The 72,089-nt window shown below is 39.4% G+C and overlaps 3 protein-coding genes across 5 annotated transcripts in view; all 3 read right to left on the reverse strand.

The window, feature by feature from the left end:
- Positions 1-953, reverse strand: part of nocta (nocturnin a) — a 15,443-nt gene extending 14,490 nt beyond the window's left edge. Inside the window, exon 1 of the mRNA XM_061979635.2 lies at positions 468-953. Within this exon, the coding sequence (XP_061835619.2) occupies positions 468-681 (214 nt within the window). The 5' untranslated portion in view covers positions 682-953. The remainder of the gene's footprint in view (positions 1-467) is intronic.
- A 5,162-nt stretch (positions 954-6,115) lies between these two features.
- On the reverse strand, positions 6,116-34,468 carry elf2a (E74-like factor 2a (ets domain transcription factor)). Of its 2 annotated transcripts, none has more exons than XM_061979634.2 (9): positions 34,166-34,468; positions 27,042-27,125; positions 16,931-17,201; positions 15,649-15,753; positions 11,604-11,720; positions 11,423-11,506; positions 11,025-11,217; positions 10,697-10,927; positions 6,116-7,464 (listed from the first exon to the last, which is right to left on the reverse strand). In XM_061979634.2, exons 2-9 carry the CDS (start codon positions 27,114-27,116, stop codon positions 6,966-6,968), a joined length of 1,575 nt encoding a protein of 524 aa, XP_061835618.1. In that variant the 5' UTR covers positions 27,117-27,125; positions 34,166-34,468; the 3' UTR covers positions 6,116-6,965. The 2 variants fall into 2 exon arrangements, with proteins under 2 accessions (XP_061835618.1, XP_061835617.1); XM_061979633.2 differs by having other exon boundaries at positions 11,604-11,723.
- A 7,392-nt stretch (positions 34,469-41,860) lies between these two features.
- mgarpa (mitochondria localized glutamic acid rich protein a) overlaps positions 41,861-72,089 on the reverse strand; it is a 46,123-nt gene continuing 15,894 nt past the window's right edge. The window contains exons 4-8 of one of the 2 annotated variants that reach the window (XM_061979631.2): positions 70,296-70,316; positions 58,172-58,420; positions 49,721-50,898; positions 46,471-46,513; positions 41,861-44,307 (exon numbers count right to left, since the gene is read on the reverse strand). In XM_061979631.2, the coding sequence (XP_061835615.1) occupies positions 46,478-46,513; positions 49,721-50,898; positions 58,172-58,420; positions 70,296-70,316 (1,484 nt within the window). In that variant the 3' untranslated portion in view covers positions 41,861-44,307; positions 46,471-46,477. Of the gene's footprint in view, positions 44,308-46,470; positions 46,514-47,031; positions 47,636-49,720; positions 50,899-58,171; positions 58,421-70,295; positions 70,317-72,089 lie in introns of those variants that run through there. The other variant, XM_061979632.2, reaches the window with a different exon arrangement.

Consider the following 72,089-nt stretch of genomic DNA (forward strand, 5'->3'; position numbering starts at 1 on the left):
GCATGGTTAGAAAAATAGTGACAGAGAATAGAACAAGGATGGACAATTCAACCCTTAACTCAACAATGAGTAGATGAGTGTTATGTGTGTGTATATGTGTAAATAAATCAACACTGAAATTCAAGTATTTCTCTTTTATATATATATATATATATATATATATATATATATATATATATATATGAAATACTTGACTTGCGCCCGATTGTAGCTGAGATAGGCCAGCGCCCCCCACGACCCCGAAGGGAATAAGCGGTAGCAAATGGATGGATGGACTTGACTTGGTGAATTCTAGCTGTAAATATACTCCTCTCCTCTTAACACCCCCCACACCTCCCGAAATCGGAGGTCTCAAAGTTGGCAAGTACGTCAATAAACATATTGACAACGACAATAGCGGATGACGCTAATATTGTCAATTGATAACATAATAAATAAAGACAATAATTAATTAATTAATACTGTACCGGCCACTCTTTCCGTTGTGGACTCAACAAGTGACTTGGGCTGTCGACCAGTCTTCTTCAGCTCGCCACCTTTGCCTCGGTGATAATGGCACCTTGTTTCCGCCGGGGGTAGACCAGCCGCGGTGGAACCAAACACTCTTCTGGTGATGCCACCCTCCAGCGAGGATATACACGTTTGGCCCATAAGGGCTGAGCAGCGGCGAGTTGGATACATCACTTACCGCCTACTGACCCATTCAGATGTAAATGTCGAATGTTCTCCAAATTACCGGCAGACTAATATTTATGACTGCAGGGTCAAAAAGCCGGCACGTGTTACATCATATTCCATGTAACTGTGGGTAACTCATTCAAGGGGGGGATAGAGGGATGGTTTGTTGAACTACGTGTTACAGATAACTAAATACGCATAAGATGGTGATTTATTCTTAGCAAGTGGAGTTTTTTTCCTAAACGTGTTCATATTAGGATGTCCTGACATTTTTTGTGTTCTATATCAAATGTCTCGACAAACCGTTCTCCCCTTTGCAAATATTGGATTCGGCCATATTGACGTGGAGGGCGTGGCTTATCTGTAGGCAAGCCAATCACTTGACAGTGTTCTTTCTGCTCTGCTCAAAGAAAGGAACTGTCATAACGTGTCATCAGAGTGGACCCGAGGCGTTGGTAGGATGCCGACGTCATCGCACCGCCCGGAAGTTGTCCAAATGACTCACAAAAAAGAAAGTGGCGCGAGGTTATTTTTTAACTTGCAGTTTTGAAAGCGTATTTTGGTTCCAATCGCCCTGGGGTTCATATAGAGATTCAAGGTTCTGTACTGGGACCAACATTGTTTTTATTGTATATTAATGATATCTGCAAAATCTTTAAAAAACTAAATTGTATTCGCTTTGCTGATGATACAAGTCTGTACTGTTCTGGGCAAGACCTTGGCCAACTCTTAGAGACTGTAGAGAGTGAACTCCACATACTAAAGCAATGGTTTGATGCCAATAAACTGTCAATAAAACAAAATATATAATTTTCAGAAATAGGAAAAATAACATACAGTGTCATATAAGAATTAAATAATAAATGGGTTGTACTTGTATAGCGCTTTTCTACCTTCAAGGTACTCTAAGCGCTTTGACACTACTTCCACATTTACCCATTCACACACACATTCACACACTGATGGAGGGAGCTGCCATGCAAGGCGCTAACCAGCACCCATCAGGAGCAAGGGTGAAGTGTCTTGCTCAGGACACAACGGACATGACGAGGTCGGTACTAGGTGGGGATTGAACCAGGGACCCTCGGGTCGCGCACGGCCATTCTTCCACTGCGCCACGCCGTCCCTGAATTGATGATATGGAGATAGAAAGGGTGTATTCAACAACATTTTTGGGAATCTATATAGATGATAAATTAAATTGGAAACTGTACATAAATATACTTAAGACAAAGATGGCAAAAAATATTGCTATGTTACATAAAATCAAAAACTCCGTAAATCAAAAGGCTCTTAATATGTTATATAATTATTTCATACTTCCTTATCTTAATTATTGTGTTGAAATCTGGGGTAACAATTACAAAACAAACATCAACTCTATATTCTTACTTCAAAAGAAAGCGATTAGAATTGTAAATTATGCAGATTATCATGACCATACCAATGCTCTGTTTATTAAATTACAAACATTAAAACTGCACAATCTTGTTGACCTCAACACTGCTATTGTGACGTACAAAGCTCATAACCACATGCTGCCTCGGTGTCTACAGGAGAGGTTCAAACCCAGAGAGAATCCCTATGACCTCAGAGGTTCAGCTGTCTTCCAGAAAGCTAAGATAAGAACAAGCTTAAAAAGTAGATGTGTTTCTGTCAGGGGGGTTCAACTGTGCTTGGATGATCCCTTAAAATGTTTCAGTTCCATTCACACATTTAAAAAACACTTTAAGACCAATGTCTTGAAAAAATATATCACTCTTGAATCAACACAGTAGTTAATACTATGATCAATGTTAATTAAAATACTAAATGTGGGATAAATAATAATGGAAGTATAATTGTTTGTATATAGTATATAAATTGGTACAAAGGTTTAACACGTGTACAAGGATATTTCACATGCCTTTACTGTGTATATAATTGAACAGTGTTCATATTGTGTATAATGTGTATTTATAATATGTTGTACAAAAGACATTTCATAATTTTCGTAAGTTAATCTTGTACTTGACATTGTTTATAGGGTTAGGCGCAATAAGTGTTCAACTTCAGCCTAAACCCTTTCGGTCTGCAACATTTTCATTTTCAATCTATGAATGTACAACTGTTTGTTTATTTTGTTCACCATTGACCGAAGAATAATAAACTAACAAATCATTATTATTCGACATTAATGATATTTTTAAAATCATGGAACTTGGTCGTTGATTTGTCAGACTTCCGGGTTGTGTCACCTGTTCTCACCTTTACGCTGACGTCATGATGGAAAGTCATTTGCGTCCATCACGACTAAGAACATTTCACTACACTAAACAACACTTTCGAGATCAATTGGATACGACACTATTTCAAAGACCCTACCTCAATTTGAAACTTCATTTCATCCATCCATTTTCTACCGCTTATTCCCTTTGGGGTCGCGGGGGGCGCTGGAGCCTATCTCAGCTACAATCGGGCGGAAGGCGGGGTACACCCTGGACAAGTCGCCATCTCATCACAGGGCCAACACAGATAGACAGACAACATTCACACTCACATCCACACCCTAGGGCCAATTTAGTGTTGCCAATCAACTTATCCCCAGGTGCATGTCTTTCTCATCATGTATTTTCTAACCTTGGAGGCCTAACATTTTTGCTATTGTGTAACTACAACATTGATAGGATTCCTGTTGCTCTTTCAAACTTCCACAAACGAGCCCTTCTGGCATGCTCTCTTATATACAAGCACAATTTCTCACCTACCAAATATTTCATTTGGAACAATAAAGACATGTTACAAAAGGAAATCTCTTTTCCTCAACAATTGTTTCGAGAATTATATTATTTTAGTGAGTCATCTTTTCAATAAGGAAGGTCAACTTTTTAATCACCAATAATTTCTCAACCATTTTAAGGTCCCTGTGACTCCCAAACAATTTGCCATTGTATTTGATGCCATTCCAACAGGTGTTGTTATGTTGTACATGGCTTACTCGTCTCCTCTTTCTGCTGTAAAAATTGTGAATGATCCACTTGACACTCCTGTGGGGAAACTTTGCTTTGATCAGAAAAATCCGCAGCTTATTCCAAAATGATCGTGTGTCTGTCTCCTATGTAATTGCGATCTGGAATAATGTTGTAAATGACATCTGCTGGGTCAGAACATGGTCCCTTCCTAACAGGTATTTACTTACCAACAAAGTCAAAGAGATATCTTTTAAAATCATTCATCGTTATTACCCTGTAAAGACTGTGATGGTTAGATACAAGAAGGACATTGATGTTACCTGCACCTTATGTAACATGCATCCAGAGACTGTTTATCACCTGTTTTGGACTTGTGAAAGCACTCCATCACTATGGCAGGGCATCTGTCACTTCATCCTGAACAATATTCATGACAAATTTGTGCTTTGTTTTAAAGATGTGCTATATGGATTTACACTGTATGAAAAAACAATTGAAAAGGAATTTTACCTTTGCAACCTCATTATACCATTGGCTAAGTTTTATATTCATAAATGTACGTAAGTTTCTCAATACCCGACCTGTTTTTTGTGCCTTTAAAAAGATTTAGAACTCTACATTAAAACACTCTCTACCTCTAACAACCAAAAAGCTGTGAAATTGATGATGCTATGTTCCAAATTTAAGTTATTTACTGAGATTTGAGTGAGCCTATGGCTTTGCACTTTCTTCATTTTATTTATATATATATATATATATATATTGCATTCTATTTTAGTTACTTTGAATTTACAACCCCCTGGCGCTGTTTGGTACTGTTTTTGTACGTATTTTGATTATTGTTTCTCGACTTGTTTGTTAATGTTGAAATTTATAAATAGAGGTTTAAAAAAAAAAAAAAATCACGACCAAGAACGAAATTAGTGATCAAACAAACAAAATGTTACATTAGTTATTTTTAAATGTATAGGTTTGACAGAATATAGAAGAGAGGCTCCTGTGAGTAAAAAACCTGATATATTCAACTTTTAAAAGTAGCTACTTAGTGTACTTTTCTGCATCAAGTTATTTTGATCTGTAGGAATATTTTATGTCCTATCTAAGATGTGTTTAAACCGTTTAGGAAGTTTATGGTGGACTTATTTTGTACTTTAATGATTCCGAATGATTATTTTCTTTCTCTATGGTTGTTTTTTCTTGCAGAGTGGATTGTGGATGTTGTGGAAAGTGGAGATATACTTTATATATGTACGGTCCAACAGATGTTGTCCATTGACAAACAGAAGACAGAAACCATACAGCCAACTAATTGAATATTTGTTATTTCATGAAATACTGTATGAAAACAGTCATTTCATCTGTAAATGCATAGGCTACTGTATTTTTTATTATCTAAAATGTAGCACTTGGTTGTGGTAAAGGTTGTCCTTTTATGTAAATAATAGGTAAAAATAAATCAAATAAGGCTGAATATTATCCCTATTCTTGAAGCTTTGCAATAATTCAACATGTGATTTTTTTCAATTAATGTACGTGTAAACTAATTTCCTTCAAGATTGTCATGAAGAAAGAAAAGACAAAGCAGTTCACCTTTAAATCAAAAGTAAACGTAAAAGGCAAAATGATTTTATGTTGAATAACACTACCAAATAACCACATTTCAAGGTTCATGCATTTAAGCGTAAGTTTGCACAGTTTAAGTCCTATTTTAACAATGGGCAATTTGTGATGTCACAGATTGACAGATGTACTGAAGAGGGCAATTTTAGTTCATGCTCTGCCAGGTGCTTCCTCTGTGCTCTATTGTGTCTATGCCTCCAGTGTTATTCCTTCTCATTTCGTCCATACCTCTGATGTCTACAAAATAAATACTGAAGCCTACTTCAGTCTTTGTTTATTTTTCGCGGTGCTGTTTTGTCAAGACGGGCCACTACAAAACTGTATTAGCTGCCAAATTCAGACGAAAAAAACAGCGGCATTAAAACTTGGTTTGAGGAAACAAGAGAAGGTAAGATAAGGTATTATTTTTAACAACATTTGACTAGAGCGATAAATGCTGGTTCTCTATGCTGCTCTGTATTGATCCAAGAGAGGGCAGGTGTACCTAATGTTGTGACTCTCATTTATATGTTTATTTTTTACTGTTTCTTCAAAATTCTTAACAGTGTACATTTTGAAAAAATAAATTCAGATTTTGGACAGAAAGTAACCACGCGGCTTCTTTTGCAATAGGAACTGTTTGCAGACGGACTCAAAAAAGCAGGTTATAACTGATTGCCGATCAAAATTTTATACCAAGGCATATCCAATACATATTCTGCAGACCTTTTAACTGATGTTGGGCCCCATACATAACTTCATTTGGAGGTCCCACCCTACCCATTACATCATCTTTTCACACTTAGTGAAACGATTTTTATACTTTTTTAATCAAAATGTAATTTAACTCGATGCATGTTTTTGTAATCAAACAAATTGATGGGAAATAAATAGTAAACATTTTTTTATTTTGGTGGAAAATTATTTTTAACCTCATTTACAACATGAAATTACAGACCTTGTTTTAAGGTGGGTGTTTTTTTTTCTTGCCTCCACTGCCAATCTGGTTCCTTGTATGTGGTTCTCAGCCTGCTCCATGTGTGAAGTGTCTTGAGAAAATTGAAAATATAACAGCCAAGTTGACATGATTTCTTCTGTGTCTCAACCCATCACTAACAAACCATTACCACACACTAGGTGGATTACAACGGAGCAGAATACAATTATTTTCAAAATGTTTTATAACATTTCTGTAAAATGTACTTCATTACACTCATAGTACAAGAAAAACAATGAATATTTTACTTCAAATGTAAAGCACAAGTCTGAGTTATTTTATTTGGGTGTAGACATCTTTTCACTCCCTTTTTAAATGGCAGTACAAAAAAAAGACACAGTTTTTGTGACCAACAGTGAAGGGGAAGGGCTTTGGACAGTAAAATGAAACAAAGATGAATTGATCTAAACAAACTCAAACAGGAAAGAAACACCTGCTGCGTATCAAAATGCTCTGTACATTTACATTTATAACAATAAATTTTTCAGGCAATGTATGTGAGATACTGTTTGAATACAAATAGCAACTGCTTCATTTACAAACTAAGGCTGCCCACCTACTTTGAGCTTCTGTTCAATAGGAGTCCCTTTTATCCTATCTTGGTTTCCTTAACGAGAACAGTCCGTGACAGTCAAAGAGTGGTGCTGTGTGATGGGGTGGGGTGGGTGACTTGCCTTCCAGGGCAGCTTTTACAGTCTGTCATGTTCCCCCCCACACTTTACCAGCTCAAATTTAAGTTCTCAGGAAGCTGAGCTTTCTTCTGGTGCTGCTGGTTGACTGGAGGGGGACGGGGCGTTTGATTGTGTTGTGGAAGGCTTCTTTAGTTGGGTGGGACTTTGGACATGCTGCACAGAAATCTGCGGTTTGGCTAGAATGAGCTGTGGCACCGATGTGCCCGTTGCCAGTTGGACCATGGATGTGGTGGCTGCTTTCGTGACAGCCTGAGAAAGATTTGTAGGGGCAGGTTTGGCCTGTACGAGCTGGGTCAGCTGGCCTGATTGATTTGCCTGCATGAATGCAGCAAGCTGGTTTGCTGGGATGGTGATAATTGTTATTTTGTCACCTGCTTTGGAGCCAGTAGGCAGCATGGTGGGTACGGCCTGAATAACAAGTTTTGGAGCGGCACTAGCGCTGGCTACTGTAACTGGAGCTCCTGCAGCCGTGGTTAGTACTGAGGAGGAGTTTAATGTAAGATGGCCAAGAGAGTTAGTCATCACCACAGGCATGGTGCGGATGGACCTGTCATAAAAGAAAAAAACAGGGATTATCATATGTACACCATATATGTACATATTTACATCACATATACACCATAAATATAGTCCTGAAATTTCTTGGGACGAAAGCCTCAGGCTGGGTCTCGTTTCTTCAACTTTCGCCACAAGTTCTCCATTGGATTCAGGTCAGGCCTCTAACTTGGACATTCTAAGACATTGACATAATTCAGTGCCTCCAGGATTTCGCGACGTCACCAATTCATACAAATTCAACCAATTCCTGCAAATTATGCAGAGCTTCTGACTTGATCCAATACCCACAATTTCCCTGCACATTTTGGCCAATCAGCGACATTTATGGCAACAAAATTTGTCCCAGCAGCATTCAATAGGTAACATCATTGTTCAACCAATCAAATGTCTCCCTTCATTGTCTGCGTCTTCAATTCCTTGTTTACATTGACAGATGCATTTATTCACTCATTTATTACTCATCATTCACTCATTTTACCAACAAAATCACAGCTATAGATCGCTCTCAAAAGTTTCTCAATGTTCTCAACAAAAGTGCGAGCAAACTACGGAACATTAGCAAAAGTTTACGATCAAATTTCAACTTTAAAAACATGCGTAAATGTGCATGATAACTTCTGAAACTTGTTGACGACAAAGCAGTCAGCCAATAATAACATATAATAAGAAGAAGACGTTTGCTGGTGTTTGTTCTACAAACTATGCACACATTTGAGTGAATTGGTCACATGCATAAGTATAGAAAATACCAGCAGATGGAGCACTCTGTTGGTTAAGATATGTATTAAATATGCTAAGCCTAAATTTACACTTTATGGGGAAAAAAAGCTTTTATAGGAATATGTATGTATACAAAATCTCCCAAAAGTGAGTACACTCATGGACTAGTTTAACTACAGTACATCTTTTCGGATATACTTCAGAGTAGTCAGTGTACAGTTGGTAAACAAAATGTACTTTTCATAGTATTGTCCTTAAAGATTATTTGCATTGTTTACTTGTCCATCCATCCATCCATTTTCTACCGCTTATTCCCTTTGGGGTCGCGGGGGGCGCTGGAGCCTATCTCAGCTACAATCGGGCGGAAGGCGGGGTACACCCTGGCTTCATCATAAATAACTTTTAACTGTGAATGTTTTTTTCCGCCAAATGTAAAGGCCGAGATATAATTTTTTGTCTTTTCCTTCCTTTTATAATTCCAAAGGGATAATCAATTTATTGCATCTTTCATTTTATCCTGTGATTTTAGTGCAACACACCCACACCTAAAAAAAACCCTGCACTTTTCATTGCAATTTTTGGGAATACTTCTGCTATTCAGGCATCTCAAAAAAGGTCCAAGAGATCCTGGGGAGGGACTGTTGTCAATGTTCAAAAACGTTTGTTTTAAAATGAAAATAAAGCACATTTTGTTAAATTTGTTGTCCTGTGTTGTTTAGGATTTGGGTTACAAAAATATAACACTTAACACTGATGACAAATTCATAAAATCGAAAGGCAATGTCATGTTAATGAAAAACAAAAGGCCGTAAAACATTGCAACTTTTGCCGCAAATTTTTTAAAATGCTGCTGCGAGATCAAGCATTTTAGGCCGCAACAATCACAAAATAAGTCTGCGAAATGCTGGAGTGACTAATAATTGTGTAACATACTTCACTCCCTTGGCAGTATGCTTCAAATAATTTCACTGTTCCAACTCCCAGTTGTGGGTGAGTTTCTCAATGGATTCCTTCATGTTTTTAATTAAAGCTGTTGATGTAATCCTCATTTCTAAAGATTCCTAGCACCTTGACATGGTTCCATGTGCCACTGGAACACAAGCATCACCATAGCATTACAAAAATGTTCGTCTTGTAGGCTTCTCCTTTCTTTTTTCAAACATTTAGCACCAAATAACTTTAACTTTGTCTTATCAGATCACAGGATGACGACAAAAGCTGGGATCTTGCTTTTGTCTGCACAAAGAAAGTACCGTATTTTTCGGACTATAAGTCGCTCCGGAGTATACGTCGCACCGGCCGAAAATGCATAATAAAGAAGGAAAAAAACATATATACGTCGCACTCGAGTATAAGTCGCATTTTTGGGGGAAATTTATTTGATAAAATCCAACACCAACAATAGACATTTGAAAGGCAATTTAAAATAAATAAAGAATAGTGAACAACAGGCTGAATAAGTGTACGTTATATGACGCATAAATAACCAACTGAGAACGTGCCTGGTATGTTAACGTAACATATATTGGTAAGAGTCATTCGAATAACTATAACATATAGAACATGCTATACGTTTACCAAACAATCTGTCACTCCTAATTGCTAAATCCCATGAAATCTTCTTCCTCGTGGTCGCTTCTGGTATGCACCGCTAGCGTCCTTTCTTTCTGCTGCTCGATCGCCGTTTTCTGCTGCATATTTCACTACGTTCAGCTTGTAATCTACAGTATATGATTTCCTTTTCTGTGCCATTTTTGTTCAGCCCTTCTCAGTTTTTATAAGTTACCGCCAATGTTGAAGTGATCCATTTTAATAGCTACGGCAGTAGCATATAGCATATAGCAGTTAGCATCCCATGACCCACAATGCACTTCTGCCATGACCCTCCCCCGCCAAATTCTTATTGGTTGACGTGTGAGTGACAATAGCTGACGTGTGTGTGACGATTGCAGACATTAGCTTCGTCTCTTCCGTGAATTAGATAAATAATATTATTTGATATTTTACGGTAATGTGTTAATAATTTCACACATAAGTTGCTCCGGAGTATATGTCGCACCCACGGCCAAACTATGAAAAAAACTGCGACTTATAATCCGAAAAATACGGTACTAGCTGAAGAACACTGTGCTCATCGTCAAGTATGGCAGTAAAAATGTGATGCTTAAGAGTATGCTCATCATTGGTATTGATTTAATTGTAGTATCGTTTAAAATGTATACAATACCCATCTCTAGTATCATGTGAAAATGAGTACGCCTCTGTACCAAATCAAGAGTTTCTCCAATTACTGTATGAATACACCCCTAATGTTCAGATGCTCGAACAATCATTGGATCATGTATTTTTTTTAGCAAAATATTGTTAGTTCTCATAGGTCAACTACAATGATCTAACAATAATTACAATGCTAAATTATCTGATAAAACAATGTCCATTTTAGTCATTGGGGTGCATGACAAAAGCAAATTCAAAAGTTTGAAAGGAAAGTAGTGTCAAACCTGGTAGTAGTATTACTGGGGATGATGGTGACATAAGTTTGTTGAGCGTGGGAGGAAGCAGGGGCGTTTTCACCCAGGATTTCTGAACCTTGCTGGCTGGACAACATGCTCTCGCTGTCTTCACCTTCATCATTATCATCAATGATTCGAATGTTCTTTGGCATGTCTTTAAACTGGTAGGCCAACCTCTGACCCTCCACCTTTGCAAGGATGCCACGCTGGTAATAATATCTGCATATGAACACACAAGATTGATCATATTCTACAACATCCCCACATTTATCAGAAATTGTATTTCTAAGTTTTTGTATTTTGTAGAGTGGCTGACCTTAGGGCTCGGCCCATTGTTTCATAGTTCATATCAGGCTTGTTCTTGTGTTTCCCCCATAGTTTGGACACCGCCTTGGAATCAACCAATTTAAAGATGCCCTTTTCTCTTTGCATCCACTTAATGTATCTAGGACAGGTGTTTTTGTCCTGCAATAGCTCCAGAAGAAACTCCCACAGGTAGGTGGTATTTCCTAGAAGAAAAACAATGTCACCAAGTCTAATACAAATTAGATTTTTAGGACACTTTGACTTGAATAAAGCACATGGATATGAGGAACGAGAGCTTTTTGGCTTCATTCAAGGTATATTGACTCCACTTTCAAGCAAGTCTAGCTTCTGCACACATTATTACACTGTACCTTATTAAAGTATGCACATAAAATGCATATGCCATACCTTTTCCCTCCCTCTGCCTCTTTTTCATCCCCATGTCAAAGGAGCCATTGGATGTAGGTTGATGCATCTTTATCTTACGTCCACCTAAAAGTGTTGAATTTATTTATTTTTTGGGTTTCCTTGCATCTTTCAACATCAAACAAAGCAAATTACTATCTAGAATGAGTCTTATAATACTGACCTCCTCTCTTCCTCTTGGCAGCAGGTTCACAATCAGGTGGGATTGGGAAGGATTCCTCCTCCTCTAATGATCCACACTCTGTAGAAACCTCCACCACTGTCTCCATCATCACATCTTCTGCTGGGTCCAAACACATAATAATCATTCAATTTTCTCATTCCATTTGTATCTCTTCAACAAATACTGCCTTTTTACTTCGATGCAAGTACATATAACTAAGTAGGTAAATAAAGTCAATATTCAGAATAATCAAGCAATTTATTTTGACTGTACATGCATGCCCCTTTACCTTAATCTTGGATGGTCACCTAAAAGGCGGCACAGGTCAATGCATATGCCAGTGCAAAGTTGAGTGAGGAGACTTCCACTTGTGTACCAGCAGGCAAATTTCATTTCAAAATACACCCAGGCTAAACTTTAGGTCAGGGGTGCCCAAACAGAGTCGTGGTCAAAAGTTTACATACACTTGTAAAGAACATAAGGTCATGGCTGTCTTGAGTTTCCAATCATTTCTACAACTCTTATTTTTTGTGATAGAGTGATTGGAGCACATACTTGTTTGCCACAAAAAACATTCATGAAGTTTGGTTCTTTATGAATTTATTATGGGTCTACTGAAAATGTGACCAAATCTGCTGGGTCAAAAGTATACATACAGTAATGTCAATATTTGGTTACATGTCCCTTGGCAAGTTTCACTGCAATAAGGCGCTTTTGGTAGCCATCCACAAGCTTCTGGCGAGCTTCTGGTTGAATTTTTGACCACTCCTCATGACAAAATTGGTGCAGTTCAGCTAAATTTGTTGGTTTTCTGACATGGACTTGTTTCTTCAGCATTGTCCACATGTTCTCAATGGGGTTTAAGTCAGGAATTTGGGAAGGCCATTCTAAAACCTTAATTCTAGCCTGATTTAGCCATTCCTTTACCACTTTTGACATGTGTTTGAGGTCATTGTCCTGTTAGAACATCCAACTGTGCCCAAGACCCAACCTCCGGGCTGATGATTTTTGGTTGTCCTGAAGAATTTGGAGGTAATCCTCCCTTTTCATTTTCCCCATTTACTGTCTGTAAAGCACAAGTTCCATTGGCAGCAAAACAGGCCCAGAGCATAATACTACCACCACCACCATTATTCCTGGGAATAAAGGCCTCACCTCAATTTTTGTTTCATCTGACCACATAACTTTCCTCCAGAAGGTCTTATCTTTGTCCATGTGATCAGCAGCAAACTTTAGACGAGCCTTAGGGTGTCGCTTCTGGAGCAAGGGCTTCCTTCTTGCATGGTAGCCTTTCAGTCCATGGCGACGCAAAACAAGATTGACTGTGGACACTGACGCCTATGTTCCAGCAGCTTCCAATTCATTGCAGAACTGCTTTTTGGTGGTTCTCGGTTGACTCTTGATCATCCTGACCAATTTTCTCTCAGCAGTAAGTGACAGCTTGCGTTTTCTTCCTGATCGTGGCAGTGACAAAACTGTGCCATGCACTTTAAACTTACAAACAATTGTCTGCACAGTTGCTCTTTGAACCTTAAGCTGCTTTGAAATGGCTCCAATTGACTTTCCTGACTTGTTCAAGTCAATGATTCGTTTTTTCTGATCTGTGCTAAGTTCCTTTGACTTTCCCATTTTCGCGTGTGTAACCGAGTCTATGACTGCATCACATGAGCCCTATTTAAATGGGCTCAGAGAAGTCAACAGGTGTCGTCAATCATAATCACTCAGATGAAGTTAAGAGACCATGCCATGAAGCTAATCTGATTCGATTGTAACTTTTCTACATCACCAAAATTGATCATGTATGTTGCTGTATGCATACTTTTGACCCAGCAGATTTAGTCACATTTTCAGTAGACCCATAATAAATTCATAAAAGAACCAAACTTCATGAATGTTTTTTGTGACAAACAAGTATGTGCTCCAATCACTATCACAAAAAAATAAGAGTTGTAGAAATTATTGGAAACTCAAGACAGCCATTCCATTATGTCCTTCACAAGTGTATGTAAACTTTTGACCACGACTGTAAATATATATTGTATATTCTACTATAATTACTCTATTGAATTAACAAGCTCCTAGCGCTTTTGCATTGTTTTTGTACTTGTTTTAATTGTCCTTGTTCATATGTTTATGTTTGTAAATGTTGAACTTTATAAATAAAGGTACCGTATATGAAAATATATATATATATATATTTGCTCATTTGTGTTGAAGTGAATACGGCTGAGGGAGCGCTCAGTCGTGTATGAAACATGCTCATTTTCCTAATGAACATGACATGATGTCACAGTAAAAGGACTACCGGCACTCACCTACAGTCACAAAAAGAACGGCACAATTTGGGACCCCAGATTCGTTTCATTTGCCATATGGAGGCAGCGCTTATCCTGCTTTCAAACCTTGCAAGACCTTTTGTACGCAGTTTGAAAGCCATAGCCGAAGAAAAGAAACAGACGCAGCAATTTATGGATGACAGCAAAGTTATTGAGTTAATTTTAATAAATTACTTTTACCGGTCGATTAATTGACTTGCTACTATCAGCGCAGTCCTACCATTGTAAAACATTTTTAATGCGTCTGGACATCAAATTAAATGATTTTAATGCTATTAAAAGGTGTTAATTTTTGCATAATTCATTTAATGCCCCGCGGAAACCTCGTGTGTGCTTTGCTTCAAGATGCTACTTTGTGCGCCGATGAAAGCGGCTGCAACAAATTATCTCAGGTTGATCTTAATCCATCGGAGTTTGCGAAATTGGCCGCCTTTGTGACTTTTGCAATTGTAGCAGGCGCTTGTTGCTACCACACCATCTTTTTCCAAAAAATACAAACAAATAATTTTAATGCACTGCAGAATTATTTAATGTGACTACCAAGATGGAGAAATATATACATACAAGCTAACAAATGTTACCAAACTGGCCATTAGAGACAAAACGGAAGGTGATCAGTCTTGTATATTCTAAGTACATTTAAAAGAGCTTTTCCTGGAATTCGAGGATAGAAGCATGTACTTCACATACAAATAAAAGGTAAGCACCCAGATGTTTTAATTTGATAAAAATAAATACATGTGACTAAAAAGTATTTATTTGTTTAACTCCCAAGTGTCTCACCTGCCTTGAACCTCACTGCATGTCACCGTTACTGCACCACACACAAAATTGGCTTTAATTATCCATCCATCCATTTTCTACCGCGTATTCCCTTTTGGGGTCGCGGGGGGCGCTGGAGCCTATCTCAGCTACAAAGGCGGGGTACACCCTGGACAAGTCGCCACCTCATCGCAGGGCAAACACAGATAGACAGACAACATTCACACTCACATCCACACACTAGGGCCAATTTAGTGTTGCCAATCAACTTATCCCCAGGTGCATGACTTTGGAGGTGGGAGGAAGCCGGAGTACCCGGAGGGAACCCACGCAGTCACGGGGAGAACATGCAAACTCCACACAGAAAGATCCCGAGGCCGGGATTGAACTCACGACTACTCAGGACCTTCGTATTGTGAGGCAGATGCACTAACCCCTCTGCCACCGTGAAGCCTGGCTTTAATTAATCGCAGTAAATTACTTGCTTTTAAATTTACTTAAAAAATTGGCCCAACATTTTGACACACACAATTTTATGTCATACACAACCATTTTTAAAAGTTTTAGATGAAAGAACAATTGCCCAAAACTTGGTAACAGTATTCTCTTAAGTTCTGTCAGGGTGTATTTTGAATCAAAATTTGCCACTGAACACCAGTCAAAATCACTGGCTAATACATTGACCTGATCACGGACTGTACAGCACTTTTCAGGTAACCATAAGTGGTTACATAATGAAGCATGTGCGATCAAAATAAATTGTATGAATAATTTGCGTTTATATGATTAATGTGACAGTTTGTGATAAATTGAATGTGTGAATTTTCGACAGCCCTACGAGGGCTAATATCCTTTTAAGACAATACATCAGCAACTAGTTACAGTATTCTGGTGAAAACACAGATACACTCTGACAAGTAAGCTTTCAAGCATGCAAGTGTGTTTACCTGTATTGCGGTCATGCAGTCCTCCAGGAGACTCCATATGCAGAAGAGCTTCAGCTGCTTCAAAGGTTTTATCAAAACAAACCACGTCCTGACCCGACATCTCCACTAAAAAAAGACAATGAACATATGTTATTACAGTATTGCTTCAGCCACACCTTTACCTACAGACTCACTAAAATATAGTGGGTTCATGAGTCACCCTTTTGTATGTAGAATTTGGTAGTCATTTCTAAACCGAATTTGCTGTTGTTATTCATCCATCCTTACATAATCTAATGTATCTATCATCTATTGGACTTACTCAAAAGCGAGACACAGATGACTGCAGCCAATTACCGTACTGTTAATAACAAGGAGGGCTGCAGCAATCGATAATTTTAGTAGTCGAGTAATCTATCGATTAATTTGTTCGATTAATCCAATAGTTGGATAAAACACACTTGAATAGCCTCAATACGTAGTTCAGGGAAGAGTTGAGTAAACAAAGATTATTGTGCTTGCCATAACCTTTTTTATATATAAATAAATGCAATAATGAAATTACAGTTTTAACAAAAAAACAATGAATAAACAATAAAAGTTAAAAATTTAAAAAAAAACATTAGTGTTGATTAAAACCGGGCAATAAATAAACACAAGAATCAAGTTAAACAATAAGGCAAAGTATAGTAATGCATTATAACTTATAAAACGTCACTCACATTCAAATAATAAAGATGAAAGCACATTGTGTAACCTTAATATCTGAGGTACATAGTTTAAATTGTGTGTGTAGTTAAAACAAACACATTTAAAAAGGTATCCATTGGAGAAGTGATGTTTGCAATTGGGAAAAACAACTCGTTAGCGTTAACATACAAACTGGAAAAACTAACATGTTCTCACATGCCCAAATGTGTTTGACTAATCCTTTCGTTATGCGAGTCAAGCATATTAAATGGTCTCAGCCAACTGCCAAAATAGACTTTTACTTAGTTTTAGGTTGTTTACTTTGTATTAACGCAGGGTGCTTTCTGGAAATATGCTACACAACTATTCTCTTTTCCAAGCGTAACCAGAGATTTTTTTGTTGTTTTTTGGAATAAATTCTCTTTTTTGTTAACCTAATGCTCTGGTGTGCAACTTGTGCATATATGTAAATGCTGTGCCAGGAACACTAGCACTGAGAAATAGTATGCGTCACATGGAGGGCAGAAATACAAACGTGTGATTATTTTTTTGTAATTAAGGAATTGTAATTAACGCATGAAACCCTAATCTTACAAGTTGTATAATCTCTTACCAGTCTCTGCCACTTCTGTGACCACCTCCTGCTCTTCAGCCACATCCTGCATGATGTAAGTCTCGTCATCATAGACCAGAACCTGTGCAGAGTAACACTCTTCCACTTGTGCATTAGGCACCTCCTCTACGATCACTGCGGGGCAGCCATCATCCTGCACTTCCACACCTTCCTCTTCCTCCACTTCGTCACCTCCACCCACAATTACTGCCTCTACCTCCTGCTGAATTACTTCGTCATCCTCCTCCTCCTCAGCTGGCTGTGGCTCACACTGCAGTTTGGAAAGATGCAAGAGGGCAGATGTGTAGTTGGTTGGTTGCAGTGTATCCCACAGGACAATGACATATTCATCAATTTGACCAAGACGCATTTGCAAAACGTCAGTAAAAAAAAACTGTCTGTCTGCATTACATTATTTACAATAAATAAATCGATTATCAATTATTTGCGCTTACTAATCGTTTTTATAATTATCCATGTCCGAATTGCGATTAATCTAAAAATCTATTATTTCTCCCACCTGTACTAGCAGGTCACTGAAGCACGAATGGATATACATAGTTTATTTGCCTACTATTGACTAATGATGCACCGTAAATTCGGCTGCCGAAAAAAGACTTTGGCTTGACTTAATTTTGATCACAACATCAAAAAATACTCTCCATCTATACATTTTTAATAAAGCAAATAAAAAAAAGAAAATAACACCATGTGTGTCCGAAAAGGAGAAGGAATAAGCAAAAGCTTATAATGTCCTGCCCCATCACTCAGATATAATAATCTGATTATTTGCCAACAACAGAATGCATGAGGACCTTAAATAACACTATTCATCTAGTACATTTTATAATGTATAGTACCGGTATATTGAGTATGTAATTACATAATACATTTGTAATGACATACATGAATACTCAAAAAAATAAAAATAAATAATGAATCAAATTAACGCTCATTTCATCAAATGTAGTTTATATGAATAAAATATAGGGCTGGGCGATATGGCCGAAAACCATATCACGATATATGTTTTTTATATTGATAGATATTGATCATTATTAATACTATTTATGACTTATTTAAGCGTGCCAATAAATACAGTGAAACAAATTCCAACTTACTAAGGGTGCGATTTATCAGTGGAGAAGGTGTCTGGTGGCCAGGTCGGATGAGCGTGGCTAAGGTAATAAAATAATTTACAGTAAGTAGATTTGAAGATAGTTGCGCTCCTTCACTACAGTCTGGGACTGGACAGCAGAACAGCAGGAAAGGCGTGACACTCGGTAGTTGATGCTGTTACGTGATTGACTGTTAGTGTGTCACTCCCATTGTTCAGTGACACTTCCTGCTTCCTGTTTGCTGGGATCCTAAATCGCAAACTCCATGAAACAAATCTTGCTTCATAATTTCTGGTTTCTTCTGACCAAAAAATATTAATATATATCGAATATTCAATTGAATGCATTTTATACGGATATCGAGTATGCGTCTATTGCGATATATATTGATATCGTATTATCGGCCCAGCCCTAATAAAATATATCCTTAAGATATTTTATGTTTCCTACTCCTTGTTGTAGTTGTATTTCGTTTTAAAATATAACAATGTTATTGCTTTGTTCGATTTCCTCATGCAATTCAAGGTTTCCCTGAGATTGCCAAGATACCTGTGGCGGCGTTGTTAGGGGTGTGGTTATGGGCGTGGTCACCAGGACGCTATCGCAATATTTGCATAATCTGCTATGATGATATGATTTTCTTTAAAATGGTTAAACAAATGTATACATACATTTGAAACAAATATGTTATTAATTAGTATTAACATATATGGTTATATTGTTTCGCCATCTTTTCAATGTTTGCTGCTTATTATTATTAATAGATTATTACATTGTGTTTTGAGAATTTTTCAAGTGTCTAGAGACATTTAATGCCTTTTTTATTAAAAATTACTAACAACAAATCTAGCATCTTTTTATGGTGTTATTATAAATGTACTCATGTTCAGAACTCTACTCACCAGATCCATAAATTTAATTATTTGCGACTTTATAAAGAGTGCATTGGTGTGTTCCCAAAAGCCAACATTGTGTATTATTCTCAGTAGGCCAAATTTTGCTGGATGACATATTGACCTACAAATTATTGCCGATAAACGATTATATTGCCATTATTTTTATGAGACCAAATTACCATTGATGTAATGTTAATACATAATAATAACAATGCATGTATACACTTTCAAATGCAATAAACTTGTATTTCTCAAATATTTTAACATTGACAATGGAATGTAGACTTAAAACTCCAATTTAAATAAAGCAAACATTTAACAACCCAAAAATATACTTTGTTGCACTTGAAAAAAAGTTACAACCAAAAGCAATACAATATCTTAGATTGGAACTGCACTTTTTTGGGGGGAATTTTGCCTATTGTTCACAATCATAAGAGACAAGAACACGTTTAAAAAAAAATATATTTTTAAAAATGATAAACGCTTGCAAGACGCGGCCAATGGGAGTCACCGTTGTAGCCTTCAAAGCCCTCTAAAACAACTTCAAAAGCCTCCAACATTTTATATACACACTGCTAGCATAAATGTAGTAACAGACACATTCATAACAATAAGTAATATGTAAAATATTTACCGTATATTGGTAATTTTTTGCCGAAACTAATTTCCTCGGCGTATTTATTGCCATTTGCATAGCAATGCACTTCTGACTTCTGGCAGCAAAGTGTGTTTCTACTTCTGGATACAAACGCAAGTGTCTCGTAATCATGGCATACTTGGTAATAAACAACGACGGACTATTTTTGGACAAATGAGGATTCACAACTTTATATTTTTGAACCTGAATATACGAAAGATAAACTGCTGCTATTTTGGAGCAGCCGGAAGCCGAGAGAGTGAGGTAAGTGCGACTTAAAATGACACTGTAAATGTGGAGCTTGGAGCCAAGCTAGGTCAACATAATTGGACTGATAATCCAAAATCAACTGGAAACGTCCCCAGCCAGCTGGATCAATCGAACAACTGTCCATCGAGAAAGTGCAGCACGTCATGCGTGTTAGTACAACTATAGTACATATGCTGTCAAGCTAGCTGTGTAAAAACAAAACATGAAATGTGCGCTAATACTTTACAGATACTTTAATGATTGTTCATGGTTTTCAGATTGGTGTCCTATTGCATTGAGTTGTGTATTAAAAACTCAAAGGCGATTCGGGTGCTGACGTAGAAGCTGGCTTATCTCTCGCCATAGCCAGCTCATGGTTATTACCGTAGCACGCCAATGTGTTCACTCTTACAATAACAATGTCGCTACAGCTTGGTTATTATAAAGGTTACATAACACAATTTAAGTATTAGTGGTTTTTGAATGCATTTTTAAAGTACATAACACAATTTAAGTATTAGTGGTTTTTGAATGCATTTTTAAAGTGATTTAGAGGCAAATTGGATCGCTCTCTGATGATGCAATTGTTGATGACAACCAAACTTAACCCCCCCCCCCCCCTCCATATCCCACACCCCGGATTGTAAATGTAAATAATTCAATTTATATACTGTGATGATTATCTTGTGTGATTACTGTATTATGAAAATAGTATATATCTGTATCATGAATCAATTTAAGTGGACCCAACTTAAACAAGTTGAAAAACGTATTCGGGTGTTACTATTTAGTGGTCAATTGTACGGAATATGTACTTCACTGCGCAATCTACTAATAAAAGTTTCAATCAATCAATCAATCAATCCCATTAGCTGCATTGCTAGCTACCTAGAAAAAGTCGATTTTTGTATTGTGAACGACAGTCAAATTAAAAAAAAAAAGTGAGGTTCCCTTTTAAGGAGGGGATTGGGGGGTGGGGGGGTGGGGGGGGGGGTTCTCAAATCTACACTACCATAACAATAAATAAAATCGCTAAAGTTCTGACAAAGTTGCACTTGGATCACGCAGTGTAAACCAATCAGAAGAAACCTAAGACAGGACTTTTAGTCTTCTTTTTTCACACCCTTCAACGCAGTGTCGTCAACTTGGTGACTTTCTTGCTAAATCTAGTATCTTTCAAACTCCTCGTAGTGACTTTCTTTCTCCAAAAGCGACTAGCAACAAACCTAGCAATCTTGGGGGGCATGTTTGGAGACATGAAAGCGCGTAACATTGTAATGTTTTAACGTACAAGCGGTGCTGCTGTGAGCCTTTCCTCTCAAGCGGTCACCTGTCTACTGAATGTCTACTCTTAGAAAGTTTGTACTGAAAACACATTTTGTTGTACTTTTAAGGACAATGACAATAAAGTCCATTCCAGTCAAAGCAAAGAGGAGACCCACACTCACTCTGTACAAAGCTGCCGCTGTTCCTGCCTTGGTTGAGATGTAAATGTTACATCACTGTCACGCTTCACATAAAAACAAAGTTCGTTCATGTCAATGAACCAGTCAATAAAAGTGGTTTGTTTGTGAAAATCTTAACCTTTCAGTCTTTTGATCAAGTTTGATACAATAACATTTAACAATGTAGAAGAAAGAAAAATACAACTTAACTAAGAATCATTGGAAAAATATTAATTTACAGTTCTAATCATAATTTAAATTTTTTAACTCAGATCTTTTCTTTAAGTTTGTGGGTTGCAATGCCTTGAAGTTGATAGTAATACTATTTGTTAATCATTAATACAAGAACCTCCTGTTTTGTATTTGTCTATTTAGAAACACATGACATTGTTCTTTCATGATACGTTTATTTTATTTTCACCATGCAAAACTTTCATCTGCATTGAATCGTATCGCATCGAATCATAACGTTTTAAAAAGTATTCTTAGCGAATCGTATTGTGACCCATGTATCAAAAGTCACATCGAATCACCATTTAAGATAGAGATGCACATCCCTAGTAACCATGATATATAATAATAACAATGGGGGGGGGGGGGTCTCAAATCTACACTACCATAACAACAATAAATAAAATCGCTAAAGTTCTGACAAAGTTGCACTTGGATTTTGAACATGTAGGCTGGCGTAGGGTTGTACATTACTTATCTGACAATCAAGTTAGGATCATTTTAAAACGAAAGTGCAAAGTAACTATACAAAAATCCATCCATTTTCTACCGCTTGTCCCGTTCGGGGTCGCGAGGGTGCTGGAGCCTATCTCAGCTGCATTCGGGCGGAAAGCGGGGTACACCCTGGATAAGTCGCCACCTGATTGCACTACTGTTTAAATAGACAGGTTATATGCAAAACAAATTCTGAGTGAGGAACACTGACAGGAAATGACAACATGACAGCATGTCTTGGTGATGTATTTAACTACACTTTCTGTCAGCGCACACCATTTTGCACTGTTTTGTTTACACTGACCTGGCTTCGTCACCAAACGTGGAGTGAATGTGTTTAAAGTATCAGGGATTCCCCTTAATGTAGCACAACGCCACAGCATTTTCATTACCCCCACACCTTAAAAATAAGTTATTTTACTTAACTTGAAAACAAATTAATGTAATATAACATATTGTTGCCCTCAGAAAAAAATCACACAAAGTCTGATGCTATTTTTTAATTTTTATCACCCATCTTATGATAATAAACGACAATTCCAACAGGTTTTAACTCCCTTGCAAACATTTCCGTCTCCGTGCTTCCCCGGACACACAACAACACTTCCTCATTCTTGGCCAATCATCTTTCAGGCACGGACGGTAAGTTTGAAATCATGGGAAAAACTGACATCAAATCCACATGAACATAAAACATTAACACCAGCCGGTCGTGACAGTATGAATTGATATATATATATAGCCTATTATTTGCACACTACTGACAAGTGATGCCCCAAAAACCCTCGAAAAAAGACTGATTACCGAAAACCGTGTTGCCGAAACAGTATGTAAACAAAACGCACACCATTGTCCAGAGCGTTATCAGCATGTCTGCAATTTGGACGTAATTTTAATACATCGCAGATATGACCCGCGGACAGCCATCTACAAAATGTGCAAATATTAAGAGGACAGTGGCGGATTTTAAGAAAAGAAAGTCTAACTGGAGCAGCAACGCAAAGCAAGTGACATCATGCTCGCTGCAGCTCGCCTTTCGTCAGGGACAACGAGGGACAGAAGAGAGCTTCAAACATGAGTACATTTTATAATAAGACCTGAAGAAGATGCTAGATTTGCTGCTAGTTGTTTTTACTAAAAAAACTAATCAAAAGTCTCAAGACACTTGAAAAAATCTCAATAAAGTACATAGAAAAAAATATGTTAATACAAATAATAATAATAACAGATCTGTTTTTAAATGTTTGTATACATTTTGAGCCTTTTTAAAGAAAATCATATTATAGCAAATTAGGGCTGGGCGATATGGCAAAAAAAAATTATAACGATTATTTTTTCCATATCATTCAATCTCGTTTAATATCACAATTTTTGTTTTTATTAAAGGAGGAGTGTCCCTTTCAGGATTATAGCGTGTAACATTGCATCCCTACTATTTACTACCGCAGTATAGTATATTTCAGCCATAAATTGCTCTCGGTAATGTACGCTGACATTTTGTGTATATCTATGATTGTGATTACATGAGGTGAAACTGTACAGGTGATCCACGCTATTGTCTGTACCTCGGTTTTAGGGCCCCAAATTAATCACGATCAGCCCTATCGTAAATTATGCAAATTATTAGATGATGTCATGGTGACCACACCCCCACCACCACAGGTATCTTTGCAGTTAAGGGAAAACCCTGAGTAGGCATGCAGGTTTTCTGTAGTCGCAAACATTCGGCAAATTGGCTTCTCTGTGTTGTTAGGCTCCTCTTGTTCTAAAGGTTTAAACTGAAATATTCCCAGACTGGTGCGGTGGCATTTGGTTTTGTGATCATTTTGTCCAGGTTAGCTGCTAGATGCTAACTTATTGCACTGTGTAATGCTAGCGGGCCAGCGGGCCAGCGTTCCTGCATCACCTCAAGAAAGGTCAATGACACTTGCTGAGGACAAGATAATTCACCCCCATCTTTTCATTCCGCTATGGTACAAACACACGTAGCCACTAAAAGCGACGAAAACAGTGAATGCTCTTGATGCATGCAAATTAAATTTACCGACTTAATTTTAATTTATCGTTGGTTAATTGACTTATAGAATATCGGCCCAAGCTTAATTCTTAGTGGTCTTTTTTGTAATGTGCATAACTTCTGGAACGTGCTCTTGTATGTTACCCTAGACTTCCACACAGTAAATAAGATATGACAATAATGACAATAAGTGTACGATATGGAGGTTTTATGGTTTAAGATGTGATTTGTTTTTCCTAGGATTCCAATACTTTTTGCTATTTTACTACTAAGATATTTGATGAGAGCTTTCCAGCACAGCTTTTGATCAAATACCACACCCAGACATGTACTTTCAATTTCTGTGTTATCAATTTCTACTTTTACATTTATTCATACTTTCCGGTTTACAAATAACATGAATTTGGCTTTGTTCAAGTATAGAGTAGGCCTGGGCCAATAACAAATTTTGCTTGACATGTCCAGTGCGTACCCCGCCTTCCGACCGAGTGCATCTGGGATAGCATCCCCCGCATTGTATACTACCGTACTGTATATTGACTGTACTATGCCCCTTTCCCAAATTACATAAACGATTGTTTGTACTAGGCCTCTGCTGATAAAAATTTTGCTGGATATGGACATTAAATTGTCCCACAAATTATGTTGTCAATAAACTATATTATTTTGAGACCAAATGATGCACTAATGTAACCATTAGGGGTGTAAAAATTAATCGATAACCGATTTTAACTTTAGAGGTATGAATACATCGTTTGGCGAACCTCTAGATCGATCTATATGCAATATGGATCGCTCAATATTCGGTCGTAATGTCATAAATCGGTTGATTGTAGATCTGTTACAAAATATGGTCGCTCTAATCTTGCAAGATTTTTGTGATGATGTAATACAAGAGTACCGTTCTCTTTTGCGATTCAAACAAAACAAAGCAAAATGGGAGACAGCACCAAAATAGTTTACAAACAATGCACTCCCAAATCTTAAATATAAAGTGTGGTAAAGGTTTGGATTTAAAAAAAAATAAAAAGACTGGTCAGTTGGATAAAAATATGGCCATTTGTAACGTTTGTAAAGCCGCGATAAAGTAGCGGCGGTATGACATATCTGAGCACACACCTGTTGTGACGGCATTTAGACACTTAAACCGGCGATGAGGGAGCTAAGGTAGCAGACCTACCAACTGGCAAGATAACGACAACATCTATTACACTGTTCATTGTGCTAAAGACTGAGCTGCAGGGCTGCCAAGCGAGTCACGCAATTTAACCCATTTTCACACCACACTTGACATTTCGCACGCTTATATTTCCCCATTGACTACTCTATTAATTGTTTTCATAATAACAAACGAGTTTCCTCATGGCCTGCCATAGTTCGAGTAATTCTGATTGATTTCCAGAGAGACAACAGACAGCAGACCAATCCATAAATGATTTTACCTAAATCTAGCCAACCACGGAAGGTAACACGCAGTGTAAACCAATCAGAAGAAACCTAAGACAGGACTTTTAGTCTTCTTTTTTCACACCCTTCAACGCAGTGTCGTCAACTTGGTGACTTTCTTGCTAAATCTAGTATCTTTCAAACTCCTCGTAGTGACTTTCTTTCTCCAAAAGCGACTAGCAACAAACCTAGCAATCTTGGGGGGCATGTTTGGAGACATGAAAGCGCGTAACATTGTAATGTTTTAACGTACAAGCGGTGCTGCTGTGAGCCTTTCCTCTCAAGCGGTCACCTGTCTACTGAATGTCTACTCTTAGAAAGTTTGTACTGAAAACACATTTTGTTGTACTTTTAAGGACAATGACAATAAAGTCCATTCCAGTCAAAGCAAAGAGGAGACCCACACTCACTCTGTACAAAGCTGCCGCTGTTCCTGCCTTGGTTGAGATGTAAATGTTACATCACTGTCACGCTTCACATAAAAACAAAGTTCGTTCATGTCAATGAACCAGTCAATAAAAGTGGTTTGTTTGTGAAAATCTTAACCTTTCAGTCTTTTGATCAAGTTTGATACAATAACATTTAACAATGTAGAAGAAAGAAAAATACAACTTAACTAAGAATCATTGGAAAAATATTAATTTACAGTTCTAATCATAATTTAAATTTTTTAACTCAGATCTTTTCTTTAAGTTTGTGGGTTGCAATGCCTTGAAGTTGATAGTAATACTATTTGTTAATCATTAATACAAGAACCTCCTGTTTTGTATTTGTCTATTTAGAAACACATGACATTGTTCTTTCATGATACGTTTATTTTATTTTCACCATGCAAAACTTTCATCTGCATTGAATCGTATCGCATCGAATCATAACGTTTTAAAAAGTATTCTTAGCGAATCGTATTGTGACCCATGTATCAAAAGTCACATCGAATCACCATTTAAGATAGAGATGCACATCCCTAGTAACCATGATATATAATAATAACAATGCAGGTATTCCATTCAAACACATTTCCCATTAGTTATTTTTTACTACTGTAATTTAAGGTCAATAACTGTTGATTATACGAAATAAGTAAACAAAAAAATAAAATATTTCAAAATAATTAACTCTCAATCTCTGTTAGCAAAAATTGCACTTCAATAAATAATCAATTGACTATCGGCCCAGGCCTACTTCACTGCGCCATACTCGTGCTGTTGTCTTTAATTTGTGACTTCGGCCCAATTAGCAGAGACTTACTTTGTTGTTTCACTACCTGACATTCAAGCTATCTTAGCATCGCTTCATGTCTACCCCTGCACTATATCCAGTGATAATGGTGCTTGTAAGATGTGTAATTTATTTGCTGCCATTGAGGCAAGAATGACTAACTTAGAAGCAGCTGTGCACTGTGTATGGACATACTTTAGCTTCGACTGCTACCCCCTGTCAGGATACTACCGTACATTGCATTGATGATGCAGTTCCCTTAATTGTATGCGACATGGCCAAAATGTGTCAACAACATGCATTGTCACAATGGGGAAATATAATTAAAATCTCTATCGTACAACCAGAAGTCTTACCTGTTGTGGCTCCTCCACCATGGTAACATACTCCACAATATTACCTCCTCCATCTGATACAACCACAGAGGTCATCACTCATTCCTAAAAACACAAAAGAAGTGTATTGCTGGTTAAGACTGCTAAACACAACAGTAAAGAATGTGTGTAAATGTGAAAAAAATCTAAAATATTATTGATATGCATGTGTACACAGAAATGACAAATTAAATCATTCGCTGCATAAAGTGTATTACCAGTAAATAATCATAGCTGTATGTCTCTGATGATCAGTATACCCACAAGGGTTATTTAAAAACATTAAAACATTACCAACTAGGGATGTCACGGTATGATTTTTTTTCATCACGGGTATTGTGACCAAAATTACCGCTGTATTTTTAAATGTGCTCAAAATTTTCAAAAATTACTTATATTCAAATTTTATTTAAAGAAACACAAACGAATGCAGCTGAGATAGGCTCCAGCGACCCCTGCCACCCCGAAAGGACAAGCGGTAGAAAATGGATGGATGGAGACAACACATTCAAAATGTATTTATGTACCTGTCCTGAAATAGAACATTTAATGTGCATATGAAAGCAACACAAGCATTATAAAAAAAGTAATATGGCAGAAAAAAATTACATAAATAAAAATATGTGAAAATTGTGCAAGATTGCAATTTATGAACATAAGACATAACTACACTTTTTGTCCATGTAGTTAAAAATAGTGTATGAGATCTAGTTTTACATAAAAGGCTGCACGGTATGGCCAAAATAGCAATTAAGAGTATTTTTATCAATATTGTAACTGTTATTTCTTTGTGCACATAATAAATATTTATAAAGTGTTTGGATGTATTCCTTTATTTAAAATGTTCATAAAATGTAATATTGCCTGACAAAAAGTGTTCAGTGTTATAGCTTTACCTTTATCGTCAGTTTTTTATCCAAAATTCGTCCGTTTTCCCTTTTCTGTCTACCCACTGTGTCTGCTTGCAAGTACTACGTGATTGTGCGCTGACGAACATGGTCTTCTGCTCGTAAAACCAGCAATGTATCCCCATATGAAAAACGTCTGCAGTAGTCTACCACATAGCGAAGGACATACACTATTTGATTTCCTATTATGCAGCTCATTTTTATTTGAGTTATTTAAATATATTGTGTAACATCATGCACAAAAGTGCAATTTATTTGTTTTAAACTATTGTAGTGGCGTTCTGTACAAAAAGTACACTTTAATTTAGTGTTGTTTTGATATGTCATCTTAGTGACATCATGCACAAAAGTGCACGAATAGCTTGTTTTAAAATGTCTGACAATCTTGCACTTTCTGTTTTGAAATTACATGAATGTTTGTGCCACGGTTTAATAAATACAGTTTTTGGTAAATTAAATTGTGATTTCTCTTTCTGCATGAAAGTTTAAAATTAGCATATATTAATGCAGTATGAACAAGAATGTTTAAATGTAGACACATAGAATCATCATACTGGTGTGATTATATACATCAAGTGTTAATTCAAGGCTAAGGCAAAATATCGAGATGTATATCGTGTATCATGACATGGCCTAAAAATATTGAGATGTTAATGAAAGGCCATATCGTCCAACCCTAACACACACACACACACACACACACACACACACACACACACACACACACACACACACACACACACACACACACACACACACACACACACACACACACACACACACACACACACACACACACACACACACACACACACACACACACACACACACACACACACACAGGCGATTACCTAGGGTGGCCAAGAACAAATGCAAATGCGACAAGACAATACACATTACAACACAACAACTTTCAGCAACAGCACGATTGCAAACACCACAACACAATGATATAGTGCAACAACACAACTTTAAACCACTGATTAACAAAACGGAAACGACAGCAGAGCAAGTTACGGTGACGGACCAACTTCCTGAACATAGTATATTAGTATTATTGAAACAGTGAAAAAAAGTGATTTACTACTCAAAAAGTGGGGCACACTTAACTTATTTTACCAACTTCGTTCTCAGGAAGTTGTGAGTCACCAAAACTTGTTTTATTTGTTTTTTTGTCATAAAAAAATACAATCATGTGTGCTTACGAACTGTATCCCTGCAGACTGTATTGATCTATATTGATATATAATATAGGAACCAGAAATATTTATAACAACATGATTTAATAAAAAAAAATATATATATATATATATTTTTTTTTTAATATAAATTTTATTTCTTGTGCGGCTCGGTACCAATCGATCCATGGACCGGTACCAGGCCGCGGCCCGGTGGTTGGGGACCACTGAGTTAAACAGTTTATTTTATGTGCTGTTAATACCCATCTTGACTAACTGGGTTAATAAAAGTGCCAGTGATTGTTTACAGTACAGTTGTCATTCAGTTCAATTTCAGTGAATCTCGCTCAAAAATGAATATGTATACTTTCACCGGAAAATATATCGAAATATATATCGAATATCGAGTTTAAGTAAAAATATATCATATAAACCACATTGCCCAGCCCTAGTTGCACTTATTTTTTTATATTAATTCATTTTGCATTGGTGTTATTCCTTTGTCAAAAACAACAGTAAAAGAGGAGGTAAATCTACTGTTGTATTATTTAATGTTGTAAAAAAAAAAAACAGAAGTAGCAGGAAAATCTAAGGTTGGTAACTGTACTTTTATTCAAAAGTTATTGTATATTGAAAATGAGAGCATAAAGTGTTTCCTCTTGTTAATTCAAGTGTTGGCTACACTTTATTCAAATACGATGTGAATACATTTGGCCATTAATTGTTGTTTACTTGCTTGTTTGTATACATAATACATCTATCCATCCATTTTCCACCGATATATATTTAATTCCCTTGCAAAATAACAGGATTATAGGAAACTTCACCTGCAGTATCCAGTATTTATTTCACAGTCACACTGGGTTTTTGTTTTCCATCCATCCATCCATCTTCTTCCGCTTATCCGAGGTCGGGTCGCGGGGGCAGCAGCCTAAGCAGGGAAGCCCAGACTTCCCTCTCCCCAGCCACTTCGTCCAGCTCCTCCCGGGGGATCCCGAGGCGTTCCCAGGCCAGCCGGGAGACATAGTCTTCCCAACGTGTCCTGGGTCTTCCTCGTGGCCTCCTACCGGTCGGACATGCCCTAAACACCTCCTTAGGGAGGCGCTCGGGTGGCATCCTGACCAGATGCCCGAACCACCTCATCTGGCTCCTCTCGATGTGGAGGAGCAGCGGCTTTACTTTGAGCTCCCCCCGGATGACAGAGCTTCTCACCCTATCTCTAAGGGAGAGCCCCGCCAACCGGCGGAGGAAACTCATTTCGGCCGCTTGTACCCGTGATCTTGTCCTTTCGGTCATAACCCAAAGCTCATAACCATAGGTGAGGATGGGAACGTAGATCGACCGGTAAATTGAGAGCTTTGCCTTCCGGCTCAGCTCCTTCTTCACCACAACGGATCGATACAGCGTCCGCATTACTGAAGACGCCGCACCGATCCGCCTGTCGATCTCACGATCCACTCTTCCCTCACTCGTGAACAAGACTCCGAGGTACTTGAACTCCTCCACTTGGGGCAAGATCTCCTCCCCAACCCGGAGATGGCACTCCACCCTTTTCCGGGCGAGAACCACGGACTCGGACTTGGAGGTGCTGATTCTCATCCCAGTCGCTTCACACTCAGCTGCGAACCGATCCAGTGAGAGCTGAAGATCCTGGCCAGATGAAGCCATCAGGACCAAATCATCTGCAAAAAGCAGAGACCTAATCCTGCAGCCACCAAACCGGATCCCCTCAACGCCTTGACTGCGCCTAGAAATTCTGTCCATAAAAGTTATGAACAGAATCGGTGACAAAGGGCAGCCTTGGCGGAGTCCAACCCTCACCGGAAACGTGTCCGACTTACTGCCGGCAATGCGAACCAAGCTCTGACACTGATCATACAGGGAGCGGACCGCCATAATCAGACAGTCCGAAACCCCGTACTCTCTGAGCACTCCCCACAGGACTTCCCGAGGGACACGGTCGAATGCCTTCTCCAAGTCCACAAAGCACATGTAGACTGGTTGGGCAAACTCCCATGCACCCTCAAGGACCCTGCCGAGAGTATAGAGCTGGTCCACAGTTCCACGACCAGGACGAAAACCACACTGTTCCTCCTGAATCCGAGGTTCGACTATCCGGCGTAGCCTCCTCTCCAGTACACCTGAATAGACCTTACCGGGAAGGCTGAGGAGTGTGATCCCACGATAGTTAGAACACACCCTCCGGTTCCCCTTTTTAAAGAGAGGAACCACCACCCCGATCTGCCAATCCAGAGGTACTGCCCCCGATGTCCACGCGATGCTGCAGAGTCTTGTCAACCAAGACAGCCCTACAGCATCCAGAGCCTTAAGGAACTCCGGGCGGATCTCATCCACCCCCGGGGCCTTGCCACCGAGGAGCTTTTTAACTACCTCAGCAACCTCAGCCCCAGAAATAGGAGAGCCCACCACAGATTCCCCAGGCACTGCTTCCTCATAGGAAGACGTGTTGGTGGGATTGAGGAGGTCTTCGAAGTATTCCCTCCACCGATCCACAACTTCCGCAGTCGAGGTCAGCAGAACACCATCCGCACCATACACGGTGTTGGTAGTGCACTGCTTCCCCTTCCTGAGGCGGCGGATGGTGGTCCAGAATCGCTTCGAAGCCGTCCGGAAGTCGTTTTCCATGGCTTCCCCGAACTCCTCCCATGTCCGAGTTTTTGCCTCCGCGACCGCTGAAGCCGCACACCGCTTGGCCTGTCGGTACCTGTCCGCTGCCTCAGGAGTCCCATGAGCCAAAAGAACCCGATAGGACTCCTTCTTCAGCTTGACGGCATCCCTCACCGCCGGTGTCCACCAACGGGTTCTAGGATTACCGCCACGACAGGCACCAACTACCTTGCGGCCACAGCTCCAATCAGCCGCCTTGACAATAGAGGTGCGGAACATGGTCCACTCGGACTTAATGTCCAGCACCTCCCTCGTGACATGTTCAAAGTTCTTCCGGAGGTGGGAATTGAAACTCTCTCTGACAGGAGACTCTGCCAGACGTTCCCAGCAAACCCTCACAATGCGTTTGGGCCTGCCAGGTCTGTCCGGCATCCTCCCCCACCATCGCAGCCAACTCACCACCAGGTGGTGATCGGTAGAAAGCTCCGCCCCTCTCTTCACCCGAGTGTCCAAAACATGAGGCCGCAAATTCGATGACACAACTACAAAGTCGATCATAGAACTGCGGCCTAGGGTGTCCTGGTGCCAAGTGCACATATGGACACCCTTATGCTTGAACATGGTGTTCGTTATGGACAATCCGTGACGGGCACAAAAGTCCAATAACAAAACACCACTTGGGTTCAGATCCGGGCGGCCATTCTTCCCAATCACGCCTCTCCAGGTTTCACTGTCGTTGCCAATATGAGCGTTGAAGTCCCCCAGTAGAACGAGGGAATCACCCGGGGGAGCACTCTCAAGTACTCCCTCGAGTGAATCCAAAAAGGGTGGGTACTCTGAGTTTTTGTTTTGTTTGTTTTTATTTGCTAAAAAAGATACTGAATCGATTCAAAGTCATAAAATCGTTAAGGATCGTATCAGTCTAAACAAATAATATTGTCCCTAAATCGAATCGGCAACCATCAATTCTGAATCAAATCGTTGTTAAAACGAAACATTACACACCTAGTGTACAAACATGATTAATGCATTATTTTTGGTGATTCAATTTTGTAAAACGTTTGTAGATTGATTGAGACTTTTATTAGTAGATTGCACAGTACAGTACATATTTCGTACAATTGACCAATAAATGGTAACACCCGAATAAGTTTTTCAACTTGTTTAAGTCAGGGTCCATGTTAATCAATTCATGGTACAAATCAGTGGTTCTTAACCTGGGTTCGATCGAACTCTAGGGGTTCTGTGAGTCGGCCTCAGGGGTTCGGCGGAGCCTCCGTTGCGGAGGTCAAGACACACCTGACTCATCGTGTAAATAAAAGCTTGTCCCTATCGGCATATTATGGGTACGGCAACAGCAGAAGTCACACTGATTTGCAGGTGTGTAATTTGTTGTGAGTTCATGCACTGTGTTGGTTGTGTTCTTTGAACAAGGTGATGTGCATGAACGGTTCATTTTGTGCACCAGTAAAAAAAACATACAACTTTGTCTTGAATTTGAAAAAAAATGTTTTTAATTTTTCACTAAAGAAGGGTTCGGTGAATGCGCATAAGAAACTGGTGGGGTTCGGTACCTCCAACAAGGTTAAGAACCACTGGTATAAATATATACTATCAGCATAATACAGTCATCACACAAGTTAATCATCAAAGTATATACACATTGAATTATTTACATTATTTACAATAATAGAAATGTTTAAAACATTTGTTCTATTTATATACATATGCATATTATACTATTTATTATATAATATTATATTTATTTTCTCGATCAATGAATTAAAATCTTAAAAAGTATCATCAGCGATACTGTCTCTGAATTTACGTGGTATCGGATCGATACCAATTTTTGTATCGCCCTCCTCTAATGTTGTGAACCGACAAAATTGACGTGCATATGTAAGCTGGCACAAAACTAATAGTTAACAGTTCATCAAACTTAAAAACATGACAACATAATGAATACAAACACACCCACTAGCACTACTCGTATTAGGAGCGCGACCGTCACATCGCAAGCTAATGTTTACTTTCTGTGCGGTTTGGCTAGTCAAAGTGCGGTTAAGCAGACTTTTCGCTGCTCTAACATCAGCTAACTAGTCATGGGAATGTTATGAAGTGCTGTTCAACTTAATTACAAACACCGAAAGAATTCTGCCTTTTATACAACGCATTATATTTGACAGGGAACAGACTGGAAATAGTTCTGTTCAGTGCGCAGCTGTTAGCATTAGCAATTAGCTCGCTGACAGCCTATATACCGTTATGTAACACAGGTCCATGGTTCGCAAGTAGAGCAAAGTACAGCAAAACTAAGTCTATTTTAGCGAGTTGAGCCCCCCACTCGCAGTCTATGTATACATTGGTGTACTCACTTCACGCCTCTTACCTTGTTTTGCTGTCCACGCAAAGTAAGTAAGCTCCACAGCTAATGCTAGTCGGGCCTGATGTTAGCCTAGTTGGGAAGCCAAAGCCGCCAGTTTCACTTTTACAAACGTTGTTCTGCGAGTCCTTCTGGCTTCAGACTCTTCACAGGAGATCTTCCAATCCGTGTTTGAATCCACGCGATATGAACGAATACATGCCGCACATATGTGTGGATTTGCGCTAGTTATTGGCTATCGTGGAGCTTTTCCGGCGCGCAGTCTGAACAGATACTGCGGGGCAAAGCGTCGACTGCCGTGACGTCACGAGGACAACCCCGGTTCACAACGAGCGACTGTAAAAAGTCGACTAATCAAATATCGAAATTGTATTATCCTATAAATAAGTACATGTTCGGCCCTATGATAATCGTAGCAATTGCGTTGCTCTGCTTTTTAATTATATTTCTCTGACGGTGTTCTTAATTACCAAAATAATAATTGTACAGGAACTAAAATGATGAAAGCAGCATTAACCCATGTTTTCAAATAGGGCTGACTTGCTAATTTGTATTTTTCTGACATTTGGCAACCGATTTTTTTTTTTGTCAAACTTTATTTATATTAGCCCTTTTCATGCACACTTCTCACAGGCAAGTTGCCCACAAAGTGCTTTACACCAGTTCATTAAAAAAAAAAAAAAAAAAAAAAGAGCATGCATGCAAGCACAGGATTGAGGTGGAAAAACACCACCTTTGAGGCGTCAAATTAACGGCATCTACAAAATAAAGTAAAAGTAAAGTACTACTACGTGGCGCAGTTGGTAGAGTGGCTGTGCCAGCAACCTGAGGGTTTCCGGTTCAATCCCCACCTTCTACCAACCTCGTCACATCCGTTGTGTCCTTGAGTAAGACACTCCACCCTTGCTCCTGATGGGTCGTAGTTAGGGCCTTGCATGGCAGCTCCCGCCATCAGTGTGTGAATGTGTGTGTGAATGTGGAAATAGTGTCAAAGTGCTTTGAGTACCTTGAAGGTAGAAAAGCGTACAAGTATAACCCATTTACCATTTATTTATTTACCAATGATTGTCACACACACACTAGGTGTGCTGAAATTACCCTCTGCATTTGACCCATCCCCTTGTTCACCCCCTGGGAGGTGAGGGGAGCAGTGAGCAGCAGCGGTGGCCGCGCCCGGGAATAATTTTCGGTGATTTAACCCCCAATTCCAACCCTTGATGCTGAGTGCCAAGCAGGGAGGTATCCATCCATCCATTTTCTACCGCTTGTCCCTTTTGGGGTCGCGGGGGGGTGCTGGAGCCTATCTCACTGCATTCGGGCGGAAGGCGGTGTACACCCTGGACAAGTCGCCACCTCATCGCAGGGCCAACACAGATAGACAGACAACATTCACATTCACATTCACACACTAGAACCAATTTAGTGTTGCCAATCAACCTAATGGGTCCCATTTTTATAGTCTTTGGTATGACTCGGCCGGGGTTTGAACTCACGACCAACCGATCTCAGGGCGGACGATCTAACCACAAGGCCACTGAGCAGGAGATTTTTAGATATATATCTAAAAGTAAAACATAAATAGTAAATTAATAAAAACGTAAAATAGTGAGGATAATAGTAGTAATAAAAACAATAAATAAAAAAGCAAATAACAATTAACAACATAGGAAGAGTTTAACATGATCAGTAAAAAAAATTGGATTCAAAAGGTGTGCCTTTAACCTTTTAAAATACACTATATTGCCAAAAGTATTTGGCCACCTGCCTTTACTCACATATGAACGTGAAGTGCCATCCCATGGAATTGTCCAAAATGTTTTGGTATCCTGGAGCATTCAAAGTTCCTTTCACTGGAACTAAGGGGCCAATCCCAACTCCTGAAAAACCAACCCCACACCATAATTCCTCCTCCACCAAATTTCACACTCGGCACAATGCAGTCAGAAATGTAGCGTTCTCCTGGCAACCTCCAAACCCAGACTGGTCCATCAGATTGCCAGGTGGAAAAGCGTGACTCATCAGTCCAGAGAAGGCGTCTCAACTGCTCTAGAGTCCAGTGGCGACATGCTTTACACCACTGCATCCCACGCTTTGCATTGAACTTAGTGATGTATGGCTTAGATGCAGCTGCTCGGCCATGGAAACCCATTCCATGAAGCTCTCTGCGTACTGTACGTGGGCTAATTGGAAGGTCACATGAAGTTCGGAGCTCTGTCGCAACTGACTGTGCAGAAAGTCTTTGCACTATGCGCTTCAGCATCCGCTGACCACTCTGTCAGTTTACGTGGTCTACCACTTGGTGGCTGAGTTGCTGTTGTTCCCACACTCTTCACTTTCCTTATAATAATGTTGACTTTGGAATATTTAGGAGCGAGGAAATTTCCCGACTGGATTTGTTGCACAGGTAGCATCCTATGACAGTTCCATGCTGGAAATCACTGAGAGCGGCCCATTCTTTCACAAATGTTTGTAGAAACAGTGTCCATGCCTAAGTGCTTGATTTTATACACCTGGCCAAGTGATTAGGACACCTGATTCTCATCATTTGGATGGGTGGCCAAATACTTTTGGCAATATAGTGTATATATATATATATATATATATATATATATATATATATATATATATATCAAACATTTATGCAGGCTGGAGGTCTGAGGCTCTTTGGCAGGCTCTCCCTAAGGTGGGGGCCATAGTGGCTAAATGCCACCTCATGAGCCTTTGTTCTGGTATTCGGTTAACATAAAAGTTTGGTGCCAGAAGACTTCAGGATTTGTGTGGGTTTAATATGGTAAAAGCAGGTCAGATAGATAAGAAAACATTCAAAAACTCATTCAAAAAAACGTAAAAATCTACCCAGAAGTGAACAGAGAGCCAAAGCAGTGACATTAATACTGGTGTAATGTGGTCCTGCCCTATGGTCCTCGTCAGCACGCGTGCAGCTAAGTTTTGTAGTAATTGTAGAGCTCTAATATCATTTTGGGGGGGAAACCAGAGAGCGGAGCAATAGTCTAAACGACAGGAAATAAAAACTTCTAGAGGATATCTTAACCCTCCAAAAGAAAGTTAACGAGGAATTTGTTTTATTTTTAGTTTGGAAAAGGCAGTGGAGTTTAACTCAGAGAAGAGTTAAGACTGTTAACAAACAATGAAGACACTGCAAAAGCAAAACATCCACTTGTGCATAGAGACTAATGATTTGAAAGAGCAAGAAAGATACAGAAAGAAGTGATGCCTCAACCTGCTCAGTGGCCTTGTGGTTAGAGTGTCCGCCCTGAGATTGGTAGGTCGTGAGTTCAAACCCCGGCCGAGTCATACCAAAGACTATAAAAATGGGACCCATTGCCTCCCTGCTTGGCACTCAGCATCAAGGGTTAGAATTGGGGGTTAAATCACCAAAAATGATTCCGGGGTGTGGCCACAGCTGCTGCTCACTGCTCCCCTCACCTCCCAGGGGGTGAGGGTGATGGGTCAAATGCAGAGGACAATCTCACCACACCTAGTGTGTGTGTGACAATCATTGGTAGTTTCTTTTAAAGAGAGGAAAAGAGCAAAATATCATGAGCTTGTATGGAGGACTGCTTCAGAAATGGGTGGAAGACCAAGTGCATGGAGGTGGAGGTGGGATGTCAGGGATTTGCTGGCCATTCCCTAAGCAAAGCCTATGGAACTTTGGACATCACAGAGCAAAGCAGGAGGAGATCCATCCATGCAGACGTGAAGGCAGCAGAGAAGGCATCAAGATGGCTCTGGCTAAAGAAAGGGGGACAATAATCAATATCAGGTAAAAGACAAATCAATAAGGTGGGTCTTAAGCCTGCTCTTAAAAACATTAATGTTTTTAAGAGCAGGCTAAAGACCCACCTTATTGATTTGGCTTTTACCTGATATTGATTATTTTATTGAAGTCATTTGTATTTTACAAACCCCGTTTCCATATGAGTTGGGAAATTGTGTTAGATGTAAATATAAACGGAATACAATGATTTGCAAATCATTTTCAACCCATATTCAGTTGAATATGCTACAAAGACAACATATTTGATGTTCAAACTGATAAACTTTTTTTTTTTTTTGCAAATAATCATTAACTTTAAAATTTGATGCCAGCAACACGTGACAAAGAAGTTGGGAAAGGTGGCAATAAATACTGATAAAGTTGGGGAATGCTCATCAAACACTTATTTGGAACATCCCACAGGTGAACAGGCAAATTGGGAACAGGTGGGTGCCATGATTGGGTATAAAAGTAGATTCCATGAAATGCTCAGTCATTCACAAACAAGGATGGGGCGAGGGTCACCACTTTGTCAACAAATGCATGAGCAAATTGTTGAACAGTTTAAGAAAAACCTTTCTCAACCAGCTATTGCAAAGAATTTAGGGATTTCACCATCCACGGTCCGTAATATCATCAAAGGGTTCAGAGAATCTGGAGAAATCACTGCACGTAAGCAGCTAAGCCCGTGACCTTCGATCCCTCAGGCTGTACTGCATCAACAAGCGACATCAGTGTGTAAAGGATATCACCACATGGGCTCAGGAACACTTCAGAAACCCACTGTCAGTAACTACAGTTGGTTGCTACATCTGTAAGTGCAAGTTAAAACTCTTCTATGCAAGGCGAAAACCGTTTATCAACAACACCCAGAAACGCCGTTGGCTTCGCTGGGCCTGAGCTCATCTAAGATGAACTGATACAAAGTGGAAAAGTGTTCTGTTGTCTGACAAGTCCACATTTCAAATTGTTTTTGGAAACTGTGGACGTCGTGTCCTCCGGACCAAAGAGGAAAAGAACCATCCGGATTGTTATAGGCGCAAAGTTGAAAAGCCAGCATCAGTGATGGTATGGGGGTGTATTAGTGCCCAATACATGGGTAACTTACACATCTGTGAAGGCGCCATTAATGCTGAAAGGTACATACAGGTTTTGGAGCAACATATGTTGCCATCCAAGCAACGTAACCATGGACGCCCCTGCTTATTTCAGCAAGACAATGCCAAGCCACGTGTTACATCAATGTGGCTTCATAGTAAAAGAGTGCAGGTACTAGACTGGCCTGCCTGTAGTCCAGACCTGTCTACCATTGAAAATGTGTGGCGCATTATGAAGCCTAAAATACCACAACGGAGACCTCCGGACTGTTGAACAACTTAAGCTGTACATCAAGCAAGAATGGGAAAGAATTCCACCTGAGAAGCTTAAAAAATGTGTCTCCTCAGTTCCCAAACGTTTACTGAGTGTTGTTAAAAGGAAAGGCCAAGTAACACAGTGGTGAACATGCCCTTTCCCAACTACTTTGGCACGTGTTGCAGCCATGAAATTCTAAGTTAATTATTATTTGCAAAAAAAAATAAAGTTTATGAGTTTGAACATCAAATATCTTGTCTTTGTAGTGCATTCAATTGAATATGGGTTGAAAAGGATTTGCAAATCATTGTATTCCGTTTATATTTACATCTAACACAATTGCCCAACTCATATGGAAACGGGGTTTGTACTTTTTATCCTATTAGTTATGCAAGATTTTATTTAGTTCTATTTATTTATTAGTGAATTGTGAAGTGAAGTGAATGATATTTATAAAGCGCTTTACATAGTGAAACCCAATATATAAGTTACATTTAAACCAGTGTGGGTGGCACTGGGAGCAGGTGGGTAAAGTGTCTTGCCCAAGGACACAACGGCAGTGACTAGGATGGCGGAAGCGGGGATCGAACCTGCAACCCTCAAGTTAATGGGACGGCCACTCTACCAACTGAGCTATACCGCCCATTTATATTGTACATAATATTATATATATAATATATTTACTGTATATTAATTTAATTTTTATCTTCTTATTAATCTTCATATGTTTTACTTGTATTTTATTCTTTATCTCTATTCATAGTTCTTACTATTTTACAAGTTTTATTATTTATATTTTCCAACGTTCCTCAGATGAGTCATCTGCCTCAGGGGTTATCGGCCGTGCTTGTGGGGAGCTTTTGTGTCAGTGTCCTGGTGGCCATGGTCTGATGACCTCCTGGTGCAGATGGCTCCTGTGATGGTGTTTACTCACATGTCTCGTATGTGATAATGGGGGATATAGGTCACCGGGGTATTGTTTTTAACTTTGTAAATCACTTTGCGTTACATTTCTTTTATGTATGAAAAGCGCTTTATAAATAAAGTTTGATTGATTGATTGATTGAAGTGGGGGTCGTAAGCCAGTTGGACACGATCAACCCCAGTCGTGTCGCCTGGCAGACGGTGTGTGTTGCAAGACCTGAACCACCCAGTGAAGCCAGGTCACAACACTGATGATGTGTCCCAAGTTTGTGCATAGGAAAGGTTGAACGGTATCAAATTCAGTAAATAATTGGAGAAAAAAAGGAGATATGAAGGATGACATTAGTGACAACACATGAGAGCCTAAAACATTAATACAATTACAATTTGAAGTTGAATAACCTTTATTTGGAAATATCCCAGGAGTTCACAGCTTTTAACCATCATTTTTCAAGACCTGTTTTTCATACCTACCATTGTTCTCCGAGTAATTTCACTTGATCAAACCTTTTTTAACATTGCGCACTACAACATAATACAATTATGTGCTTTGATTCCTGCTGATATCGTATCAAATTAATATCGGTATCGGCCAACACTCAAGACTACAATATTGGTATCATATGGGAAGTCAATAAGATGTATAGTGACACCCCTACTTAAAGATTTTATCTTTGCAGTATGACATTATGATGATATGCGATACAATAGGTTTTCCAGCAAATATTTAAGCGCCCTGGAATGAGGCCAATTTGTAAAACAATATTTAAGGTGTGAGAACATCATAGCGCGTAAAACATGTTAATGACAGTCTCTATAGTGTCTGAGGTTGAGTAAGGTGAAGTTGATATTTTTTCAAATCTTTTTAACATGATTTTTGAAAGTCAGAGATGAGTCAAAATACTTAAATTCTGTGACCAAATCAAGCTCCCCCCCCCAAAATAGTAAAAAAAAACAAAAAAACCTTATGCATATATCTTTTTAGTACTGTATTTAAGAGAAGACACAATTTTGTGAGGCAATCTGGGACTTGGCTTAAGAAACTGTAAGAATGCATCCAGCTTCTTGTCAGGAACTGCTGGTGGTGAACCCCAAGATGCAGGATTGGCAGGCGTAGCGCAGGAAAACATGACTTTAATGTCAAAAGGAAATGCAGGGAAAACAGGAACAGGAAACAATCACTGAGCCCTGACTGGAGGGCGAGGCAGGCATAAATAGCAGCCAGCTGATTGACAACAGGTGTGGCCAGGCTGCCAATCAGCGACAGGTGAGGGTAAATCGCGCTCAGGGAGACAAGCAGGAAAAGGAACCAAACATAAGAGCGCTACACAGGAAATAAACACAAACCTAGGAAACACCACCAGACGTGAAGTGACCGATCGTCACAGTACACCCCCCACCCCCCTTTAGGGACGGATTCTAGACGTCCCCCTGTCAGGAACTGCTGGTGGGGAACCCTAAGACGCAGAGATGGCAGGCGTAGCGCAGGAAAACAAGACTTTAATGTCAAAAGGAAATGCAGTGACCGCACGTCACTGCTGTATGGTCTGCTTCTTGCATAATTAAAAATACTTTGATAAATTTGAGTACCTTTGTTTAGGTATCAGACATTTTAAAATAAGGTTAGAAAGTAAAGAGTCTACGCATATTTTCAACTCCTTTTATTCTGTAACAATAGAAGAAATACCATGTTTTATTTTCAATTGCTTTTAGCACCAAGGACATAAAACACTGAAGGATAGTAATAATGGAACGTGCAAAATGAGGAAATAGAACTAGAACTAACATGTAAACTATACCAACAAAGCTGTAACTTCTGATTCAAGTGTTTACAGACATTTCTTCAACATACATCGTTACTGGCATGTCGTCACATTCTATTCTGCACTTGCTGCAAACCTGCTTCAACCCTCCAAATTGGTGAACAGATGGAGCAGGGAATACTTATAGACTGTATCTGGCTTCTTTCCTGAGGTGGAGGATGGGCAATTTGCTCTCCTATTGGTGTGTTACAAAACTACTACCGGTACTATTTTACATCCAAACACGTGACTACAAAGTGAGGTTGCCTGTGATTGGCCCCGCAGCGACAGGGGCGGGTCCTTCTCGTTGGAGTGACAGGTACGTAAACTTGAGAGAGCTCCTGTGTGTCGCTCAATGTGTGCATCGCTGACTTCTGCCTCCTTTTTTCAGTTTGTTGGATCATTGTTCATATAAATTTAAAGACAATTAATTGCAGAGAAAAAAAGTCTAATCAATTAAAACATTCCCAACTCCCTGCTTTGACACTCCCACCTGCGCAGCCACACTCACTTATTGTTACCGTGAATAAAAGTGATCCTTATCTAACAATACCTTCTGCTCAGAAAGGGAACCTTGCAGGAAGGGCTTTGTGTTTTCATTTGAATTGTTGAGATTAAAAATTTTCAAAAATGATGTAAATCCATACAACACATACACATTTCCATCAAATGGTTAAGGTTGTCTAGAAAAATACACTTTTTAATTGAATTTATGTTCAAAATAGGACAGATTGCATTCCATGGTTATATGTTTAAAAAACCCTGAGTGCCAAATTTAATGAATTCCAAGTTTCTTGATCTTAGATATATGATATAAAATGCCATATATATATATATATATATATATATATATATATGTATATATACACACACAACATGCCCTATATATTTTTATTCAAAAATATAATATATATATAATTATATATATATATATATATATATATACACACACACATATACATATAAATATATGTGTATATATATATATACATATACCGTATTTTTCGGACTATAAGTCGCAGTTTTTTTCATAGTTTGGCCGGGGGTGCAACTTATACTCAGGAGCAACTTATGTGTGAAAATATTAACACATTACCGTAAAATATCAAATAATATTATTTAGCTCATTCACGTAAGAGGCTAGTCGTATATAAGATTTCATGGGATTTAGCGATTAGGAGTGACAGATTGTTTGGTAAACGTATAGCATGTTCTATATGTTATAGTTATTTGAATGACTCTTACCATATGTTACGTTAACATACCAGGCACGTTCTCAGTTGGTTATTTATGCGTCATATAACGTACACTTATTCAGCCTGTTGTTCACTATTCTTTATTTATTTTAAATTGCCTTTCAAATGTCTACTTTTGGTGTTGGGTTTTATCAAATACATTTCCCCAAAAAATGCGACTTATACTCCAGTGCGACTTATATATGTTTTTTTCCTTCTTTATTATGCATTTTCGGCCGGTGCGACTTATACTCCGGAGCAACTTATAGTCAGAAAAATACGGTAATCCACATGTACCTATATACAGTATGTCTATCTGTGTTGGCCCTGCGATGAGGTGGCGACTTGTCCAGGGTGTACCCCGCCTTCCGCCCGATTGTAGCTGAGATAGGCTCCAGCGCCCCCCGCGACCCCAAAGGGAATAAGCAGTAGAAAATGGATGGATGGATGGATATATATATATATATATATATATATATATATGTGTGTGTGTGTGTGTGTGTGTGTGTATTGAGCCACCCCTCATATTGCGTATTATAGTGTGACAACTAAAGATGATAGCAGCGTAGCGCAGTGTTTTGTTGCTTTAAAATGTGTTTGACATGGATGAGGTCTGTGGAAATGAGGAACATTTGAGGTAGGTGAATTTGCTACAAAGTCATGGCAGCTGTCAAAGACAAACCAAAGTGAAACAGTTTTGAACTTGGAATGATTTGTACAGTAGGTAGAGAACACCGTACAAGCATATCACATGGCTGATGGGAGAAAGGATGAACATATACAAGGAGTGTTCACGAGTTAGTAAAGTATCGAACAGTAAAATAAATGGCTCAGAAGTGTCTTCACTGGTTCACTAAAGACCTTTCCCTTTAAGTGCTCCCTAGACTTGGATTGTCACCTACAGTGTACAGGTAATAACTATTTAATGTATTTTTCACATTGTAAATATAGCACACCCTTTTCAGATTCCATTTGTGCATAAAAGGAAAAACAAGTTGAAAAAGGCACACCCCTCTTCTTCTGTTACACAGGAAGTTGTCATTCAGGAAATGTTACCTGTGTGATAAAGAATAGAAATGTTCCTTATTAGTATTCTAACTATCAATTCAAATACACATTTTTTCCCAGTAAGAAGCTAAGTACTTCAAAGGGGTCCTATTATGGACTGTTTTTGTGTATTTGGGATCCCCAGAAGACCCGAAAAGGTGAAATCAAACAATGGAGGCATGGCAAGGATATTTGTAAAAAAAAAAAAAAAAAACTTGCCTTTTTCCAAACTTGCTCCAAATGAGCCGTATGGAATTTGAGACATTAGTAATGTTTTTTGCCTTAGTTACGTCAGTAGATATCTCCATACATGCTAGTTTTACATGAAGAGCTTTGCCTTTTTTTCCAGTTGTAGTCCAAAGTTGTAGTCAATAAATTCCTTCTTTTTTTCTAAACTCTTGTTGTGGGTAAATGCACCCTCCCCTGTTGCTATTTCGAATAAAACGTAGTGTAAAGTTCTAACTTATATCTTCCATATGGAAGCGTTAACAACTACAACATGGCTGACAGGGTGGAGATGCAGTGGGAGGGGGGCTTGGTCTGGAGGACTTTGGCATGTAAATATGACTGCCCGGAAATAGCGCCTTCTGAAGAGACGGTCAGTAAGCGGCTTGAAGATTAACTGTAACACATAATCTTTGCAACAGTTTGACTAGATAACCACCATTACATGTTATGTAGACCACAAGCAAAAACTCATATGACCCCTTTAAGTACTTAAAGAGGAACTTCACTTTTTTGGGAATTTTCCCTATCGTTCACAATGATTATGAAAGACATGAAGATGGATGGACTTCTTTTAATGCATTCTAAATATTAAATAAACATAAATAAAAGTTTGCTTATAGGGGAGCTCCACTATTTTGCCCATAAAGTCCGATAAACAAACATACAAAAACCGCCAACAATTCTCAATTTACATTTTGTGACTTGAATATTAACCAAGTATTAGTATTGTTATTATAAGCCAGTGGTTCCTAACCTTGTTGGAGGTACCAAACCCCACCAGTTTCATATGCACATTCACTGAACCCTTCTTTAGTGAAAAAAAATAATCATACATTTTCAAATTCAAGACAAAGTTATATCTTTTTTTACTGGTGCACAGAACGATCCATGCATGAACATCACCTTGTTCAAAAAACAAAACCAACACAGTGCATGAACTCACAACAAATTACACACCTGAAAATCAGTGTGACTTCTGCTGTTGCCATATCCGTAATACGCCGATAGGGAGAAGTTTTTATTTACACGATGAGTCGGGTGTATCTTGACCTCCGCGGCGGAGGCTTCACCGGACCCCTGAGGCCGACTCACCAAACCCCTAGGGTTCGATCAAACCCAGGTTAAAAACTACTGTAAATAGCGCTAAAGCAGACAAACTATTCATAACGACGCCCTGATCACTTCCTGTGTCCCTATGTTTACATCATTGAGTGGTCTGCTGCTTCCTCGCTTTCTTGCTCCCTGGAAGTTTATTGTAGATCATAAATCATCCCTCTCATCTGGACATGAGACGTCTGAGGAGGTAATCCGACAAGTTGGTACACAGCCATATAGGACCTCCAACAGGCGCGGAGGACGACACAAAAAGAGCCTGCACCCCCCCCCCATCTCCCATCCCCCCCGAACCTCCACCCCCGTTTCTTTGTGAGGATTATGAGTCATTCTTCATCTAAATGGGAATATATGAACATCTCAGCAGTCGGCATCCTAATGACAGCAGACATTGTACAGTAAGTGATGTTTTATTATGTTTCTTTGCTTTCATAAAGTCTGCAGTGAGCAGAAATCAGTAATGAAGAAAGCAAAAAAATCAAACGTTATGCGTTTTTTAAATCAATGCACCACGTATGCTTAAAATGATCAAAATACGTAAATATTATAAATGTGCTTGATACTATATTACATATATATTTACAGCATGTATATAAAACCCTAATGGAGGTGTTTGGATGTTTTTTAGGGGCTCTATAGGCAGAATTGAATGGGTCCCATAGGCTCCATTGTAAGCGGACTTTTGATCGCATTTATTTAATATTTTGAATACATTAAAAAATCCATCTGTCGTCATGTCTTTCATAATGATTGTGAACGACAGGAAAATTTCACAAAAGTGCAGTTCATTTTTAACCTCCACAACCTATTATAATATTTAAAGTTCAGTACCTTAGAACTACTGCATTTGCATCCTAAGAAGACTCCGCTTGTCCTGAGTACCAGAAACAAAGATCAGTGTTATTTTTCTCCATGATCTCACAGTCAAAACAGGAAAGTGTAGCACAAATATAAATATAACAGTGATGTCACATCACTATTACACTTAGGGAATAAGATGTGTCGTTGGTGCTCCCTCAGCAGCCCAAACAGTTTCTATTTCAGTCTTCAAATTGTGGGAATTTTTGCCACATTCCAAGCATTTGGAATGTCAGAAAAAATTGGTAATCTTTAGTTCATCCAATAGATGTTTGATAAGGTTGAGTTCATAACTTTGTAAAAAAATATGCTCGAACAGACAAAAGGTCATCCTCTTAACCAGGGGTCCCCAAACTTTTTGACTCGTGGGCCGCATTGGGTTAAAAAAATTTGGCCGGGCTGTGTGTATTATATATATATATATATATATATATATATATATATATATATATATATATATATATATATATATATATATATATATATAACCTCTCTGCCACTTCACGGTGGCAGAGGGGTTAGTGCATCTGCCTCACAATACGAAGGTCCTGAGTAGTCTTGGGTTCAATCCCAGGCTCGGGATCTTTCTGTGTGGAGTTTGCATGTTCTCCCCGTGACTGCGTGGGTTCCCTCCGGGTACTCCAGCTTCCTCCCACCTCCAAAGACATGCACCTGGGGATAAGTTGATTGGCAACACTAAATTGGCCCTAGTGTGTGGATGTGAGTGTGAATGTTGTCTGTCTATCTGTGTTGGCCCTGCGATGAGGTGGCGACTTGTCCAGGGTGTACCCCGCCTTCCGCCCGATTGTAGCTGAGATAGGCTCCAGCGCCCCCCGCGACCCCAAAGGGAATAAGCGGTAGAAAATGGATGGATGGATATATATAACACACACATTGTCTTTTTATTGATGGGAAAATTCATTTTTAGACAATATGATTTGCCTGAGCGGCTAGGGAACACCGAGAGTAACAAGCGGTAGCAAATGGATTAGAAAGGAAAGATTTAAAAAAATAAATACATTTAAAAAAAAAAATTCTACTTGGGACTTCCCGTGGGCCGGATTTTGGATGCTGGGGGGCCGGATCCGGCCCGCGGGCTGCAGTTTGGGGACCACTGCTCTTAACTGTTCCTTCAGAGCTAGAATCATATACAATTAGGGAATATTTGCTCACCTGCTGATTTTACAATTATATGTACAGGACAGAAATGAATGGTAGCTTTTTTGTAACAGAGTCAGATTGTAAAATAAAATCCTGAAACAACATCTATCGAAGGAACTGAGTATTTGATCCTATTGCAACGTAGTACCTAGTGTGTGAAAACCTTGTTGGCAAGATCAGAGGTAAGACATTTCTTGTAATTGGTCACCAGGGAAGACATCGATCAGGGAATCAACCCAAAAGCAGAATGTTTTCACTTGGATGATGTTGGATTAATATTTAGTATTCTGGGCTGGTCCCTCAGCTTTCTCGCAATCATCCTTACTTCACCAGGTGGAATCTTGTATGAAGCTCCAGAGGCACGGCAATTGACTGTTACTTTTGTATTCCTTCCATTGCTGAATTACTATATCAATAGTGGTCTCTTTCTCAAAGAGCTTCTTGTTGATGGTCTTGTAGTCCATTCCAGTTTTGTGCAGGTCTACAATGGTCCTTTGACAGTGCTTTGGTCTTGCTGTGTTGGTGGAGCGGTTTGAATGGAAGAGACAGCTTTCTTTTATCCACATAACTAGATGAGATTGGGTAGGCTAATTTCTTGAAAGGGCTAGGACTAATTGTGTGCACATACCCGGTCTGTGGGCGTCAGACTGCTTGTTCATCATTTGAGCATTGAATATGTATTTCCCTTAATGTACCAGTGGAGTGAAAAAATAAGTTGCCTCTATATTGAAGCTTTTATCATATATATCTGATTCATGACACCAAAAGACTTCCAAAGTTTGCGAATAAATACATATGATCAAAATAGTATCAATCTCATGGAGATTCCGAGCCATTTTGAGAGAAGATGAGGAAGTAGACATCGCATGACGTAGAGGTAGGGACCACAGATGCCTTCATCACCAACAACAATGCAAATCATGCAGACTTTGTAAGAGTCAACAATTACTTTGGGCAAAATTATGATCCAGAACTTTATATTGTTGATCCTGAATATAAGGAGGATGAGCTACAAGTTTTAGAAGCTTTGCTTAACAGATTCAGCTTTAGTAAAACACAAAGCATCATGTAGCAGTATTGCTAAGTGCTAAACAAGAAATACAAACTACAAACATAATAAATAGGAATTAATCATGACGCACATGAAGGGTTAACAAGAAAAAGTCTCCCTGCAGACATCGTCTTCGGTTGTGTGTGTTTGTCTCCATCTCCGGGTATAAATTGAATGTCGCAGATGACCAACTTCTAATATTTGTTTAATATTCAGGTTACGATATGCATAAAGAGTATTGTTGGTGGGTTTTGAACAGTTATTTAGAGGGTTTTGTGGGCAAAAAAAAATGCGGCCGTTGACTACATTGTTAGCGAACCTTTTATGTATTTATTTACAACTTAGAATGCATAGAAAAAAGAAAAACATGTGTTCATATCTTATATAAGGATTGTGAATTATAGACAGCACATCTCTCTCTAATTTTTGCATATTTCCAGTATGACTGATCTGATAATATGGTCAGAGTGCAGAACAGTTCCTCCTGCGACGTCAATCTATGGAAATTACCAAAGACGTTCGGAGTGGAATATGTTATATGGCTGACTGAATTTGTGGCATTTTGTGATGTTTAAACTATGTTTTTACATACTTTGTGGATCGTGAATACGATTAAATATGGTTTAATGGTTACAATGGAACACAATCAAGCATACAGTATACAATCAACTTGTTTTTCCACTCTACTGGTACTTTAATCAATACAAATTACTCTAGAACCTTTACTTACGGTTACTTTATTTTTTCAGGATTTTATTTTTCATTAGGTCTGTATTTTTACTAAAATTATCATAAAATGTAGGCATGTTTAATATCTTTGTAAGGGGGTGAACAACACAATCAGCAAATACTAATTTCCCCACCTTACAAGGTATAGGTGAAGCAACACATTTCTGGGGTGACAAATGTATTTGCCCACAATGGCAATGTAAGTGTATTAGACTATCTCCGAAACAAAACATATCTTCAACTGTCTAAAATCAGTTATTTAGGAAGAACAAAAACACATACCTCATCTTCTGGAGCTGGGATAATTCTTCCACTTATTGGTGCCACTCCTAGAACCCTAGGTGATTTATCTACCTTAGGTGTTCCTTCCAGAACCACAACAATGAACTCCCGTTTGGGTTCTTCTTCTCGGGTCTCCACTGGAGCTGGCGATGCGTCTCCCGCTATCAGGCTGGTTAGGTTGATATTTGATTCTACAGCAGCCTCCTCTGTTGGAGGAACATCTTCAATGACTGGTTCAGTCTGTACTGGTAACGTGGAGTCCTCAACAACTGAGGCTAGCTTTACTGGTGCATGGGCCTCCTCAATCACTTCTGCCAATGGTTCTTTAACGGTTTGTGCTGCGTCTGCAGTCACAGGGGCCTCCTCAAACAGTGGTGAAGCCGCAAATGGTGCGAGAGCCACCTCATTTACTGGTAGTTCATCTATCAGGGTAGGATCCTCCTCCACAACTTGTGACACAACTGATAATGGGGCCTCCTCAATCACAGATGCAGCCAAGACATCCTCAACATGTGCAAGCACTTCCTTAACTACTGGTGCAACGTCCTCTGCAGTTGCAACTTCCACTAGTGTAGAGTTTTCTTCAATGGCAGGTGCAGTTTCCAAAATTACTGCAGCGTCCTCAAGCATTGGTGCAGCCTCTACAGGTATGAGAACTTCCTCAACCACTGGTGCAACCTCTTCTGCAGCAGCAGCCTCCATTAGCGTAGGGGTTTCTTCAATGGCAGGTGCAGCTTCCAAAATTATTGCAGCCTCCTCAAGCATTGGTGCAGCCTCTACAGGTATGAGAACTTCCTCAACCACTGGTGCAACCTCTTCTGCAGTTGCAGCCTCCGCTACTGTAGACGTTTCTTCTATTGCAGGTGCAGCTTCCAAAATAATTGCGGCCTCCTCAAGTATTGGTGTAGCCCCTACAGGTATGAGAACTTCCTCAATCACTGGTGCAAGGTTTAATAGTGTTGGAAGCTCCTCCACTACTGGTACAGCTTTTGTTGTCCCTGAGATGTCTTCATCTGCCTCCTTGTATTCCAGTATCACAGGTGGACATTCATCCATGGATCTAATTTCTTCTGGTGGAGGGGGTATATCCTCTGGTGCTGCCTCATCAGCAACTTCAGCACACACTGCTTCTTCCCTTACTTCAGTTATCTCCGGCGTAGGGGATACTGTCTGCAGCACTGCAACATAAAATTTAGCCATCCAAACATCACTGATGCTGAAGTTGTATATTGTTCTATTCAGTTCATACTACATGAGTTTGGTAACCCAGGTGAGCAAGTGGCAAATCTTTTAAACCAGCAACATACAAAGCGATACATGGGGAACATGTCCATAGTGTACATGCAATGTGTATTTGATTGAAGAAATTGGCCCCAAAAAAACTTTAAACGTCTATTGGAAAATCCCAAACAATCACTCAAAAACAACGAAAAAAATGAATGACAGTAGTAATTCTTTGTGGGATTATATCCGCTTTATTTCATGGTTGTTCACAGCGCTCAATATCCAGTTATATGCAAAATAAATATATGATCACATATGGTAGGGATATAAATTGAACATACAATTTGAATTTTGGTAAAGGAAAAACATGTTGCAGCACATTACCTTAAATACAAAAGGTAAATAAGTCCACCTACTCTATCTACTTGATTGGGAAAATGAAAAAAAAGGTTACACAGTTTCTCAGCTATTCAAATTGCATAGGCAGCTTTATGTTCAGTGGAGAAAATGAGCTTGTGAATCCCTGCTGATTTTATAAGTTACCCCTTTACAAAGATAAATTGTGTACAGTTTATTGTAACTGAGAAATGTTTAGGACAAATCCAGGGGGAAAACAATAAATAAATATTATAAGTTAATTTGTATCGTAATTTGACTGGAATAAATACATGATCTCCCCAAACACTGAGAAAGCATTCTGAGCCCCACTATGTCCAATGTGTCCACACATTATTAGAAACATACTCATCTAATGTGGAAAAGACACAGAAACACAGAAATTATCTCCTATTTACTGCACCATTGGGAAGATTGTAAAGCTGCCAATGTACCTCAGGAACAAGACTGAAATGACTTTAAAGACCATGATCAAGAAGCTCTGTAAGAAAGAGACAACGATTGGTGCAATGATTGAGAAATGGAAGAAATACAAGTCAATCTCCATGCATGATTTTACCTGGTCAGGTGAGGATGATTGTAAGAAAGGTGAGGGATAAGCCCAGAATTATAAGGGAGGAGTTGATTAATTATCTTAAAAGGGAGTTGGGTCCACCGTCACCATTAGTAACACACTTTGCTGTATTGAATTGAGATCCTGCAGTGCCATCAAAGTCTCCCTACTCATGCACAGGTCTATCTGAAGTCACTGAACAAACAAGACTTGAGATAATGTGATGTGGTCAGATCAGACAAAAATTGAGCTCTTTGGCATCAACTCTAATAGTTCTATGCAGGAAAAGGATGGATTAAACCCTCCAGGTTGTCAGTGAAATATTCCCAAGGGTGAAGGACTTCAAATATCAAAGGAGTTTGTTCATGAGTTAAGGAAGGCTACCCCAATACTTCTTATCAATGCTTCACTACTACATTGATAAGAAAATTGGCAAAGCAGCTAAAACAGAGGTCGGGAACCTTTACTGTAAAAAGAGCCATTTTGCACTTATCTTACACTAAAGAACAATTCCATAATTCAAAAAATTCCTTATGAGACCATATGAAATTTAACATACATTGGGCCCACATACTACATTTAAGCAAATAAGAACACCAACTTACTCTAGCAATATCCCCCCAAAAACATCTTAAGTAATGCAAACATTAATTGAGGTCACAGTTGTAATAATAGGATGTAGTGCACCAATCATTCTTACTAAGGGTGACACTTTATTACCAAAAATAGCAATAATTGAATTGTACACAACTAAAAACATCTTCACTTTAACTATTAAACCCTGTTCTCACAAAATAGCACACTAAATGTCTCAGGCACTGCACACATTTACGGCATTGCAGAAAGTCAGATATTATGAATCTGTTTTATCAAAGATACACAATTCCTTCACACTTACCGTATTTTCCGCACTATAAGGCGCACCGGATTATTAGCCGCACCTTCTATGAATTACATATTTCATAATTTTGTCCACCAATAAGCCGCCCCGGACTATAAGCCGCGCCTACGCTGCGCTAAAGGGAATGTCAAAAAAACAGTCAGATAGGTCAGTCAAACTTTAATAATATATTAAAAACCAGCGTTCTAACAACTCTGTTCACTCCCAAAATGTACGCAAATGTGCAATCACAAACATAGTAAAATTCAAAATAGTGCAGCGCAATAGCAACATAATGTTGCTCGAACGTTAATGTCACAACACACAAAATAAACATAGCGCTTACTTTCTGAAGTTATTCTTCATTCGTAAATCCTTCGTCTTCGGTGTCCGAAGTGAAAAGTTGGGCAAATTTACGATCCACTGGCAGATGTTGGCGTCGTCTGGCGCTGCCTACTCGTCTTAGTGAAGGTGTGTTCGCCTTCTGTCTTCCATTGTTCCCACGCAGTTAGCAGTCTAGCTTCGAATGCCCTGTTGACACCAATATCTAGCGGCTGGAGGTCTTTTGTCAATCCACCCGGAATGACGGCGAGTATTGAATTACCCGGTAAGCGTGTCTCTCAATGTGCTGTTATGAGCTAGCAAATATAACAACTACACTACCCAGCATGCAACGATAGTTACGAGCATGCGCGGTAGCCCTGAGAAGTTCCCACGCAGTTAGCAGTCTAGCTTCGAATGCCCTGTTGACACCAATATCTAGCGGCTGGAGGTCTTTTGTCAATCCACCCGGAATGACGGCGAGTATTGAATTAAGCGTGTCAACGTGTCTCTCAATGTGATGTTATGAGCTAGCAAATATAACAACTACACTACCCAGCATGCAACGATAGTTACAAGCATGCGCGGTAGCCCTGAGAAGTTCCCACGCAGTTAGCAGTCTAGCTTCGAATGCCCTGTTGACACCAATATCTAGCGGCTGGAGGTCTTTTGTCAAACCACCCGGAATGACGGCGAGTATTGAATTAAGCGCGTCTCTCAATGTGCTGTTATGAGCTAGCAAATATAACAACTACACTACCCAGCATGCAACGATAGTTACGAGCATGCGCAGTAGCCCTGAGAAGCGATGTTGTATGCTGGGAGTTCGAATGTGGTTATGAGCACGCTGTGAGAAAACGTTGAGAACTCAGTTAACACGCCTCGTCTGCATTATTTATAATTAGACAGACAACACACTTAATAGGAGCCATTTGGGGTCTTTACATAAACACACAAATGGAAATGAAACGTCACATATCCCAGCATGCACCGCGCGCTTCTTCTACGGGGAAAAAAGATGGCGGCTGTTTACCGTAGTTGCGAGACCTAAACTTTATGAAAATGAATCGTAATAAAGCGCACCGGGTTATAAGGCGCACTGTTAGCTTTTGAGAAAATTTGTGGTTTTTAGGTGCGCCTTATAGTGCGGAAAATACGGTAATCTCAGAATTCAGCAGAGAGAGCCTCAACAAGGAGGCTCTCTCTAGGTCGTCCTCAGACGAGCCTTCCATCGTTGTCTCCAGTCATCCCGGTTATCCAATCATCTGGCCAGCTCGTTGGTGCTTTGTGCTCCCGCATCATTCTTGAGTACATCCACATATGTTACAGTGGGATGTCCTTGTGACCGGTGCCCATGTGTTGGCTCCCACAGTACCAGTTTGCTGGCTGGCAGCTCTTGGTGTCTTTGGCAGTGTCCTGCTAGTCTCATTCTCCTGGCTGCTATGTTGTCACTCACTGTGTACTCCAGCATACAGATTGTCGTTGGGAACATGTGTACTCTTGCTGATGTTGAGCACTACACGTAGCATTCTGGTGTAGCACCCGTCTAGAGACTTCTGCAGGGTTGGCTTCAGGGTCCAGCATTCACTGCCATATAGGAGAACAGATTCCACAGTCGCGTAGAAGAAGCTGAGTTTGATTTGTCGGGTAAGATTGTAGTTCCACACACTGGCCATGCCGTTCATAGCCCTCCATGCAAGTGCCTTCCTCACTTTTAGATCCTGCTCTGTTGAGTTGACCCTTGAGCCCAGGTACTTGAAATCATTGACTTCCTTCAGAGCAGTGCCTCCTGTTGTTGTGAGCGGTGGGTGTTCCGCTTGGACGTTATAGGTGATCACCTCAGTTTTCTTGGCATTCAGCCGAAGGCCAACCTTGGCGCACTCTGACTCCACTCTGCTCAAGAGCTCCTCTGCTTGCTCCATGTGGTTAGAGAGCAGGCTGATGTCGTCCGCGTAGTCTAGGTCTGTCAAGACTACTGCAGGGGTGTCTTCTTGACCTCCTTGGTGTAATGGTAAGGCCAAGATCCTGCTCACGTCCATTGATGGCCTTCCTGAGCGCGTAGTCTAAGACTATGACAAAAAGGAAGGGGGCTAGGGTGTCTCCTTGCATTACCCCGGCCAGGATGTCAAACTCCTCACTGTCGCTATCAGGGGACACCACCTTGGCCTGTGTTCCTGCATACATTGCCTCTTTTGCCCGAAGCAAGTTGGGAGGGACACCGTAGGCCTTCAGAATCTTCATCATTGTGCCTCAGTGTATTGAGTCAAATGCCTTTTTGAAGTCAATAAAGCACAATATAGCCGTCAGGTTGTTCTTCTTCACCTCCTCGATTAGTCTCCTCAGGGCCAGGATCTGGGCTAGTGTGGTTCTCTCCTCTCAAAGGCCATTATGGTTTTCCCTCAGATGAGGGTTGATGGCATGCCGGATGCGGTTCAGTATCATATGATTGTAGACCTTTGTGGTGATACAGGTCAGGCTGATGCCCCGGTAGTTGTCTGGCTTCGAGAGGTCTCCAGATTTGGGCACTGGGATGATGTTGGAAAGAGACCACATGTCAGGCAGGTTGTTGCCTAGCAGGGCAAGTTTGCAGAACTCAAAGATGATTCTTTACGACTTCTTTACGATTTCTGGGGGTATGCCATCCAGCCCAGCACTTTTACCCTCTTCTCAGCGTGCTTTTCACCTTAGCAAACTCAGTAATCATGAAGGGACCGTCCTGAATGTTGAGGTCATGGAGGAATGATAGTATCTCTTCTGAAGACTAAAGGCTGAAGAATTGCATACAGTTCCGGACCCATGGTTTGCTGACCTATGATCTAAATAGTCAATTCGTTGCACCGGACCCAGCCATCATGTTGAAAAGAGACCAGAGTTGGAAGGCAAAACTCTTAACCAGTCAGTGTACGTTCCTACAATCACCCAAGGTTAGAGGCTTGCGGTATGGTGGTGGGCCCTGCGATGAGGTGGCGACTTGTCCAGGGTGTACCCCGCCTACCGCCTGAATGCAGCTGAGATAGGCTCCAGCACTCTCCGCAACCCCGAAAGGGACAAGTGGTAGAAAATAGATGGATGGGTATGGTGGTGACCCAAAGATAAAAATTGCAGATGAAATAGACCAAAATTACTTTCTTCCACAGGAAAGCTGGACTCACCTTAAAACAGGGTTTTAAACTGTTGGTCCACAGGCCAAATCTAGCCAGGGAATGACACTAGACCAGCGCCTAAATTTAATTCAAAACTTTGGAGAGATTAATATTTTTGCAGCAATTTAAATACAATAAAAACACCAGAGCAGTCCTATTGTATAGAGGAATATGGACCAGTGGAAACACAAAGGCATATCCTTGCATTGATATTGTAACCTCCTAAAAAACAACGTTCACTGCTTTGGACACTAATGGATAAAAGGGGCAATTTTTTTCTGAAATTTGTAACTCAGACACACAAAATAGACAAAAAATTCCCACTACAAAGAATGCTGGTTCCAAAAATAAGAATGATAGTGATGGAAGACGTCTGGCATGCCGGTCCTTAGTTTTCTGGAAATGTAGCCGCAAGAAGAATTTAGTTGAATAGCCCTGCCCAAAGAGGTAAGGACCTTGGTAGTCCAGGAGAAGCCCAGAGTAGAGCCACTACTTCACATCAGTAGGGGCCATTTAGTGAGGCTCGGGAATCCAGTCTATATGTCCCTTAAATGTCTCCATGATCAGGATTTCCAGGCATGGGGCGGTATAGCTCGGTTGGTAGAGTGGCCGTGCCAGCAACTTGAGTGTTTCAGGTTCGATCCCCGCTTCCGCCATCCTAGTCACTGCCGTTGTGTCCTTGGGCAAGACACTTTACCCGCCTGCTCCCAGTGCCACCCACACTGGTTTAAAAATGTAATTTAGCTATTGGGTTTCACTGTGTAAAGCGCTTTGAGTCACTAGAGAAAAGCGCTAAATAAATATAATTCACTTCACTTCACAGGCATACCCACTCGGGAGGAGGCCCTGGAATGATTATGTCAAGCAGCTGGTCTAAGAACTGAAGGAGGTGGACAGAGACTAGGAAGTCTGGTCTTCTCTACTAAGACTGTTGCCCCTGCTACCCAGACACAGATAAACGGAAGAAAATGGATGGTTGCTGTCAACTGGACTCAACGTATTTAGAGGCAGATAAATGCTGAGTATGATACTAACAACAATAGCCGTACTGTCAAACATAGAGGTGAAAATATTCTGTTTCGGGATCTTAAGATGTGTGCAACCCTGGTGACCATCTACAAGAAACTCCTGACCTCTTTGCTTGCAAACAAGGGTTTCTAGAAAAAAAGTACTAAGTCGCCTTTAACTTGGACATACAATATGTGTTAACCTTAATCAAATACAAATCGAATAAAAATGTGTATTTAATGGTAATTTTTCTAAAATTATTTTATATTCTGTCCATCTCCTTAACAATACACCTTCAAAAATATGGACAGTTCCAATCTTAGTAAGAGGGTGAACTTGCACAATCAGCAGGGATCAAATACTTATTTTCCTCAATGTACATAAGAAATTGATTACGATTCAAGTCATTTCTTTAGCTTAATCTACCTAGGAAATGTACATCCACACAAAGCTTTTTGTCATTAAGCAGGTAATACATAGACTATACATTATATTTGTCTTGCAAAGTGAATCAATATGAAATGTTGACATTTAGTCTGATCAGATTTATTTCACCCATAACTGCAACTGAGCGCCCACACTGTCGTAACTCTTAACCAGTTAGATTACCAACCAGGCTTGGAAATGGTAGTTATTGTTGAAACTGATATGCGCTGCACATAATTCTTGTGTGAAGGAAACCAGTGAGGGGAGAAAATACTGCCCGGTTCGCTCCCTTCCCTCTTACACCCCCTTAAATAAATAAATAAGAACACTACAACACTAAATTCATGTGAATTTAGGTTTTCTTTAAAGACAGTGATTAAAAGCCCTGCTAGCAGCAATGTAACCCTGAGTGTGTGCATGTATGTGTGTCCTCCTGAATGTGAAGGAAGGGCCTCAAGCTTCAGAGGTAGCTGTATCTTCATTAGAAGAGGAAGTCATACCGTTGCTTTCAGGGTCCTCAGCAGCAACTTGTTCGGCAATGGCATGGGCAGTCTCCTCAACATCTTCTACTACTTGGGGCACTTCGTCTGCGTCAGCCTGCACTTCTTGGGCGGCCTCCGCAACTTCCTCTGCCACCACAGCAACCTCGGCAACAATTTCTACAACTGCTTCCGTCTCAGTCTCCGACTCAGCAGCTGCATCACCACCTCCTTCTTGACTGGCATCTTCAGCTGCCTCCTCTTCTGGGCCTACAACGCAAGAGCAATGTTAATAAACATCTATTTTGTCAATATTTGTCTGTTTTGTTTCTCTAGGAATCTTCTTATAAAGCCTTACTGGGAGAAAACAAGAATGGCAAAAAATCCTTGAATATTGACATGCAATTTTAAGATGTAAGCCGACAAATAATGTCATAAAAGCATGCTGAACATGACCACTATAAAGTGAAACGCATCATCACTTGGAAATTAGTATGACAAAACAGTTTAGAGGGAAACTGCACTTTTTTGGAATATTGCCTATCATTTACAATCTTGGTGTGAGACAAGAATACCGTATTTTTCGGACTATAAGTCGCAGTTTTTTTCATAGTTTGGCCGGGCTCCAGTGCGACTTATATATGTTTTTTTCCTTTTTTATTTTTATTCATTTTCAGCAGGTGCGACTTATACTCCGGTGCGACTTATACTCCGAAAAATACGGTACATGTCTTTCTTTTTTTTGTACAGTCTGAATTGTACAAAACTGCTCGTAAGAAGCGGCGAACAATTTAGCTGATGGGATTAATCTATACAACATACAAACACTTCTAACAACACTCAATTTACATACTGTGACCTGCATATTACTCAAGTTATAACAACATTGTTGTGTAAGAGTTAATGCCGAGGAAGTACTTTTGTAACACAAAGCCTTGTTCACGAAAGCGTAAGCTAACAACTACTGTTGCAAAACCGTGTGACTTGTTGAAGGGTGGACAAGCAAAGTAAGATTTTGATTGTACGGCAAACTGTCTGTTTAACTGTGCATATGACAATAAACAATCTTGAATCTTGAATCTTGAAAATTGCCTCTGAGTTGGTAAAAGTTTTTGTAAGATTTTTAATCATGCCTCACCCTTGTATATTAGAAGGTTGTGGCCATACTTTGAGAAGTTGGTCAACTTTGAAATCTGACTTACACTCGCACGGAAGACACAGCAAGATGCTCGTTTGACAACAGCTTCTTTCTTCTTTTTTTTTAACCTGAAGAGTGACGATCAGGGTGAATTCATCATCTACACAGATTGCACAAGTCTTGTGCTAAAAGCTATAAACATCCCATTAGTCCTCATCTCAGTGAGAGCAGGTATTGTACGGTGATTGTTTCGTCATGTTTGTGGTTTGTACTTCTTGTTTAGCACTTAGCAATATTGCCGCATGATGCTTAGTGTTTCAATATAGCTGGATCTGCTGAGCACCCCGCTTCTAAAACTTGCAGATCATCCTCTGAATATTCAGGCTCCAAAATATAAGGTTCTGTATCATCATTTGTCCCAAGGTTGGCTCTCATGAAGTCTGCCATGATTAGTAATAGTTGTTATTGTTGAAGGAAATAGTGAATGTTGTGATGCGCTCTGTTAAAACAATGCGCCCAAGAAATAATTTACAGTAATGCTTAAAATGACCAAAATAAGTAAATATTACATGTTATTATGAATGTGTCTGTTACTACAATACATATATACTTACAGCATGCATATAAAATGTAGGAATTTTTTGAATGTTTTTTTGGAGCGCTTTATAGGCACAATATATCAAATTCCAATTACTTGCATTGTTGACGAGCAACTTGCTGCATTTTCCTAGCGATGTCTTTGGGTCTAAATTGAATTTCAAAGTTGACCAACTTCTCGGCTTACGCTTGGCAACCTTCTACTATACAAGTGTAAGGCATGATTTACAACGTAGAATTCATTTAATATCAGAGGAAATTTAGCAGCAGCAGTAGTAGGTACAGTAGTTAGCTTAGTGAGCAAGGCGTTGTGTTACTAAAAGCAATTCCTCGGCAATGTCGTTATAGCTTGGTTAATATGCAGGTCACGGCATGTAAATGGGGGGCTTTATAGGCAGAATAGATGAATCCCATTATCTACATTGTTAGCTGGCTCGTACTAGCAAGTTAAGATTTAGCCAAAAAAGCTAAAGACATGTGTTCTTGTCTCACGTAGGTATTCCAAAAAAAAGTGCAGTTACCCTTTAAAACATGAGCAAGGAGTATGATATAAGTATTAAAAAAAAAGAGTAGCTCATTTCCATCCAACTTTTCACAGCTAATAAAACTTATTCAAATTCAGTCCAAAAAATATGAATGCAGCAGTTGTTTGAATAAAAATACTATATTAGGGATAGAATATCAAACCAATTAATTTGGAAGCCTCTTTTACAATAAATTTGCATTTGTGGATGTACTTTACGGGCGGGCGATTACAGCAAAGATGAAAATCACAGTTAATGTTTAATTGACCTTGATATCGGTTAAAACACAATTATCCCACAAATCTACTACTCTACTTTTTGGTCGATGGCATCCTTATTGTAACCAAAACATATACTAATAACCGAGACTGCAGTTTTACGTCGGTGACAAGCTCTATGGGTCAGTTTCCATTACTTAATTATCGGCCAGCCCTAATGTACAGTACATAAGTTGAAACTCGCAAAAGGTATAAGTAAGCTTGGATATACATCATGACAAATTTGTAACTGTTCAAAAACCTGGGATGAGAGCATCTTAGGCATGTGCCCTTTTCTAGCAAAGGGGGTCAAATTGTAAAGTAAGTGAAAAATATACAATAGACATTAAAATTCTACCTTTGTGTTACAGTTTTGGAATTCTTTGTCATTTGTTGCGTATTTAATATTTAGCTATGTCTAGCTGAAATATACAAGAAGATGAATGGAAAGAGCAATAATACTGTGTCTTTTGAATCATAAATACATTAAGATTCATAGGTGAAAACGACACATTACAAAACAACTGCATGCAAACAGGAAAGACAAGGCAAGGAGACAAAATGAAATAATATTATAATGGTGAATGCAATGGTAATAGAGGGGGAGAAGTTGTAGATTAGCTTACCATCCAAATAACAATTTATTAGGATCCCTGTGTCACACTTTGCTTGCCATCTGATTTATTTGTTGTTTTTGGCTGGTCCTAATCTTGTTTTCTTTTTCCTTAGTTACTACAGCTGGGCGGAGCCACGACCCACACCTGCATCCCATCACTAATCTACACCATATTTAAGGTGGAGGCTAGTGGCAGTAAGGTCTTGGATTGCTGCTACTCTGGAGTTGTCCATCTTCCTGCCTCTCCTCTGGAGTTTATTCCTCTCGCGCTAAGTATCGCTTCTTGCTGTTTTTATACTTTTTGCCGAAACCCTGAGTTCTCCCTTTTCGTCTCCCCCGGCTGGTGTGCTGTATACGCCTTTGGAGAACTATTTTTGAATTCGCTTCAAGGCTGTTACCTTGCACTTTAATGTAATAGTGAGGTAAAAAATGTTGTACATCATTCCTCTTGAAGTGAAAGATTGCTCCAGCTATTGCTTTAGTCATTAATGAAAACCTCACTGCTCAAAATAAGTAAATTAACCTCAAGCACACTAATGCATTATAACAATAGGCCCCATGTACAGTAAACATTTTAAAAAGGGAAACACATATACATACATACACATATATATATATATATATATATATATATATATATATATATATATATATATATATATATATATATATATACACACACACATATATATATATATATATATATATATATATATATATATATATATATATATATATAAAGACAATATAACATACATCCATAATCATGGATACATATGCAAAAGTGCAATATATTTATCTGTACAGTAATCTATTTATATCTGCACCTTATTGCTCTTTTATCCTGCACTACAACGAGTTAATGCAACAAAATTTCGTTCTTATCTGTACTGTAAAGTTCAAATTTGAATGACAATAAAAGGGCAGTCTAAATCTAATATCTACAACACAACTTTGGAAATGTATAATTTTTTGGCCTGCTTGTCAAATCATTATAGGTGGACAACAAACCGAGAGGCAAGAACCTAATACAGCAGATCCAATTTATTTCTACGCTCCTCGGGCTGGTTGACATTGACATAAACTGTTGCCAAAAAAACTAAATTAAAACAACATTTACTACTTTTGCCAGAGACAAAGAAAATGGGCAATAATACAATATTTTACAATTTACCTTACCGAAAACATTATTTCAACAAAGATATCAACCAGGGATATTCAACTAAATTGTTTTAGGGGCCACATATCCAGAAAGCTGAACTCTCTTAACTATTAGTTTCATTTTTTCATATTCTGGAGAACCTCCTGTACATTTGATTTTGGTCTACTTATTTTGTCAGTTACAGGAGCGCTCTGATGTTTTGAAAGACCTTCCGCAAAAAAGCTCCTCAAAGGTCATCTCTATGACAGCATTCTAGTATTTTTAGGAATATGCTGCAAATTGTCTTTTTTTCTTTTTTCTTTTTTTAACTGAACTTTCTGGCCTAAAGTTAAATAGCCCAAATGATTAAAAAAAAAAGAGGACCTAAAATGGAACCTTGAGGAACACTACTAGTAGAACTAAAAAAAGTTGAACAAATTACTACTGACTGCATCTGAAGTAAACAAGCTACATCAACACCTTAGTTACATAAATCACATTCCAAAAAAAATTGTCAAAAAGAAGAAGACTTAAAGGGGTGCCTTTAGGAACGCCTCAGTTATGAAAATCACAAGTTTGGACCCCAGTGTGCTATGTTTGCTAGCAAGGTTTATATGTCAATACAAGGATCTGCCAATGTGCTATGGGTGGTCCAACTTCCTTCATATAACAAGATCATTCTTGCGTTTTTAGAGGTTTGTCTCCCAGTACTGTATGGTATGGTGTTATTCCCGGGCCGGATTTGGGTGCCAATTGAAAAGTGTTAAAAGATTTAGCAGCACTGGGCAACAAACATCGGAAAAGTCACAAATGTCCAATGGTTTAGGAGGAGGAAAATTGTTTTCCTTTTTAGATCCGAAGTGTCCACTTTTATGAGGAATATCCAAAGGATTACAGAGGACCTTAGCGTTACCTTTACACTGGAAAGAGTAAAGACACAGAGTTAGTGAAATGAAAAATAATTAAGTACAATTAAGCACACAGTTATTGTAAATTAGTCATTGTAATCAGATTTGTAGACACAGAACCTTTGGTGTGGTACAGAGGTCTACCCATTTCCCCAACAGTGCAGTTTAAGTGAGAGACAGGAAGTTATTTGATGGTAGAAAAAATAGTACTGCAGAGTGAGGGGGGAGAATATAGGGGAAGGTAAAGTTATAAGGTTTGAGGGTAATCACAAGTGGTTGATGGGGTTAGGATTAACTACACAACAGTGTATTAGGTGACACAGTAATAAAAATTACCTGGATATTACAGTTCAAAGAATCCACATTTAAGGAAAATGTAGGAGGCTTTGTACAAATTTACATATTAAGTATAATTAAACAAACTTTGAGTTAAGGGTTCTGTTTAGGGATGAGCGATCTGGCCTGAAATCTACATCACAATACACAGAGCTACGTATTGGCCACCGCCGTAACCTAATGAGGCCGCCGGGGCTAAGAAGTGCTATGACATTATAAAAACTGTAATATCTAGATCAGGGGTGCTTTGCGGTCCGCCAAGTCGTTTGTTTGGCCTGTTAAAGCTTGGCTTCAAAATTTAATAGAAAATCATACTTTCAAGCTCACACAATCATTGATAAAATGTCCACAAGGCTAACTACTGTAGATGCTAAATGGTAAATGGGTATAGCACTTTCCTACCTTCAAGTACTCAAAGCACTTTCAGAGACTATTTCCACATTCACCCATTCACACACAAATTCAAACACACATTCCCACGCTGATGGTGGGAGCTACCATGCAAGGCCCTAACCATGACCCATCAGGAGCAACGGTGAAGTGTCTTGCTCAAGGACACAAGGAACGTGACTCGGATGGCGGATCGAAGCAGGGACCCTCAGGTTGCTGGCAAAAGCACTTTCAGAGACTATTTCCACATTCACCCATTCACACACAAATTCAAACACACATTCCCACGCTGATGGTGGGAGCTACCATGCAAGGCCCTAACCATGGCCCATCAGGAGCAACGGTGAAGTGTCTTGCTCAAGGACACAAGGAACGTGACTCGGATGGCGGATCGAAGCAGGGACCCTCAGGTAGCTGGCATGGCGGCTCTACCAACCGTGCCACACCGTCTCTGCTCTCTATTGAACGTGACAAACTCCACTATCTCATATATGATCGTTGGGGGCTAAACTCCTCAGTCATGGTGCGACTGTGAGCTTAAAATCGCCGTGTTAAACACATTTTAACTTTGGCCTTTAGACGCAAAAGATTTCGGCACCCCTGATCTAAGTAATCTAAATCACAAAAAAACAGTACTGGTAGTTTCTTTCAGTTTGCTGTCTTTGAACTACCTAAGCTTTGCTGTAACATAGCATGGCATGCGCACAGCAAAGCTGGTTGTGCTCGATAAAGTCTGACCGAGCTGCACCGGTACTTTTTAATTCCGTTTTTAAAATATGAATAGTGCCCTGAAAAATCAAAACATTAAAAAGCAAGACTGAAGATTATGCATTTGCTTTGAAAAGAATAACATTCATATATTCTAAGACCTTCCATAGTCGTATTTAAGACATTTTATGAGATTTTGATAGGATTTAAAGAGGAACCGCACTTTTTTGAAGGATTTGCCTATCATCCACAATCCTTATGTGAGACAAGAACACGTTTTTCCCTTTTCTGAAAAACTGCTCGTAAGAAGCAGCTGACAATGCAGGTAATGGGAATATGATCTATTTCGTCTATAAAGCCCACTAAAAACTTCCAAGAAGCATTTAATATACATGCTGTAAGTAACGTATTTTCCAGGCTATAGAGTGCACTGGTTAAGCCAGCGTTTCTCAAAGTGTGGGGCGCGCCCCACTGGTGGGGAATAGAGACATGACAGGTGGGGCGCGACGAACGGGAGGGAATTTCAGTTTACCGTATTTTCCGCACTATAGGGCGCACCTAAAAACCACAAATTTTCTCAAAAGCTGACAGTGCGCCTTATAACCCGGTGCGCTTTATATATGGATAAATATTAAGATTCATTTTCATAAAGTTTAGGTCTCGCAACTACGGTAAACAGCCACCATCTTTTTTCCCCGTAGAAGAAGCGCGCGGTGCATGCTGGGATATGTGACGTTTCATTTCCATTTGTGTGTTTATGTAAAGACCCCAAAATGGCTCCTATTAAGTGTGTTGTCTGTCTAATTATAAATAATGCAGACGAGGCGTGTTAACTGAGTTCTCAACGTTTACTCACAGCGTGCTCATAACCACATTCTAACTCCCAGCATACAACGCTTCTCAGGGCTACCGCGCATGCTCGTAACTATCGTTGCATGCTGGGTAGTGTAGTTGTTATATTTGCTAGCTCATAACAGCACATTGAGAGACACGCTTACGCGCTTAATTCAATACTCGCCGTCATTCCGGGTGGATTGACAAAAGACCTCCAGCCGCTAGATATTGGTGTCAACAGGGCATTCGAAGCTAGACTGCTAACTGCGTGGGAACAATGGATGACAGAAGGCGAACACACCTTCACTAAGACGAGGAGGCAGCGCCAGACGACGCCAACATCTGCCAGTGGATCGTAAATTTGCCCAACTTTTCACTTCGGACACCGAAGACGAAGGATTTACGAATGAAGAATAACTTCAGAAAGTGAGCGCTATGTTTATTTTGTGTGTTGTGACATTAACGTTCGAGCAACATTATGTTGCTATTGCTCTGCACTATTTTGAATTTTACTATGTTTGTGATTGCACATTTGCGTACATTTTGGGAGTGAACAGAGTTGTTAGAACGCTGGTTTTTAATATATTATTAAAGTTTGACTGACCTATCTGACTGTTTTTTTGACATTCCCTTTAGCGCAGCGTAGGCGCGGCTTATAGTCCGGGGCGGCTTATTGGTGGACAAAGTTATGAAATATGCCATTCATTGAAGGTGCGGCTAATAATCCGGTGCGCCTTATAGTGCGGAAAATACGGTAATTTTTTTTTTTTTTTTTTAGATTTTTAGATTTTTTTTTTTTTACTATGCTTTCATTTTCTATACACACTGTAAATCACTTTGTGATTCTGTCTGTGAAATCCGCTATATAAATAAATGTAAATTACTTATTTTTCCTGTAGGCTTTACATTTCTAGGTAGGAGCAAAAGTTTGACAGACATAGCAACAGTAACTAATGGGGGCGGGGCTAAGCGGAACAAACTTGACGAGACAAGCGCAGCAAAATGAAAAGCTGTCCCACTGTCAAACGACACAGTTGCGAGACGTATATGCGACATTGCAAGTGATCTTGAGGAACAACTCGGAGACAAATGAAAAGAAAGTCGTTTTGCTTTACAAGTGGACGAAGCTACTGACAGCAATAAAGACTGCCTGTTCATCGCATACGTCCGCTTTGTGAATGGCGAGTCACTGTGCGAGGAGTTGCTGTTTTGCAAATACATCAAAAATAGAGCCTCTGCTGATGAGCTGTTCAAGATCATGGACAGTTTCCTCAAAGAACACGACCTTAAATGGGAAAACTGTGTGGGCTTTTGCTCTGATGGCGCAATGACCATGGCAGGGTCAAGAAACAAGCTGCAGGCTCTAATAAAGAGGGTTGCGCCAAATGCGCATTGGACACACTGGGAAGCATTCGCGTCAAGGCAGCTCAGCCCCGAACTCAATGAGGTTTTAACAGATGTGAGCGCGGTAAATTTGATCAAAACACGACCACTGAAAGCGCGACTGTTCTCTGCACTGTGTGAGGAAATGGGAGCTGATCATACAGCCGTGCTGTTTCACCATTCTTGCCAACCTTGAGACCTCCGATTTCGGGAGGTGGGGGTGGGGGGCGTGGTTGGGAGTGGGGGCGTGGTTAAGAGGGGAGGAGTATATTTACAGCTAGAATTCACCAAGTCAAGTATTTCACATATATATATATATATATATATATATATATATATATATAAGAAATACTTGACTTTCAGTGAATTCTAGCTATATATATATATATATATATATATATATATATATATATATATATATATATATATATATATATATATATATATATATATATATATATAAAAGAAATACTTGAATTTCAGTGTTCATTTATTTACACATATACACACACATAACACTCATCTACTCATTGTTGAGATAAGGGTTGAATTGTCCATCCTTGTTCTATTCTCTGTCACTATATTTCTGACCATGCTGAACACCCTCTCTGATGATGCACTCTGCTTTGTCTCCTTGTTGTGTGCGCAGTTGTGCACTGCACTCTCTAAAAGCCCTAGATGTTAATGTCACATATGCATGTACATTAGATGGCAGTATTGCCCTGTTTACGAGTGTCACAACATTGCTGTTTACGGCAGACGAACTGCTTTACGGTAGACGAAAACGTGACTGCTGTTGTTGTGTGTTGTTGCCGTGCTGGGAGGACGTTAATGAAACTGCCTAACAATAAACCCACGTAAGAAACCAAGAACTCGCCCTCGATCATTCTACAGTTCTAACGTGATTGGGCAGGCACGCTGTTTATATTGTGGGAAAGCGGACGTGAAAACATGCTGTCGACACGTCACTCAGGTACGCCTGAATTTCGGGAGATTTTCGGGAGAAAATTTGTCCCGGGAGGTTTTCGGGAGAAGCGCTGAATTTTGGGAGTCTCCCGGAAAATCCGGGAGGGTTGGCAAGTATGTGTTTCACAGTGAAGCAAGGTGGCTCTCCCGGGGCAAAGTGCTGTCACTTGCCCTGTCTTGCCAAATGCATAGCTCCTCCTTTTTTTTGCAAAGATTGCAAAGTGGCACTTTTATTTTATTTATTTTGAACTTGATGCAAGTTATTTGATTTATTATTGAACTTGATGCAAGTTATAACACTTTTATTTGATTTATTATTGAACTTGATGCAAGTTATAACACTTTTTTTGATTTATTATTGAACTTGATGCAAGTTATAACACTTTTGTTTTATTTATTATTGAACTTGATGCAAGTTATTTTATTTATTATTGAACTTGATGCAAGTTATACCAGGCAGCACGGTGGCAGAGGGGTTAGTGCATCTGCCTCACAATACGAAGGTCCTGAGTAGTCTTGGGTTCAATCCCGGGCTCGGGATTTTTCTGTGTGGAGTTTGCATGTCCTCCCCGTGACTGCGTGGGTTCCCTCCGGGTACTCCGGCTTCCTCCCGCCTCCAAAGACATGCACCTGGGGATAGGTTGATTGGCAACACTAAATTGGCCCTAGTGTGTGAATGGGAGTGTGAATGTTGTCTGTCTATCTGTGTTGGCCCTGTGATGAGGTGGCAACTTGTCCAGGTTGTACCCCGCCTTCCGCCCGATTGTAGCTGAGATAGGCTCCAGCGCCCCCCGCAACCCCAAAGGGAATAAGCGGTAGAAAATGGATGGATGGATGGGCAAGTTATACCACAGCTGCACAGTTATTTTATTCATTATTGGACTTGATGTTATTTTATGTTATTGAGTTTGAATGTATACAACTTGATGTTACTTGATGTTCAATAAATTTGAAAATGTTAAGCTTGGCATTAGCGTTCTGTTGGGGCGATGGGGGCAGGTGGGGCTTGAAAACTCCCCCTTGTCCAAAGTGGGGGATGACAAAAAAAGTTTGAGAACCACTGGGTTAAGCTGAACCTTCCATCCATCCATTTTCTACCGCTTGTCCCTTTTGGGGTCGCTGGAGCCTATCTCAGCTGCATTCGGGCGGTAGGCGGGGTACACCCTGGACAAGTCGCCACCTCATCGCAGAAAGCTGAATCTACCAAATTTTAAAATATATATTTTTTTACATACTGTATATTAGTCCTTCGAGACTATAAGTGGCAGTTATATACCGGTACAAAAGATTTTGTAAATGTTTATTTGTTTGCCTGTCACACAGCTGATCAAACCAAACAGAAGTAATCATCATGGACCTACTAGCTGCGGAAGGTAGCTCTCCAAACAACTAAACAAACTCAATAACTCCCCGGTGCCGTTTTGGTGAATTTACGAAACTGAAACAATACAAAGAGAATGCCATTTTAAATTAATATTACTAACTTTATTATTTATACTACAATTCTCCTTTGTTAACATGTTAGTGTTGTAGCTAACACGAACGAAATATTCTTCTTCTTCGGCGTGCGGCGGTCCAGCGTTTTGATAACCCCTTGTGGTGGTGGATATTCGTTCATCGGCCATTTCCTTTTTTTGGCCACTTTATGTTCATTTCGTCGCGTCTTGAAAAGGGTACTAGAATAATGCGCTAAATGACTGACGGAATGATATTGTACCTGTTTGATTGAATGTGAACAAATTCATTGGTCTGATGTGATGAGGCAAAATTTATTGGCGGCATGTGAATCTTGTGAACCCCCAAAAAATCCATAAATTAGCTGCAGCATTGTATAAAGCACAGGGTTCAAAGTGTGGGAAAAAAGCAGATGTTTATAAAACGTAAATTACAATAAATCCCTATGTTAACTCCTACAATAACAACTATAGCTTGGTTAGCAGGTTACGGCATGTAAATAGAGCGTTGTTGGCAGTTTTTTTTATAGGGCTTTATAGGCGGAATAGATTAATCCCATTACATGCATTGTTAGCTGCCTCATACTAGCAGTTTTTCGATATTTAGAACACAGTGTGTGCTCTTGTCTCACATAAGGATTGCGGATGATAAGCAAAATTTAAAACAAGTGCTTTTTAAGACCTTAAATTCAAATTATTAGATTTTGGACATTTTAAAGCTTTTCAAGACATTATGGGTACCCTATTTATGTTCATATACAAATTTGGGATTTCTGTCATACATAGACTTTTAGTCAGATTTTCACGCACACTTTTTTGGAAGTAGTCTCAGAACATTCGGTTGTCAGGTAACAAACAAACATAGCATATTTAATCTTTCCAATTTAACTTACCATCCTCATCATCATTCTTGCCTGTAAAAAAATAGACAAAGAGTCAGCGTTTTCTGAATCGGACAGTGACAGTATTGTAAATGCATTTCTTTTCATGACACACGAGCACAGTACAATTGTAAACACATGACCATGTGGAGAGAATATAATGTAAGAAGGGAAAAAGGGGCAACTTTTGTTAAGATTTAACAAAAGTAAAAGTGAATAAAAGCTGAACTTGCTTTGAATTATTGCTGTTATTTGTAATTATAAAAAAAAAAATTAAGGTAAGAAAATAAAATCATAACTCGAAATATTTGTGAAAACATTTAAGATTTTGTTTTAGGCCATATCACCCAGCCCTATTTTAAAGTGATTCATTGTAATTTAATTAGATGCAATGCAAATAGGTTTATGACAGGAATTAGGGCTGAACGTTTTAAAAAAAAAAAAAAAAAAAAAAAAAATACCCTGTAATAGCGGGTGCGATTTTATTCAGTTTTTATCTATAACACATAATAAAAAAATGTAATAGGACCAACTACATATTCTATCTGTAGGTTGAGCCTATTTGTTGGAATTAGGTCAGATTCAAAGGATACAACATAATAAGTCTCTGGCTTTCCCTTGCACATTTAAGTAATTTAACTGGCTCAGCAATGTTATCCATGTTGGTACTTTAAAATTCTGGGGGTACTGTAACTGGATGGGAGACTGTCTTACTTACCGTATTTTTCAGACTATCAGGCGCACTTAAAATAATTTCATTTTCTCAAAAACCAACAGTGCACCTTAACCCAGTGCGCCTTGTGTATGAATTATTTTTAGTTGTGCTGACCTTGAAGCAAGTTTTGTATGGTACATTGTATAATGAGAAGTGTAACTAGTTGATGCCAGTCACACATAAGAGATATGTATGGACTGCAGGTTGATAAAGCCTGTTCGATAAATGACTCTAGCAAGCAACGGTAAGACCAAAACTTTGATGTTTTATTGAGAAAATAGAACATTACACACGCCGCTCAAAAATCTGGCCAAATGTTTCAGTAAGACAATCTATCAAGCCGCACCGCTTGATGGATATCGAAACAGTCCCTCAACTGCTCACATGCCCCCTCTGTCCACTTCAACACACCTCTCCTTTGTGGTGGCTGTTTTTTCACCACAGGGATGTCATGTAGCAGAAGATGAACAAGGTTGTGATCAGAGCATCCAAGAGGGGGCAGTGGGGTGGCTGTGTATGCGTCCTTGACATTAGCACACAGCAAGTCCAAAGTTTTACTGCCCCTTGTGTGGCACTTCACATACAGTGTGAAGGTGGGCAGGATGCACAACACTGTGGAGGCCCTGTGTAGCTCCTTCAACATTAGACTATTACATCCACAGTGCAAGAAGGAGCGCTACCGCAGGTCCTTTCTACCCACAGCCATAAGACTTTACAACACACCTACGTGATCACTGTGATGTTTGATTTTTTCGTGGTGTGCAATACGGATGTTAGTGTTTTTTGTTGTATTTTATCTTCTATCTATACATATTAGTGAGCAATATGTAGTATTTATTAAAACATTTTATTTTGTCATTACGCTTTACATCTGTTACTGTATGTAAAAACTAGCACTGCAACAATGTGATTTCCCGATTGTGGGATAAAAAAAAAAAGTCTATCCTATCCCTCAAAATTGATCGGGAATCTCTGTGAGAGTGATACTATTTTGATCATATCTATTTACTCGCAAACTGTGTAAGTCTTTCGGTGTTATAAATCAGATCTATATGATAACAGCTTTAATATAGAAGCAACTTGTTTTTCCA

This window comes from Nerophis lumbriciformis, linkage group LG19 (genome assembly GCF_033978685.3).
Source record: "Nerophis lumbriciformis linkage group LG19, RoL_Nlum_v2.1, whole genome shotgun sequence".
Classification (NCBI taxonomy): Eukaryota; Metazoa; Chordata; class Actinopteri; order Syngnathiformes; family Syngnathidae; genus Nerophis; species Nerophis lumbriciformis.

Excerpts from the sequence above, each read along its gene's own strand:
- elf2a (XM_061979633.2), bottom strand. The coding sequence starts at position 27,116 with ATGACCTCTGTGGTTGTATCAGATGGAGGAGGTAATATTGTGGAGTAT. Across the intron at positions 15,754-16,930 it reads CACAGAAGTGGCAGAGACTG|TGGAGATGTCGGGTCAGGAC; the intron begins GTAAGAGATTAT and ends GTCTTTTTTTAG. Across the intron at positions 11,218-11,422 it reads GAGGCAGAGGGAGGGAAAAG|GAAATACCACCTACCTGTGG; the intron begins GTATGGCATATG and ends TTTTTCTTCTAG.